Source organism: Balaenoptera ricei, chromosome 1 (assembly GCF_028023285.1).
Source record: "Balaenoptera ricei isolate mBalRic1 chromosome 1, mBalRic1.hap2, whole genome shotgun sequence".
Taxonomy (NCBI): Eukaryota; Metazoa; Chordata; class Mammalia; order Artiodactyla; family Balaenopteridae; genus Balaenoptera; species Balaenoptera ricei.
The window spans coordinates 79,354,444-79,426,532 of record NC_082639.1 but is presented as its reverse complement, the minus strand read 5'-3'; the positions used below and the strand labels follow the sequence as shown (position 1 = coordinate 79,426,532).

The 72,089-nt window shown below is 39.9% G+C and overlaps 1 protein-coding gene across 1 annotated transcript; it reads right to left on the bottom strand.

Moving 5' to 3' along the window:
* Positions 1 to 24,585: 24,585 nt before the first annotated feature.
* LOC132360792 (small ribosomal subunit protein uS10-like) lies at positions 24,586 to 64,340 on the bottom strand. The gene is made up of 2 exons (XM_059915905.1): positions 64,186 to 64,340; positions 24,586 to 24,823 (listed from the first exon to the last, which is right to left on the bottom strand). The coding sequence occupies exons 1-2, from the start codon at positions 64,338 to 64,340 to the stop codon at positions 24,586 to 24,588; spliced, it is 393 nt and encodes a 130-aa protein (XP_059771888.1).
* Between the last annotated feature and the right edge of the window lie 7,749 nt (positions 64,341 to 72,089).

Below are 72,089 nucleotides of genomic sequence, written 5' to 3'. Positions count from 1 at the left end.
TTCCTGGTTGTGTAGGGAGAAGACAGATCACTCCAGCACCATAAATGTGTAGGGGCTAATAAATATTTGTTGAATATATAAATGAATGGATTTTCACAGAGAACACCCTTGTAACTGGGCTGACCATTAGTACATAGGTGTGAGTTTTAGTCTCTAAAAAGTGAATGACTAAGGGTTTATACCAGGATTGTAAACATCCCTCAAAGCAGACTCAGGACATATATTGCAGAGTTACTGAACTCGTGGTACCTGCATGTTTCATAATGAAAATATCTAATGCCTTGTGTGTAAGATTTTTGCCAGCAGGAATCTGAACATCAACAACTCTGAAGGGCTTACTCTACCTTCTCAGCTATGTGCCCAGCCCTGGGGAAAAGGCAGGACAGATAATATTGCTTGTATTTGACAAATGAGAAACTAAACTCAAAGAAGTAAAGGTCATATTGTAGATATGGCAGAGCAAAACCAGCTGTGTTTGTAAGACTCCAAGCTCAGCGTTCTTTCTCCTGTGAGTAATGCCTCAGCCCATAGAGGACTTTTATCAACCCCTGTGCCATGATGCCACAGAACCACAGCCATGCTAATGGTTCAACAACATGAAGAAGAAGAGGCTAAATGTCATCTGTACCCAAAGCCTTTGAAGAGTTGTAAGGGGAAAATACTCTTGTTTCACTGAATACTTCTGTACTCCAAGTGTGTGTGTGAGGGTAGGGTTTCCCACATTAAACAAATCTCCGACACCAGTTGGGTTTCCCACAATTCAATTCGGTTCTGACACTATCTACCTGGAGTTAGGGTCAGATCCCATGGGTTAAGGGCTCAGTCCCACAAGCCCACCCTACTTCAAGTGCCAAACACAAGTCCCAGCTTGTCATTTGTACTTCTGACCAACCAGCTATAAACCAGGGTTTCCAGACCCTCTCCTCAGGCTCAATAATTTGCTAGAATGGCTCACAGGACTCAGGGAAACACTTATGTTACCAGTTTATTATATAATAAAGGATATGACAAAAGATACAGATGAACAGCCAGATGAAGAGAAGCATAGAACAAGGTCCAGAAGAGTCATGAGTGCAGGAGCTTCTGTTCTCATGGAGTTGGGGTGCACCACCCTCCTGGTACGTGAATGTGTTCACCAGTGCAGAAGCTCTCTAAACCCCATAGTTCAGAGATTTTTGTGGAGGCTTCATCCCATAGTCATGATCAATTATTAACTCAATCTCCAGACCCTCTCCCCTTCCCAGAGGATGCGGGGTGGGGCTGAGTTCCAAGCTTCTAATCATGACTTGATCTTTCTGGTGATCAGCCCCCATCCTGAAGCTATCCAAGATTGCACTAAGAGTTGTCTCACTAGAACAAAAGATGCTCCCATCACCCAGGAAATTCCAAGAGATTTAGGAGCTTTGTATCAGGAGCTGGAGTCAAAGACTAAATTTAGAACAAAAGATGCTCTTAGCACCTTTATCGCATAGGAAATCACAAAAGTTTTAGGAGCTCTGACCAGGAACCAGAGACAAAGACCAAAATATGTATTTCTTACTATATCACATTATCACAGGTGTAGTCGCCTGAGGTCAGGTTAAGGGTAGAGCAGTCCTTCCCCAGATGTGACTGAGTTTGTGTTGTACCCACTTATCCCTGGTTTAAGGAGGAGAACATAGGGGAGCCAGATGCACACTCTGTTAGTGACTTTGTGCAGGTCTCTAACTTCCTTCTGGGGCAGCAGGTGCCCATAGTGCAGAGCTGGAGTCTTATGAGGAAGGGTTGATTTCCTCTCCTACTTTACAATAGATACCTCAGTGTTGTAAAGGAAGCCACCACCCTCCTCTATAAGGCCACATGCTTCCAGAGAATTTGGTTCCTACTCTATGTCTATCCCCAGGAGATGAATTATGATTTGTCTCAGCCAGCTTAAATATGGGTGCTACTGGGAGTCAAGTGGGAATATTCTTTGTTGTGTATCCCACACATTAAAGCTGGTTTAGCATCTGTGGACCTCACCTACTAAATGTCAGTAGCCTCTCCAGTCATTATAACCAAAAAAAAAAAAAAAAAAGAAAAAATCACCACACATTTGCTAACATCTTGATTTGGGAAACACTGTGGTTTTGCTCCCCTCACCAATGAGCAGTTTAGCGTAAGTCACGTGATGGAGTTCTAATCAACGAGACTTAAGGGAAGTATTGCTGGTGGACTTCTGGGAAGGGTTTCCCTCTCTGGCTGAAAAAAAAATACAGAAAGAAATAGTCCCTCTTCTTTCACTGGACATCGTCATGGTGGGTGTGATGCCTGAAAGTCCTGCAGCCATCTTGCAGCCATTGAGGAGGTAGTCTCAAGTGTGAAGGGAAATACACTGAAGGTGGCAGAACAAAAAGGTGGAAAGTACGTGGTCCTTGATGATGCCACTGGGCCACTAAAGAACCAACCCTGGAACTTCCCTAGCTTGGAAATTCTGTGAAATAATAAAGGTTCCTTATGGTTTAATACAAATGAGTTGGATTCTTCTCTTACTTTCAGTCAAAGGCCCAGTTAATAGAAGCCCTTGTTTTGGTTGCTGGGATGGGCTGATGCTATGGGAAAGCTCTTTGATACCCTGGGAAAGAGGGGAAGAACAGGGAAAACCCTTCTGGGGAGGAGAGAGGCGAGAGGAGAAAGTGCACGCCAGCACTTTGGTCTAACGTTGATAACGAAAGAGGATCCCATTCACTGTCCCACAGCCTTTCCAGGAGGTCAAAGAAACGAGGACAAAAGAATATGAAGAAGAAGAAAGTGCTGGGGCTTCCCTGGTGGCGCAGTGTTTGGGGGTCCACCTGCCAATGCAGGGGACACGGGTTCGAGCCCTCGTATGGGAAGATCCCACATGCCATGGAGCAACTAAGCCCGTGCACCACAACTACTGAATCTGCACTCTAGAACCCGCGAGCCACAACTACTAAAGCCCACGCGCCTAGAGCCCGTGCTCCGCAGCAAGAGAAGCCACCGCAATGAGAAGCCCGCGCACCGCAATGAAGAGTAGCCCCCGCCCGCCGCAACTAGAGAAGAGCCCTCGCGCAGCAACAAAGACCCAACTTAGCCATAAATAAATTAATTAATTAAAAAAAAAAAAAAAAAAAGGAAGAAAGTGCTGCTGCCCACTGAACTCTTGATAACTTTGATCTCTTCTGGTTATTCCTTCGCTATTTCTTTTGAAATTTTAAGGACTAAATTCCCCGTTTTGAAAACTGATTTTGTTTCTTTTTCTCTTTTGAGCTTCCTTCCAAATAATAAACTTTGGCCAAAAATGAAGCATTTGCTCTTTCCACAGCATCTGCATATTGACCTTGCAGAAAGTAGACGGTGATGAACACTTTCATTTTAATACTTCATCTTATGTATATTTCACAACCCTTTAAGAGATTTAATGACATAGCTAGTTCTTTTTATTTAGACAAACTTAATTCTTAAAAGGATATGAAGTGGCTTGGAACAAATTCAGAGACACTGGAGAGGTGAAAACTATTAACATGGAATAAAGGACACATGTAATAAAGAGAGACAATAACTCAGAAACTCCTTTGCTGGTTGGCTTGCTCATTGCTCTATACTCTGGAGAAATTCTTATGCATGTGTATATTTATGTGTACACATCCACACCCTGGAGAAATCCTTGTGTGTGTGTAACAAAGAACATATTAAAGGATGTTCATAGTACCATTGTTTGAAACAGGAAAAAGTCAGAAATAACCTAAATGTTCCTTATTGAGTAAAGGAATAAATAAAATATGGCATATTCGTATGATGGATTACTTCACAACAATTGAAGGAATGAGCTAAATCTATATGTATCATAATCAGATCTTGAAAAATATGAAATGCAAGAAGAATAACTGTATCTACAGTATACCATTTGTGTAAATGTTTAAATCACACAAAAATATTTTTTACAAATGCACATATTTGTGTGCAAAAGTATGGAAAATGGACTCCAAAATACACAACAAATTCATCTCAGTGATTGGCCATGGGAACACTGAAGGAGAGTGGGATGGGGGTGGTGGGAGTGGGACATTAGCTAAGTGGTAATGTCTTTAAAAATAACTACTGAAAACAAATACAGGAAAATATTAACATATGTTAATTGTGAGAATTGGGACTATAGGTGCTTATGATGTTCTTCTTTGCATGTCTCTGTAGCTTTTAAATTTATTAAAAGAAAAAGCCAAGAAGGGAAACATTTATTAAACTATAAAGGAGTGAGTAGTTGAAAACAAGAAAACCTAGTTCTGAGCATCTTTGCTTCCCAGCAACCAAAGCAATCAGTGAGGGACACGCAATGGGTCACGCAGTTCCCTATGTCTACCACATCACCAGAAGGAGTAAACTTTACCATAGGTCTCAAGTTTGGGTGAATCTTAGTATGAAGGACCTTGAAGGTACATAATGCACAAGGTCTTTGATAGCAATGCCACCCAAAGTACCAAGATGTTTCAGTAGTGCTGTAGGTGTGTTGAATTAGCTCTCCGTAAGTAATCTGGAAAACTGTGAAATTATACAGGCATACCTTGGGGATATTGCAGGTTCGGTTCCAGACCACCGCAATAATGCAAATATCGCAGTAATGTGAGTCATATATAAAAGTTATGTAGTCTATTAAGTGTGCAATAGACTATGTCTAAAAAAAACTGTATATACCTTAATTTAAAAATACTTTATTGCTAAAAAATGCTAACCTCATATGAACCTTCAGCGAGTTATAATCTTTTCACTGGTGGAGGGTTTGAAATATTGCAAGAATTATCAAAACATGACACATAGACACAAAGCAAGCAAACGCAATTGGAAAAATGATGCTGGTAGACTTGCTCAGCACAGGGTTGCCGTAAACCTTCAATTTGTAAAAAACACAATAAAGCCAAGTGCAATAAAACGAGGTATGCCTGTGATTCTGTATAGACAATTCAACGTAAGGTTTTAGTGGGATGTGACACAAATAGGTGCCTTTCTCCTGATCTGGTTTAGCATAAATCTTGGAGAACTGAGAAGAGTAAGCCTAGCATACCCTCGATTGTCAACCACTCTTCTTCACACAGCAGATGACATCACGTACCCGAAGGGTACTCAGTAGTAAGCACAGTTCGCACACCAGAAAGCACATCATAATTCCAGTGAAAATGATGTTCTCTGAAAGTCAATTACACTCACATGTATGGTTATGCAAGTATGAGTACTAATCATTCCCAAGCACCACTAATTTAATTAGTAGTAATAATAATCTTCTTGGGACATTTCTTTTCTTTGAGACAAAATTTTGTTTTGATGCTGTGGTTGAAACTCTTGTCTTAGGCCAAAGTTCTCCATTATCCGTTGTTTTCTCCAAGCTTTAAGGGTTACTTTATGCAGGCAACGAAGGAGCACTAGAAGGGCGGAAGGTTGCTGTCACGGTCCCTTCCTGTCCCTGTGGCCAAGGAGGTAAAAGGTGTCTGAGAGAGACACCACAGCTGCCATGCCCAACTCTGAGGCAGACCTGCTCCTGTGCTCAGGAGGGGGCTTCAAGATCCCGGTACAGGAGAAAGAGCCCCCAGCTAGCCGTGAAGCCAGCTGGTCTCAGCTGCAGCCCTGCCTCTAACTTCTTGGGTGACCTCAGGCCGGTCACCCTAATGGTGGCTCTCCCTGTCCTTCTCTGTAAACTGCAAGGATGGAACCAGACAATGGCTTCTAAGCTTCCTCCCAGCTCTGGGACCCGGGATGCCAGAAAACCCAGTGGCGTTGGCAGGATTGGCTCCGTGATATATGGGGCCCAGTGCAAAACGAAACAGTGGGGCTCCTTGTTCAAAATGTATTAAGAATTTCAAGACAAGAACAACAGAGCATTAAATCAAGGGTGAGACCCTTCTAAACTCAGGGCCCTTTGATTGCAAAGATCACAAGCCCCTAAAACCAGTGCAGGTATCAGCCTCCCATGGTGGAGCTGGTCCGCCTCTCAGGGGAAGTGGGAGGGAACACATGAGGCTAAAGGCAGCCAGAGACATCGCAAAGCGCCAGTAAGAAGGGCCGAGAACGGTGTGCCCCGAGGGAGAGGACAGGGTTGCAGAGGAGCTCAACCCCGGGAGATCATCTCCTCCGCCTCTCCAGCTCTCAGTCGTGGTAGGACTGCCCCAGATTTCAGAGCCTTCGAAGATCTTCACTTTGTTCTGAAACCCAGGCGAAGTCTGGGAGTGTCAGGTTGCCCGGCAGCTTGTGTGCGGAAGCCTAGCAGACACCCCAGTTCAGATGCTCAAGAAGCAGGCAGGTGATGCTCTTCCTTCCTGCTGAAGCCACAGCCACTCGGCGTCAGCATGTCGGCAGAGGGGTCTCGGGCCTTTGATGCGTGAGAACAGACTTCACTGTTGATGGTCGGAAGCATCGCTCTTGGGCCTGATGTCATGCATGGTGTTCAGCCTCACAGTGAATGCTCTTTCTTCTCTGCACATCCCCAGATGTCAGCGGGGATCCTTGACCAGCCCCGCCTCGGTGCTATGGGATGTGGATGGGACCTCCCTTAAGGCCCCCATCTGCCACCCCCAGGAGCTCCCTATCAGAGGGATCAGCTCCGGTAATTGTCTGATCCACGGCAGGATATTGTCAGCAGACTAGTCAGGTCCACGTTCAGTGTTTCCCATAATGAGGTCTTTGGTGTCAGGTGACATTAAAGAAGGAGAGTGGTGAAGAAACACCTCGGGTAAACCACTTTCCGATAGCCCGAGAAGGTGGCTTTCAAATCACTTTCCTTACTGGGCTTGAAGAAATGAGGGTGCTTTGTAGACAGAGCACAGGGCTGAAGGCTGGAGGACCTGAGGTTCAGCCCCCAGTTCCCATTTACACGTTGAATGGCCAAAGATAAGTCATTTGTTCCGCTGGGTTTCAGTGTTCCAACTGAAAAATGGCAATAAAATACCTGCCTCATGGAGACGCTGTGGCCATAAAATGAGGTAACAGATAAAATGCACACTTAAAAATAAAATCACTGTGCAACTACGGGGTATAACCTGGGCTTCTTAAGACCCCAAAAGCTTCATGGATCCAATAAAATAAGTCATGATGATAATAATAATAATCTTTTGAGCTAGCCCGCAGGTAGAAACTGCTGTAATTCCAACCCCCCAAATCCCTTGTGAGGCGCTATGTTTATCTGTACAATCTAGAAAGGGACGCACATGCAAATTAGCAAAGTCACATCAAAATTTGGAGAAGAAAAAAAAAGAAAAGAGGTTTAAGAGATTTACCCCACCAATCTCTTAGTAATTTTCGTGCTCATTATCAGTAAGCTGTGTTTTTCTTATAAAAGAACTACTTGGGCGTGCAGTGACTTGAGATAATTAAGAATGCATTTACATTTTATGGAACCACTAACGCCTTCAGCATTCAAGGACCTTGCATTAGTTACCCATGATACTTTCCCCCAATCAGTGAATATTGAAATATTTAACCTGTGGTCAGGCAATAACCTCTCAAGACACTGGGATTTGATTCAGCAATGTTAAGAAGTAAAAAGGGGATTTGTCAACAAAGAAAAACCATAGCTACTCTCTGAATTCCACTTCCATAAGTGTTTTTCTCCTTTTTTTAACTGCTTGAAGGATCTCATTAAAATTTCCCAGTTAAAACAGAAATTGGAAGGACCACAGAGTAACTTAGGAAAGGATAGCTTTTCCTGGTTTCCGAATGACAACACACACCAAAAAAAGGAATGTCACAAATCATTGGCCCTATGAAAAATGAGGATAAGAAGGTAGAGAGTTTGACCAGCTGTTCTTCTGAAGTCCCTTCCAGCTCTAACATCCATGTAGTGTACAGAGATTAGGATGTGTGATTATCCAGTATCCTAGGCCTTTGAGTCTCCTGGAGCACAAAGATTAAGATTCTCCTTAGTGCCATGAAATTGTGCCTGGACCTCACCTGCAAAGACAAGACTCCTGCCACAGGTAGCTCCTGTGAGCCGAGTTTTCCAATGACAGAGGATAGAATCCCCTTTGCAAATCTAGCCAGCCATCCTGCAAACTGACATAGGACCTGGGGAATGAGATGGACTGAATTGTACGCCTGTGCTACATTGCTACCCTCTTATTTGGGCAAGTGCACATAAATAATTGAGCAAAATAAATTGCAGCCTAAACACAGTCTACACAGCAGCAGGCAGTCAAAACCATCTGGGACTAGATATGTGAAGAAGGGAGTATAAAAACAGAGTATTTAGAAGTCTGATCCATCTGTGGTTCTAATTTTCAAAGTCAGAAGAGATGAGTCCCCTAGGAGACCGGACCCTGCTTAGAAAGACATCTGAACTAGGCAATAAAATAATATGAAAATACCAAAAAATAAAAATAAGGAAGAGAAATAGATATGTAACTTCATCACAGGACTCCTGTGGTATCTCACAACACCATGCTTCATGAACCCCAAAGAAAGCGAAAAATCCAGCTAGTGTTATAAATCCTGGTCAGCTGAATTATTTCACATGTTGCAGCCTGACTTAAGTTATTCATCGCAGAGGCTAGCAGCTCCCTGATGCATCCTTCCATGTCACTGGACAGGGTAAAAATAATAAATTGGCCATTGTGAGACACTCTGAGTTCCTTGGGGTTGAGCAGAGCATATTTTATATTCTTCTCTTGGAACTGCCTCTTGTTGGTAGTAAATGGTTGCCAGCACTGCTGTTTCTCAATAGACAAGTCCTAGAAGTACAGATAATTCAATTTTCATTCACTCTTAGGTCTCCTGCTACCCATGTTCTTCCTTGACACCGACAAGACTGTACCTGTCTTCCCAGCCTGCGGCCTGAAGTAGCACTGGTATGGTTGGCGTCTTGCCAGAAGATACCATGAGCCACTCTGAAAAGCCTCTCACCCGGTGGATTCAGTGAGCAAAAATTGTCCAGTGGTCATTTTAGCTGGTTTTTCCTCCTTAGCTCATTTCTTCCCAAGAACAAAGATACCAAGGTGTTGGCTCAGCAGCAGTTCCTGAAAGATGATAATCAGTTGGGTTCGGTTTAAATTTTTCAGGGTCTCCATGACAGGGGAAAATATCATAACAATGGTAGCATCCACTATTATATTGAAATTAAATTACTACTCTCATTCTGTTAGAGTGGCATGTACAAGTCCTGCACCTCCTTGGAAAACAATATGGCGAGTTATTAAGGACCATTAAAATGTTCATACAGTTTGAACCAATAACCTCACCTATGAAAACTCATTCTAAGGTTATTATTCAACAGTAAAAATAAGTGAGGTATTGTGCATGTTTCTTTCTGTGAAAACAATAACATGGAACTTATTAAACAAATTTTGATACAGATGGTGACATGCAACAATGTATCCCCTACAATGTTAAAAGATAAAAGCTTAGAGAATAGAATATATTCTATGACAGTAACTATGAAAATAAACATTGATCTATGTAGGGACAAAGATTATTAATGTGCAAAAATGGGTCTTCGGGCAATGGGATTATGTGTAATTTTCCTGCACTCAAATTTGTCCTCAATATTGCTTGTACATTTTTAAAAAATCTTAAAGATACTGAGATTGCCTTGATCAGTGTTTGGCCTTGCTCCTAAAACTGGGTCTGGACAACTCAATCTGTTCCAGTTTTTTGGAACAAGATGAGTAAGGAAGTTTACCTTTTCCACTGTTTTTAAATAACCAGGCATAGTGTCTTTAATCTCACAGTTGGCTTCTTTGAACACTTCACCTTCAATCATTTTCATGATCCTCCACATGATTTTAAAAAGCTGAGAGGTACACTTTGGTGTTTCCATAGTCTCTCTCCTCTACTGTCATGGGATTCTTAATTAAATGAGTTTTAAAGAGCCACCCTCCTCCATTTCTAAAGATAGAATGCAGAGACAAGAGCTGGGATTGTGACAAACCGCCAGCCAAGAATTCAGACCACAACACACTACAAACCACTCAAATAAGATGCCCTCCATCAAAGGCCATCATTGGACAATATAAAATGTAAACCACATGCCCCCAAATAGCAAATATTGTGGGTGGCCATGGCACTGGTAGTTGGAAAGATGAATAAATGCAATTAAGAAACCAGGCAAAGAAGTAAACATGCCATGTAGCTTACAAAAGGCCAGCCACGTTGTGTTTATTTTAATATTGTTTAACAGTAACACCTAATAAAGAGAGCATCATGATTGTGTGAACTAAATTTTCAGTCATAATGAATGCTACAAACTTAACCTCCCGAGTTTAAATAGGCTACAACGTCTTGGGAAAAATGCAAGAAAAATTATTTGATAAAGGTGATGGTTTTTCACACCTGAAAATAATGTTTTTCTTCCAGCCTATCTTGATCAACAGTCGGCAGCAACACATTGCAGATATAATCTCAAGACCTTGTGGCATGTACTTGTCACTACATGCATAACTTACTATGGACAGAGGATCACGGAGACTTTGAACATAATTTCCCACACAACAGGAGATTAAATAGACCACACTGGAAGAAGGCAAAAGGAAGCTAGGTCTCTGGAGTGCCAAAAAGTAAACTTCAGCCAGTTCTGGAAGCAGATAAACAGCAGGAAATATACTTTCAGACAGGCTACTTTCTCAATAGCTCCTGCTTTCAAGAATTCTAGGGAAAGGATGAGTTACTGGGCAAGAATGTAATAGGAAAAGGGCCTTCCCTGGAAAGATTTGGAGTGGAAGGAAATCAGCATCTCCTCATTTATGTCTTATTTTCTCCTGTCCCTTTGTGATGCCTCCTTTCTCGGGGTATCCCCTGCCCCAGAATACCTTGCCTATCACCCCATCAGAACCTACTTTTGAGACTGCATTCCTGATACCTGTAGTGAGGTGTTAAGTCAATGCCATACCTTTCAGTGTGTATATAAATATTAAGCTTGTTTTCTACGCTGTGTCTTCCAATGAGGAGCATCAGACATCAGCAAACAAGTAGAGAAGTCACTGAGGTGCAAGAGAACTTTCCCGTATCCCAGAAACCATTCTTCTCAGCGTCCTCCAGCATGACCTTGGAGCTTCTGTGCCTAGTTTCCTTATTTGTAAAAACCAAGCACTCAAACCTATGGACACCAAGGGGGGAAAGCAGCGGGGGGTGGAGGTGGTGGTGTGATGAATTGGGAGATTGGGATTGACATGTATACACTAATATGTATAAAATGGATGATTAATAAGAATCTGCTGTATAAAAAAATAAAATAAAATCCAAAAACAAAAACCAAAAAAAAAAAAAACCACCAAGAACTAATAGTACCTAAGTCACAGGATTATTGTGCAGATTAAATGAGTTCATCCTTGGAAATCTGTAGCGTCATGCCTGATGCCTAGGAAGTGCACAATATGTATTAATATTATTATCATTGTCATCATCTGATATAAAAACTTTCTGAAACAAAGAAGTCACATGAAAATGTCATCAGTCAGAAAATACACATGAATGAAAGCATGTTTGGAGCTGGTTTATGATGCAGGGCAGGATAGTGGTAACAACACAGGTTTCGAAGGTCGGCCACCTGGGCTCAAAACCTTGTGTTGCCACATGGCCACTGTGTGACCCTGGGCCTCAGATTCCTAACCTGAAAAATGGGGAGACAATATCTATTCCACAGAGTTGCTGTGAAGATTAAACCAGCTAAGAAATGTAAAACATTGAACAGTGCCTGACACAAAATGAACGCCCATTAGATGGTAGCAGGAAGAAAGGGTGCTCTTCAACTAAAATTTTATCCCCAGAAATTGTTTTGAGAAGGAATGAGTGTTTGAGAATCTTACTGTTGGAGCTGGGGACTACAAATAACCCCCAAGATGTGAACCAAGATGGAGAAATCAGGTATCAGAGTCAGCGAGTTCTGGACTAGAGAACGTATCACAGATGTGAGGGCCCAACACCCCAGCCCTGAATTGGGCAGAACTGCCCTTTAGTCCTTGCCAAGCGGCACTGCAGGCCACCTATAAATGGGGGAACGAAAAGCCAACAGAGGCTGAGTCTCACCAGCTCAACTAATTCTTCTAAACACCCTCCCACATAAATCTCTCCTTTTCCCGAGGGGAGGATTGAGGGAGTTTGTGGTGAAAGGCTGGAAACTTTCCTTCCTTATTTTTCCCTCCTGTAGAGAGGAATGGAAATGTCATGCCCTCACTGGGAACTTGCAGATTACAGAAATTTCCCCCAACATTTGGCCTTCACTAATATATCTGTTTGTTTTGAATATCCACATGTTCTATATGGAGAAACTAAGTGGGAATATCCTCCAAAGTAATCTGATAGACATAAGTATGAATATTGTTTGCTTTCTTTGTGACACTTTGCCTTCAAGATGACCACCGCCAATTCCTCCCCTCTCTATATGGACATGTCATTCCTCCATCTAGAGCTGAAGTTTGTTCCTCCACCCCACTGATTCTGAACTAGCATGTGACTGCTTTGACTGGTAGGACCGAGCAGAAGTGGTGCTGCTTGGACTCCTAGGCTAGGGTACTAGATACCTTACGACCTCTGTCTGACTCTCTTGGAATGTTCATTCTGGGAGCAGCCAGCTTCCATGTAAGAACCTGACTGCCCTGAAACCCCCATGCTGTGAGGAACCCAAGTTAACCACGTGTAGAGGGAAGCCCAGACAGCCCCCAGCTGTTCCATCCATCCCAAATGACATGTGGGAGGAAAGAATCCATTTTAGATATCAACTCAGTTCTTCAGATGACTCCAACCCCAGCTGCAGTCCTGAGAGAAATTCCAAGTGAAAACCACCTAGCTGAGCCCAATCAACTCACAGAACCATGAGAAATAATAAATAATAAATAATGATTTCAAGTGACTTAGTTTTAGGATGTTAGTTATACAGCAGTTGATAACCAAACACTGCCTTGATCAAATTTTTCACCGAACCTGACTTTTTTTTATTTTGGATCTCACTCAAATGGCACTTGAACAACTGAGACTAATTTTTATTCAGGGAACCTTAACATTAAAAATAGGTAATGCTTGGCATTTGTTTTGATGTTACCTGATCAAAACAGCAAAATTCTCCTATGCATTCTCTACAAAAGATTGGTTTCTAATCCTCAATTAAAATGCTCTAGGAAAACAAATGAAATTGGGCTCCTTCTACAAGCCTAAATGTCATATCTCTAATGCAAATAATAGATTTGATAACAGAGACAATGAATATTTACCATGAAACTAATTTCCTATCATTTGATGCCAATTAAGATTGTAATTGCTTCCTCAGTATCACCAGATCATTCACAGTTTCAGGAAGTAAGAGTATATTTGGTTACATTTATTTAACTTGTGTAAACCCTTGTGATTAGTTATTTCCAGAGGAAAATGGAATTTGAAACAAGAAACACTTCTGATCTAATTTTCTGCAGATGTAGACCTTAAAATCAGATAAATTAGTTAAGCTAGTCATGCAAATGAGTCCATGCTCACAAGCTTGATGTTCAAAGGAACTTAGAAAGACAACCAAAGATATAACCAATTTCTAATTTATTTAGTCCTCCTTGCCTATGAAAATCCCTTTTATAAATATGATGATTTTTTGTGAAATACATTCTTTTAATATATGGCTATGATATGGATTTATATAGAGGAAGACAACCACGTTTTCCAGCTAGAGTTATTTTTCTAAAGGCCAAAGATATTCTGTCTACAAGACTGTGCTTATATTTCTCTGGCCTAGGAAAGCAGGTACCTGGGTCTTGCAATCTTTCAAGTCCTTTGCACTCAGGGTTAGCCTCTTTACTTCTCTGAGCTTCTATTTACTGTCCTGGGGCAAAAAAAGAAAAAAAAAAATAATAGAAGAATAAGAATAAGAAGGATATGTGGGATTTAGGAATTAGGCACATGAACTCATTCATGTAAAAGTGACCAGCTTGAACTCTGACTTTTACAGCAAATGACATATACATAAGAACACAGGAAGAGGAGAACTCTCCAATCCCCAAAAGCCCACGCTGTTGGGTTGAGCACTTTGAACACCACTGGAAGCAGCTTATGTTAACTCCCATGGAGAAAGAGTAAATCGCTGCATTGGTGTAACTTCTACGCAAGAGAATCCGGCCAGGATCAGGTCTCTGTTCAGGGCTGATGTTGATTTCTGTCCCAGGGGACATGTCTGCTGTTTTGAACCATTCTATCCCCAATCCTACCATTCCGGGTCATCTCAACCCACTATCCAACCAAACACGGAGGGCAGAGCACCCCTGTCTTACTTACGGTAGCAGACGAAGTGTCTGGGGCAAGCATACGAGAGCCTCCCCACCGTGGGCCTTATAAAACAGGATGTGTGTACTCTTTTTGCATTCTGTTCTGGGTATGTTGTTGAGCTTTGTGATAAAAGACACTGAGCATTTATGTAGCAACTGACATATGGGGCTTTCATAAGAGCCCATGAATCACTGCTGATGGTCTGAAGCATTGTATTTGGTTGGTGTTCATAGCCCTGAGACATTTAGGACGGTTTTCAGGCCTCTCCCAGGAATTCAGAGCCATGTGAAGGAAAAGGTGACCGAGTCGGGGAGACGGGGAGGGAAGCGTATAGAGCAGGAGGTTTAGACAAGGCTATTAAAGAGGTAGTTGCTGTGTGACTAATCGCAAAGATACCAAAAGACAGGCTTTTATTTGGACATATGTTTGAATGATCACTGTTACCACAAATAGAACCCAACTGTAGACTGAGAGAATTGAATTAGAATTTTAAAAATCAGTGTTCTGAGCAACTCTAAATTCTGCAAATATTGACATGAACACACAAGTTTCTGTAGGAAGCAAACATGACCCAAGCCAGGTAGACGTTATCAATGGTAGAGGCAGCCCAAAGTGATCATACTTTTCTTTGCTTGAAGAATGGAAAATTTGTGATTTTTCACCCAGTAACAAAATCAATAGAACTGTGACTTACATTTCACAATTTAAATGGCTGATTTATACACTTTTGAAAATACAATCATATTTTCTACAGTTTCTTGTTCTGGAAAGTTACAAAGGGACACATCTCAGCCTTTGCTCCATGCTCTGTGAATGTTGTTGTCCTAATGATTTTTCTGCAATTTCTCTAAGGAGCCATCAAGACATGTAGATTTTACCTTATGTTGGCTTTGAGCAAAGAGAATTCAAAAGGCAAAACAAAATATAGAGTAGTCAGAAATTTGAAATCCTATAAAAGCTTGTGGTAGTTAACTTAAATGGAAGCTATTTTGATTGTCACTGAAAATAACAATCGAGTGCTGTGCTGACACGGGTAGTACAATAAGCTCTTGGCAATCATGGATTTAACATTCATGGTTTTGAATGTGCTTAAATGACCCTGAAAGCCCATAACATATAGTAATTTGTAATTTTGCTGAGACATGAATCTGAACTGCCTGAACTGGGAGGCAGGACTGAGTCATTTAACTCCATCCCTTGACTTTATTCTCTACTTGGTTCCTTGTAGAAGTTTTATGGATTTGGGGACTTGCAAAGGTCTCAGGGACTCCTTCACAAAAATTCTCATATCTAACATAATGCTTTAACAGTAGTAAAGGGGTAAAGGGGACAGATACATAGAAACCGTTGAGGTAATATAATTTCAGTATAGAACACTGAAATGTGAAACCTCAACGAATACTTATTTTATCGATTTCTCATGAACTGGAATAATGTATGTTAAGCATCTAATACGTGATGGAGTGTTCTTTATATGTTAATTCCTTTTCTTTGCTTCCTGTTTGTTATTGAAACCTTTATATGGTAGTTTCTACTTACAATGAACTTCCTTTGAATTAGATAAAGGGAGAAAAATACCAGAGGCTACCACTGTTTTGTTTTGTTTTTAATTTTTTTAGGATTTGAACAATGTTTAGTGCAAAGTCTGCCTAAGATAAGGAGTCTCTGTCACAAAGCCTGCCCGCACTTGATTTAGCAGTCTATATTTATGTGTAGCGACAGAGGCATTGTTTATACATTCTCTTAATCTGCAGCCTCATAATGTGACAGGATTAGGAATCTGGGCCCATATGCAGATGTTAGGGTGTGTGGCAAAACTGAGACACTTCAATAAATTTGCTTTTGAAGATTAGGAATGGGGGCTTGATACACCCATTTGGTTTTTCTCGGTGTCTGAACACAGAACCTTAGTAATCCTTCTGATGGAAATCTCATTAATGTGTGTTTCAGATCACATTACATTTATACATATGTCATGTCTGCTTAAAAATCAAATAAGGGTTAATTTTAATTAAGATGGTCTTTTTTAAGTGAGTGAATATTTCAATAAATGATACCGAAGTAACTCTTCTCATAGATTTGGTAGTTCACATATTTTCTAGATATACACACGAAAGATGATCCAAAATACAGCCATCATTGTTCTAAAGCTCAGGAAGCTGAGTGTCATTTGATGTATCCTTGTAACAGATTGTCATAATGAGAGGAACCTAAGATTTTATCTTTGTGTTTGGATACTTTGGGGGTGAAAGACTATTTTTAATAACACCTTCCCCCCACCCAGATTTCTAAAGTACTGCACTCTCCTAGGAGTGACAAACAACAGAAATCAGCCAATTGTTTGGTCATCAAAATCATGAATATGGTAATTCATGCCAACAGGAATACTGAGTTACCTTTCCTTCAAACAAAATAATGAGAAAGCAGTTATATATTTGCATGAAAATAGAAATTTAAGGTGGCATTACAGTTTTTCAATTGCAATCTGCTCTTCCGCCACCCCCCCCCCACCCCCCTTAACAGACTTAGGTTTGCAAACTGCTTCAGCAACCATCAGCCAAGAAATGTACATGTCATCTGCAAATCACAGATCTTGACTCGAGTGACTGCACAAAGAGAAGTGCTGAAGGGTTCATAGTGGCCAGGACAAGACTTAAAAGTGATGCGAAATAGGGAGCAAAGAGGGCTGCAATTGCCTTGGAGCCTAAAATAGACTGAGCTTCAATGCCATAGAAAAAAATCACCAGCTTCTCCATCATTTCTTTAAAGGTCAAAACTTTTGTAGGTGGACTGGGAGAGCAGCAGATTGCAGATGCGTTTAACAGCAGGATATTTTCCGCTGCCATGACCAGTTAAGGAAGATTTTCAAAAACACATCTGCTGGTAAACAGTTTGGCCCTACTCTGGGTCATCCGCCTTCTCTGGTTTCCTTGCTGCATGGATTCTTACCTGGGTAGAATCCCAAACCTCACATCAGTCAAAGTTAGGCTTTCAGTACAGTCCATTACGTTTCTTAGAGAGGTACCTCGGTGGCTTTCAGGGAGGTTTTATGATGTGGGGCTGCCTCCTCCCAAATGCCCGAAGCACACACACGAGGCGTGCAAGCACAGAGCGTGGACTCGTACCACTTACGCTTCAGGCTGCTGGTCAGCAGGCGGGCATCAGTGCCCAGCCTTCACTGCCAACCGCCCAGTGCCAGCCAGCTAAGCTCTATCGCTTCCCCCATGGAGCTCCCCAAAGGACCCTGAAGGGCCAAGTTGTGTGGCTGCTTTTTAGGGAGGTCATCCAATGCTCTACCATGTTATACTCAACTCTTGGCTACTGTAAACAGGTAAGTCATTCAGCAAACCCAACTTAAGCCTGCAGTCAGAGTCAGATTGAACGGTGGGAAACCTTCCATACTGCCCACGTTTGCACACTGGTCTCCAGGGGTGCATAGCAAGAATGATAAAGCCCTAGGAGCTCCTTCAAGAAGCTCTTCCAGATGACATCCATCTCATGGGCTCCTCATGGGGAGTACATCTCTAAGTGGGAATGTGGGAAGATAAGGTCTCAGTATAGCTAAATAACACAGTCTTTCCTCTGGGCCAAAGGCATGTAGAAATCACAAACTTACTCTGTCCCAATTACCTTGGGTTAGAATGAGATCCCAGTGCCAATTAGACTTTACACCTTATCTGACCCTCCTGCCTGCAGCACCTGGTAACACCCCTACCTGCAGATGAGTGTGACCGTGTGTGGGTCCCTAGGAAGAAGGTGTGTGATGGGAGCTTATTGTTCACAATTTTCTCAAAAATATTATCCACAGTGTTCATGTAGCCATGCATTCAGGTTGGGATGGCAAAGTACTTCGTGTCACCTGTCTGGACAGGGGGTTCCCCAAGGATGCCTCAGGGTCTCACACATTCCAAAAAGATGTTATCAGGTTAGAGAGGCTAAATGTCATAAATCCTTTCCCTTGGAAATGGCATAAGATGTTCTCCCTCCAACACTTTCCAATCCCCAGTTTTCCATTTGGCAAGGAAGTAATAGGAATTAACATCAGTCCCTTATATAGTTTCCTTATTTGATCCTTTACCCCAAGCAGAACCGTGGTGACTAAGAAAGGGATACATGTAGTTGTATAACCTTAGGTCAGTTACTTGAGTTCTCTGTGCCTCTGTCCCTCACCTGAAAGGGAGGAATAATAGCATGTCCCCACAGTGCTGTTGTGAGAACTAAATCAGTTAATGTGTGAAAATTGCCAAGAACAGTGCCTGGCACGTAGTAAGTGCCCAGTAGAGAGTTCAATTTAAAAGATTTCTGTTGTTGTTATTTTTTTTTAAATTTATTTATTTATTATTTATTTATTTTTGGCTGTGTTGGGTCTTCATTTCTGTGCGAAGGCTTTCTCTAGTTGTGGCGAGTGGGGGCCACTCTTCATCGCGGTGCGCGGGCCTCTCGCTATCGCGGCCTCTCTTGTTGCGGAGCACAGGCTCCAGACGTGCAGGCTCAGCAGTTGTGGCTCACGGGCCCAGTTGCTCCGCGGCATGTGGGATCTTCCCAGGCCAGGGCTCGAACCCGTGTCCCCTGCATTGGCAGGCTGACTCTCAACCACTGCACCACCAGGGAAGCCCTGTTGTTGCTATTGTTATTATATCTTTGCAATATGCTATCAACCATCTTTCGCTGTCTAATGACGGGGTGGAGGTAAGGGCGGTTAAAGGTAACGGTCTGGGGAGTGGAGGGGGAGAGGGAGGAGGTCTCCAGGTATAGCACTGGTGGCACATCAGCAAAGAATCCTATGGAATTTCATTCATTTGCAAAGAGCAGTATAGCTTCTGCTCTAGCTTTCTGTTTTACCTTTTCAACTCCCATAATCCACTTTCTCTCTTCACATCCATCTAGGTCTTTCACAGGAACAAAATATGATCCTTTCAAGAGTTTTCACACGTCAGTGCAGACATGAGAATGAGTAAGACCAGAGCGCACCAATGCAAGAACTTGTGTGGACCCGGGAACAGAAGGTGGTAATACAGAGCTCAGGGTTCCAGGGTAGAAGCTCACGCCACAATCTGTGATCCTTGTGAATGAGAACACAATGGAGAGGAAGGAACTCATGTGGTTTTCTTAGCCCTCAATCATTAAGGGATCCAAGGAAAAATGCTGTCATCCATCCTGCGAGATACAGAGTGGCTCGCTACTTTGCCAGGCCTGCCTCTGCCTGCTGCTTTAAAAATGCCTGGAGCCCAAATCTGGGTGAAGAGCAAGTGGTAGTTTATGCTAAAACGCTATAGCAATTTGAAAGCAAATGCATACAATACAGAAAACTCAAGCAGCTGGTAGTTGTCATTACATTCATTTCTCAAGGAGGCCTGCCTTCTGGTGACACCAATCAAAGAATTGGGTCATCTCTCAACAGTAATTTTCTTGGAGGCCATGAAATTCTTACATTGATTTCATCCCCCTTTGGCTGAATGTGCACCGAGAACAGTCAAGCTGGTGAGGACTCGGGCAGCCCATGGGGCTGTCATCAACTCCATCTAAAGAGTTTATATCCCTAATGGGATCAGAGGTCTTATCGGCGATTCTTTGTAAGTGCAACAGAGAAACTATCTTTCTCTCACTACTGATTCCACACCTGACAATTCCCCTATTTATCAGTTAACAATTATTGTCTGAAAGCAAGTCAAATTACAATGAGGAATTTATGAAGTTCTTAGCAACTCAGAAGAAGCGTGATGGACTCTAACCATTTCTGTTCGGAAGACTGAAGTGTGAACTGTCCCGACTTCACACACATTAGTGCCACATCATAATGCGAATCAATACGAATCATTAGGACATTGATTCTTGCGTTTCTGTATGCATCCAACAAGTTACAGCTATGTATAGAGGAAAACAAAAAGTGTATGGTTACTGTCAAAGGGGCCATGAATCCTGGCCCCAAACCCCCTCCTCTGTGAATCCTCCCCAACACCCCAGGAAGAGGTGGCTGTGCTCTTCTCACTCTCTTCAAATCTGTGATATGGCTCGGAGTTTATTTGGGGTGTTATCTGTCTGTTTAATTTTCTCTACCACTGACTGAGAGCTCTCTTTGAGGAAAGGAATCACGTCTTACTCAACCTCTATCCTCAGTATCCAGCATGAGTGTGGCGCATGGAAGGGGCTTGAGAATATTGGTCTAATAGATACGTGACTAAATCTTGGTGTGAGTACACAAACATCAGCATTTGGAAGTGATTCCCTGTCATTCTCTAAAGCTCTGGCTAACAAATACTCATTGGACAGCTAAGCAACGCCCTTGGGTCCATGTTGTACCCTGAATTCACGGAATTGTCTCCAAGAAGCTTCAGAATGAAAAATTCTACATTTCCAACTGAACTGTTAGACACTGTAGATGCTGTGACCACCACCCCCATCTCCAGCCATGGAAAGGAAGGAACTATTTTTTTAATTTATTTTATTGAAGTATAGTTGATATATAATGTTGTATTAATTCCTGCAAAGTGATTCAGCTATACATATATATACATTCTTTTTCGTATTCTTTTCCATTATGGTTTATCACAGGATATTGAATATAGTCCCCTGTGCTATATAGTAGGACATTGTTGTTTATCCATCCTTTATATAATAGTTTGCATCTTCTAATGCCAAACTCCCACTCCATCCCTCCCCCACACCCCCTCCCCTTTGGCAACCACAAGTCTGTTCTCTATGTTTGAGTCTGTGTCTGTTTCGTAGATAAGTTCACTTGTGTCATATTATAGATTCCACATATAAGTGATATCATATGGTATTTGTCTTTCTGACTTATTTCACTTAGTATGATAATCTCTAGTTGCACCTATGTTGCTGCAACAGTTACTTGAGTTCTCTGTGCCTCTGTCTCTCACCTGAAAGGGAGGAATAATAACATGTCCCCACAGCGCTGTTGTGAGAATTAAATGAGTTAATTTATGGCAGTAAATAAATGGCAGTATTTCATTCTTTTTAATGGCTGAGTGATATTCCATTGTATCTATGTAGCACAACTTCTTTATCCATTCCTCTGTTGATGGACATTTAGGTTGTTTCCATGTCTTGGCTGTAGTAAATAGTGCTGTTATGAACATAGGGGTGCATATATCTTTTTGAATTACAGTTTTGAAGGAACTGTTTTTAATACTGCTTCGTGAGGGAGTGCTGTCCCTTGTCCTAGACATTGCCACAACCAGGTGGAGCCTGACGGCACCTTGCCTCAGATGCTCGTGTCGCCTCGCTTTGTGTCCTGGACTGCTCTGCCACCAGGGATTGGACATCTGCTGGGCCCGCTCAGCCACATTGGAGAAGACAACCCTCCCCGTGGTGGGTGGGGACCTGTGAATGAATGCGGCTCGCTGACAATTTTAAGGCACACTCACAAGGTTTCCTAGGCTGCCCTTGAGAGGAAGGAGCCTGTTTCCCACAGGGGTAATCAGCTCAATATCATCCCCCTGGACAAGTCTTCCTTCCATGCTTCGCTCTTCTCCATTCCCCACTTTTGTCTCTGGTACTACTTCTCTGAAGAAACCGCCTGTGAGCAAGCTTTTGTCAGAGGGTCTCTCTTTGGGGAAACTCAGGCGAAGTCCAAGCCATGATGTGACTAAACCACCCATAACACCTCTTCAAATGAAAACTTTGACTAGGTTCAGGATGGATCATGATGCCCGAAAAAAAAAAAAGAAAAAAAAAAAAAAGAAATATAATGCTTTAGTCTTCATCCTCATAAAATACAGGGAGTATATAAAGATTCTATACTTAAGTGTATAAAATTAATCATTCCACAAATTTTTAACAGTCCTTTAATAATTCATATTCTTCCTTTGGATTGATATAAAAAATGAGGCCAACGAAATGTTTTCCTAAGTACTTACTTATAAAAGTGAATGAATAGCTATTTTCTAAGAAGCAACTGAACTTAAAATGTTACTTTATCCCATGAGACAGAAACTGACTCATCCAGGCTAGAGTAAAAGCCACATTGACTTTACCTAGGTTTTTCTCCCCACCAAGCTCCCCTTAAATGCTATTCATCACACTTGAAATTATTTGCTTAAGGCCTGTCTGTTCCACTAGACTGAAGCCCCATCATGGTGAGGACTATATCATTTGAAAGCATATCCTTAGCTCTGCATCTGGCACACAGTGGGTCCTCAATGGATGGTTATTGAGTTTAACTGAACAAAATATAAAACACCTGACTAAATCCTTACCACTCACTTGATGACTCAGACACCATCTGTACAGTATCAGTCCCCTGTGTTCATGTTAATTAAGGAATCCTCTTGCTGAATCAGTCCACAAGCCCCTCATACAGTGGAGATGTAGCAAAGGTTCGGGCTGGTCAGGAGAAAACCGAGAACAAAGCAACCTGATTTTCTTTACATCTAAGGGGAACCCTAATATGAACTCTTCTCTAGCTAAGTCACTCAGTTTCTCTTTACCACTAGTAAAGTTGGAATAATATTAAATCTTGAATTTCTGAAGTTGGAGAGCAAATTCAGCCAAGCACTCAATGGACCTAACTGGACATACAACTGAGAATTTGTTACCACTTGAATTTCAAAAACCTTAAGACCAAGATATTTGTCAATAATCATTAACATTGTTTAAAGTATGGCCCATAAGTTCTTTATGTTCAAATAAAATATTTCCTGCTAAACTCTCTGTAGAATAAGTCTGACCTTCACAGAAAAGGGGAGCAAGTAGAACATTCTTATAAAAACTCTTTTCCTCTCTCTTTTCTTCTCCCCACAAAGTAACTCCCTTCATCCTTAAAACTCATATAACACATATCCTACTCAATCGTTTAATCATATTGGACTCCTTCAGCTTTTTCCATGTTTGCTGTCTCTCCATTTCTTTCTTGTGCTGTGAAATCACTTCTAGAACCATCACTTTAATAATGCCACTGATAAGTAAATGACATTATTAGTCTCAGAATCAAACATGGTAGAGGAAGTAACACTTGTCCAAAGACTCTAGTTTTAGTCTTTGCTCTCCCGTTAACTGGCTCCATGGCCTTGGGTAGGTGATACACATTTTCTGAAACTCTCTTTCCTCTATTGTAAAATAGGAGGAAAGAGGATTGATTTCTATTTCACCTCTCAGCTTGAACAGTCTGCGAATATTTTCAAAGATGAGTCTTGGTAGATGTTTTGTTGAGTCAAGTTTTGTTTTGTAAATTATACTGTGTCTGCGAAGTATTAATTAGTGTGCTTAGTCTGTCTTGTGCCACTAATAACTGTCTTCATCATAAATGATCATTATTTTGGAAGTTGGAATACTTCCAGCAAGTTGGTGGCTTTACCACTTCAATTTCAAGGAGCAGGTGTTTTTTTCTGAATTGGTGCTGGTCTGTCCAGGAAGGAAAACTGGATGAAGTTTGAAGCCTAGAAGGGTCTAGAATCTCCTCTTTGCAGAGCTAGAGGTGGCTTGCAGAGGACTCAGTTTGTAGCTTGTACACAATTCCTTCTTAGCCCTTTTCCCTGACTTTTTAACTGCCGAGTTGGGCAAAAAATAGAAGCAACCGGTGCTTTGTGTCCACCTAGAGGAGTGGGGTAGGGAGGGTGGGAGGGAGGGAGACGCAAGAGGGAGGAGATATGGGGATATATGTATATGTATAGCTGATTCACTTTGTTATACAGCAGAAAATAACACACCATTGTAAAGCAATTATACTCCAATAAAGATGTTAAAAAAAAAAAATAGAAGCAACAATTTAGTCTTGGTCTCCATACCAGAACCAGATCATAACCATTTAGTGATAGATTGTAAATGTTACTAAGAAGCTCAAGCTAAGAGGGCAACTGGTGCCGTTGTATGTGGGGTATGGAATATATTTTGAAGTTTCAAAGAGGAGGCAAATGTTAGAATATAGAGGATAAAATATATCCTGTCAATAGTGATGGCATCACTAAATCCCATACACATCTTGGAAATGATCACAACATCAAGGCCTGTGATTTAAGATGAGATTACATGTCAGATCATAAGCCAAGTCACATATTCATCTCACTTTTTCCCCAAAGAGTGACCATGACATAAGAAGGAATTGATATTGTGATTCCCAAGTTGTCCTTAAGATGGAGATACTGAGGCCACAAAATTTCAGTCTCAGAAATTCAGAAAGAAGTTAATTAGATATTTGGGAACACTTCCCCACATGAGAGAATTGTGATTTGCTTTACGTATCCATTTTAAAGAAATTCAAAGCTGTTTATCAGAAACAAGGATTTTTTTAAAAAATTTCATTTAATAGTTGTAAAAGAATAATAATTTGAATAGTCTTTCCTCCTCAGAGACACATACTTGGTCCTTTAGGGTAAGATCCTTTTTCTTTTTTCTTTTTAAACAACTGATTATCAACTTATTAAAAATGTTGATTTAAGCATCTGCGATGGTGACTTCAACCTCGACTCCTGGCTCAATACTGATGGAAGTGCTCTGCTTGACAATCTCAGAGGGACTGTACAGGTCAATGAGTCGCTTGTGGATCCTCATCTGAAAACGATCCCAAGTCTTAGAACCTTCACCGCAAGTTTTCCTTGTAGTTATTCTCAGAGTCTTGGTAGGTATGTGTCCATTTGTTGCCAAATTAAGCTCCAAGACATTACTTCCTGACCTAGGTACCGTTAATAACAGTTCATAATTAATTTATTTTATTGTTAATGAATGTTAATTAATTTTAATTATGTATATTGTTATTAATTACATTATCGTTAATACATTATTGTTAATTAATAATGCACTATCTAATAAGTGAAATAATTCACAAATAACTTAAAAAAACTCAAAAAACAAGGGAGGAGTTTTCTAGAATTGCATCAAATACTATAGAAATGATTGATGATTTTTGTCCAACTGATGGATGATCAGATTGATCCATTTTTACATTACAATTCTAAATCTTCTGAGGTAGAAGCCACTATATCATTAATTAAGTTATTCGGGTATATTTCCCCAAATCTTATCTGTTCTTTTCCAATATAAGTGATACTCCTTAAAAGTTATTTCTGTGGGGCTTCCCTGGTGGCGCAGTGGTTGAGAGCCTGCCTGCTAATGCAGGAGACACGGGTTCGAGCCGTGGTCTGGGAAGATCCCACATGCCGCGGAGTGGCTGGGCCCTTGAGCCACAATTACTGAGCCTGCGCGTCTGGAGCCTGTGCTCCGCAACGAGAGGCCGCGATAGTGAGAGGCCCGCGCACCGCGATGAAGAGTGGCCCCCGCTTGTCACAACTAGAGAAAGCCCTCGCACAGAAACGAAGACCCAACACAGCCATAAATAAATAAATAAATTAAAAAAAAAAAAAAAAAAAAGTTATTTCTGTGAAATATTTTAGACACAAAAGATATAGAAGGAAATGTAACAAATACTTTGTTCCTTGCCTCTAAGCTTAAAAAATAATACATCACAGCTACAATTGAAGAAGCTCTGTGTACTCTTCCTTATGCCATTCCCTTCCTTCTCCTACCATCAAACACCCATCCTGTGCATGTTTTTATACCTTTACTACATGTTAATGTATCCCTAAAATATTTGCCACTGTTTTAAATGTTCTAAAACTTTGTACAAATGGCATCATACTCTATGTGTCACCAACTTATTTTTATTAGTTTAACATTGTGTGTTTGAGATTTATCCATATTGATATATGTCATTTTGTTTATTCATTTAAGCTGCTAGGTAGTATGAATTTACCTTAATTTATTTATTCATTCTCCTCTTTATGGATATTAAAATTTTTTCTATTTTCACTTACAAACAGTGCTACAATGAGTATTCTTATATACGTAACTTGTGCAAGAGTTTCTTTAGGGTATACATCTAGGAGTAGAACTTCAAGAACTCTGAGTTGGTATCTTCAACTTTATTAATATTACCAAATTGCCCTCTCAAGTGTAAATTACCCCCATTTACACTCCCACCAGCCGTGTGTGGTTCCCCCCAACCCCACCTTTTCTCATCGCTTGCGCTGTCCAGCATTTTCATATTTGCCATTTTATAAATGTGAAAAGACATTTGACTGGGTTTTCATTTACATCTCTCTCCAGCTCTTCTCTTTAGGAGAATATAGGCCCAAGCATAAGATATTCTGAAAGTTTTTGTCTTCACCATCCCACTCCCCATCCTTCATTCTGCTGGGAAACTCTGAGAACTTACGTATCAGGGGACACTTCTGATGTTTCCTTCCATGTGGAGGTGTGACAGTTATGACCTCTCCTCCTCAGTGTTAAGTAAGAAACTGTGAAGGGTCTGAGATTTTACCCTACTTGGAAGCTAACAAGTTAGCCTGCCATCGTTTTATATACATAAACTGACAGAAGACACAAGACCCCTGGGTCAGAGAAACAGACCATTTATGACTCACAGCACGACTCCTGTCTGATAGAATTACTCAGTAAGTCATATACACAACGCTGTGCACTAAAGCTGCCCACCATCACCTCTTGTTCCTTCATACCTAGGATAAATTTCAACTTCATGACCAGTATTGTAATCTCTGCTTTCCTAGATAATTAGGAGAAATCCACTATGGTGAAACTTGTTCCTTTTTATCTCTACAAAAGCCATGTATATCAACGGAGAAAAATTTTAGTATAGTATTTTCAGTCCCTTGTTTTTAGTTTGGCCAATTACAAGCTCAGCATCATGGCATAGTGGACGCTGTCCAAACACAGTTTGATCTACTTTTGAACACCGATTCTGCCATTTTATACCTAGATGGCTTTGGGCAAGTTTCCTAATTTCTCTGAGATCCAAAGACCTCATCTGTACAGTAGTCATAAAATGCTTGCATCAAAGAGTTGACAGACTCGGGTGCGCTAGTGCAGGTAAAACACCTGATACATGATAAATACCTCAGTGTTAACAGTGATTATTATTCTAAAAGGCAACATCCTTTGGTGGAAGGTTGTTTATTTCCCTGAATTTAGCAAACACCCCTTGCCCTGATGTTATTCCATAATTATTGCTCCCAGGGATATTTTAGATTTGACAGAAAATAACCACTGCCTTTATTGGGTACCCACAGGCTAGATGTTTTTTTCAAGGTAGAAATTATGTTACACACTTTACAGATGAGGATATAAAGCAAGAGAAGTTAGGAAAATTGCCCACAGTCATAGAGTCAGTAAATGTTAGATCTAGGATTTGAACCCATGTCTGTTTACTTCTTAGCCCTGGGCTCCTGTTTATTTATCAATACAAATTAGGATGTATATATTTTAATAAAGCATCAGGATATTAGAGTATTTGACTCATTTTACTTAGTCATGAATATGAATATGAGTAAATACATTCACAGTTTTGGGATAGAAATGATGCCAAAGTCTCTTGTGATTTTTCTTTACCAGGGAAGTGTAGCTCTACTAAACACACACAAAGTGTCCAAGCTTCCTATGTGAGTTTGGTAGTTAGCAAAGCCTCTTGAGAAAATGAAACAACCAAAAATCAGTAATGTTTTTAAGATATTTCCTTTTTTACCACTTAACTAAAAGTATTTTGAAAATCCAGTCACAATTTTAAGGAAGTTTCTCCAACACAGAGAACAATCCCAGGCCAGACACCCTTGAACTCAGGCACCTTACAACCAACTTCCTTTATGCTTTTCATTTTTTACCATCCTTCTGCTGAGCAGTAAAATGAGTGAGCAATACAGGAATATCAGAATTTTTAGTGTTTTCCTATTCCGTTGGAAGGCTTTATCTGATCTGAGCGATGCTTTAACTATGTTAACACAGAAATACAGCCTCAATGTCGGTGGCTTAAATGTAAAGAACCATGCTTAGGATGGAATGACATGTTTAACTTCTGTCTTTCTCATAATCTAAAGACTTATTTCAAGTTATACAATCAGAAAAATCAGTGTTTAAACTCTAAAGGACTATTAAGTTCAGAAATCTCCCCTCCAAAGTCCTTCATGTTTCACCAGGTCATTATTTTAATATGCAATTAAAGCTCTGTAATGCCACAACTGATGATGGGAGACTTTCTGTGGGATTAGTCAACCCACATTTAGCCTTCCATCCTTTGCTTCCAGATTGAGCAGAATCTTGCAGTTTCACCCCATCTCTGCCTGTCTGTGTATTCCTCCAGTTGATATTTAAAGTTAGTTTCAGAATAAATAATTATAAGCACCTATCTGTGTCATCACTCATACTATACATTTTCTTCTTTCAAAAATTCTTTCTCCTTGATGCTCAGATTGCTTTGCCAGAAAACCTCCAAATAAATGCCTAGAAATAGGAACTCCCTGAGAAAGGGATCTCCACTCTAAACCAAACTGGACTACCTATGAATGCATCAGGAGGCAACCCATTTCCGTAGCTACTTAAGGTATGTATAAAGCCTACAGCAATTATGCACTTTCATTTTAGGCAGCCTCTTAGACTTAACTTTTAATTACTTCCTAGGAATGAGTGCCTCTACCCAATTCACTTAAGCAGATGTAACTACAACGGCCAAAAACACTGTTGACTGGTGTCCTCCAGAGAACTGTTCATTACCTGTCATTAAATGTTTTAAAAGTTTGCATAATTGATCCAGCCAATAAGTCATCATTGATTTATGGGGTTCTGTGCTGAAGAGTTGCTCTTTAAAAATTCATAACACTGGTATGTGTCTTTACAATCCATTAGCTGTTTACGTACCCACAGCCTTAGCATTGATTGACCTTGGACTGAGATTCTCATGGACTTCTTTTTTTTGCAAGTCCTCAGTATAGAAAAGCAATACTTCAGCCTTCTCCCTTGACAGCTATACTTTGATTTTTTTCCCCCTCCATCAAAACAGAAACTTTACTTGAAATGATGAATAAAGCATATTCCATAAACAGCTCTTCACTATTATTTAAGCTTATGGGCTGCGTTGTGTGAATCTCCTTTCCCTGCCATCAGATTCAAGTGTGTAAATGTTCTAAAAGGCTTTGAAAGTTTTATGATGATTTCAGGGGATGGAAGAGTAATAGCTGAAGAGTGAAGCTATTAGTTTTAATATTTATATTGAGTGCTCTGAAACATTAATGTGACAAGATGTAAGATCAGTGCAGTGGGATATATTTACTTCACAACCATTGCCACGTGACCAAAAAAACGCATGTATGTGTATATTTGTGTGTGTGTGTGTCTGTGTGTGCATGTTTATTTGCTAAAACTTTTGAGACCAAGGTTCAAACGTTGTTTGCACGTTATTATTTTTTCTTTTTCATGAGATTTAAAGTTCTGATTGACGAATACGTTAGGTTTTCTTGAACTTGAGCTATTTTTAGGAAGCAGGAATCGGCTGCCAGACAAAGGTTGATACATGGGTTTGTTAATTTGTGTGGGTCTGCATTCGAACAGTACTCTGAGCCCACCATGGTGAATACCATCCACCAGATTGTAACACTTTCTCCTGCCTTCACTTCCAACTGTGTCTTGGGGAATCTAAAGAGTGATGATTACAAATCTGGACTGAGAGGACTTCATAATGAGAGCCACTCCTGGCGATTTCATATGGAAAAGAAATGAGGCAAGGAAGTTTTGAGCTCTGGACTCTGTCAGTTCTGGATTCAGCCTCAGCTCCACCCCAACAGGCTTTGTGACCTTGTGCCTGTCTCTCTACATTTTCAAGTTTGATTATTGATTTTTAAAAGGGGAATAATAATTTACCAATTCACATACTTCTTGCAGTGATTAAAAGAGATAATCCCTGTAAAGACCTGGCACAGTAAATATTCCTGAGTATTATTCCCACAATCAAATGAGCAAATACCTTCAGAGTACCTGTAATGTGCAAGGCACTGAATTTTCACCAATTACTAGATTTTTAAAGTATGATATATGGTTCTCATTTTCAAGATATTAACCATCTATTGGGAAACCAAGAACATTTGCCCAACTTAAATCTCAAAACAAAAGCAGAAGTGTTGTTCTAGAACTAGAGCAGACCTAAAAGGCCCGAGTTTAAGTCTAAGCCCTGCCATTTTCTGCCTGTACAGCACCAGGCTTGTCAGTCTCTCTGAGACTCTATTTGCTCACATGTGAGGTAAGGGTATTGATACTTCACCTCACATAGTGACCATGAAGATTCAAGAACATAACGTTAATAATGTTTGTGGTAAATGGTAAGCTACTAAATATGTGGTATATTCAGACAATTCCAAGTTTGGAGAGTTTAGACAAACCTAAATGACCAGATGACTTCCTAGCTATTTTTGGATGTCCATAGCAATGAAGGCATTCATCATGACATAAATGAGACAGAGAGTAGGTAATGATAAAGATCAGTGAAGGAAGACCTTGCTTTATGCTGGGTGATCATGGCAGAGTGGGACTGGACCGGACATATAAGGTCAATTTCAACATCAATAGGCAAAGAAAAGTAATTAACTGTGAGAGTAGTCAAAATGCGATGAGTAAAAGGAACAAAAAGCAAAGGAAGAAAAGCCAAGGTCCACGGGGAAGGTAGAAGTATGGTGTGGGCATGGGCGCTAAACTGTGGGAGCTAAAGTTACAAAAGTGATCTAGGGAAGATGGCAGCGCCTGGAGCGCCAGGATAGAGTTGTTATTTTGACCCTGTAGCCCAGTGGGGTTTTTTTCTTTCCTATTTTAAAAAAGCAGTATAATATTTTAATAAAAGTTAAATTTTTATTTTTTAATCTAAGTAAAATATATCCATAGTTTAAGGCAGCAGTTTTTAACCTTGGATGTATATCAAAATCACTTGGGGAGCTTTTATAAATTCAATACCCAGGCCTCACCCCAGACTAATTAAATCAGATTCTCTTAGGGTGGGACCGAGACATCAATCAGCATTTTTAAAGCTCCCAGGTGATTCTGGTGCAACCAAGGTTGAGAACCACTGGTTTAAAGTGTTCATTTTGCACTACAACGAAAAAGAGCTATTCCTCTGCTCCATTCCACCCCTCCACTTGACCTCATAGTATAAAACCATAACTTGTCTCTTCTGTTTTCCATATATTAGTCTCTTGTATTTCGAAGGTTTCCCTCAGATCCATAGGAATCCTTGACCCTCTGTTCGTGTTTAAGAATGAGATACTAAAAAAATTATGGAAAATTCCTTTGCGTGGATTTTGAATGGCTTATGGAAGATTCCTTCACAATTGTTGGGCTTTATCATAGGTAAGTGGTGAGCTAGCTTTTTAGTTGAAGGAACTTCATATGTCAACATTCATAAGCCTTTTCTCTGGGATTCTTCATTTTCTTAAGAGAAGACTCCTCCAGACTCCTGCCTGGGCACTTTGTATGACTTGGTTCCTCTATTCTGTGAACGGGGCAGGGGAAGGATGCCAAGGTCCCGCTAGTCAATAGGCCAACTGTCACTTAATGCCCTTATTTTTTGCCTTTGCACCTCATCCTTTGCCCTCTGATGTGGCCATGTTCCCCAAACCAGAGCCTCCTTGGCTCAGCTTTTCTAGAGATTAAATTTCTGTTTTCTGAGGTAAATGTAGGGGAGGTTGGTGAATTGTGGGAGGTGGGGGGAAGGTAGAGGCGAGGAGTAGAATCTGGCTGTTCTGGACTGTGCAGTGGTCCTGGGAGTTCAAAAGTTTCATATCCTAACTCACCTTCCACTAATTCTCCTGATTTCTGCTCTGTCTCCTGATTTCCTCACCCCATTAGGTGGTACCTGATGTCCAATCTTGATTTTTTTCCTGGGGTTTTATTGGCTGAATCTGCTCATTTCTTATTGGTATTTATCCTCTGCAAGCCCTTGTATTTTAACTTCCTCTGCTCTGCTGAATCATTTACCACTCTCCATCTACTTCCGGTCTTCCAAAAATATCTTAGCCTTTCTTGTCTGTTGTCCCCTTTCCTGCTTCTTTGACCCTGTGGGTTTATATAATTTTGGTTTTGTTCTTTGAATATTATTTTAATGGAAATAAAATAAAGAGAAACACATGTGGTCAATCTGCCACGTCTAAACAGAAGTCCCAGAGGAATGGGGGGGAAAAGTTGTGATTGTTTTGATAAATATTGTGCAGAACTATTAAAAAAAAGTTGGAAACGGAGTCTATTCCATGTAAATGAGGGGTAGAGATCCCCTTCCCATCTTCTCCCTTTTCCTTCAAACCCAAACAAATTCTGAGAATACAGATGGAAGAAAGTCCTACTGTAAACAGGGAGTGGTCAGAGGTGAAGACCGTGGTCTCCAAATGCTTCCCTTCTGGGTCTTTTTGCCAAAATATGGAGTGACCAAGGAGCCATGAGGGAGTTGTCTTGTTTCCTGCTATGATTTGCCATGGTCTTTTTGCAGATTGCTGTTACTCAACAAAAATTCCTTAAGTACTTTATTCCTAGGGATGATTAAGATTGCCTGGGGGACACAAAAATCAACAAAATAGCCTCTATGCTCAAGGAACTGATAAGCCAGTGGGGAGGCTGGTGAGAGAGTGGCTGTCACATCACACGCCCTTTCAAAAGCTCTGTCCCATCTCACACATCCTCCAGCGCTGAGAGGGCCTCCTATCAGTCTCCAACTTCACCTCTTCATTATCAAAAAGCACGAATCTCAGGAAGTTTTGCCCAGGGATATTCACAGAGGGCGCAAACTAATGGTGAACAGGTGGGTGCTGCCCCTACAATGCAACCAAGCTCCGATGCCAACTGCCCCCCACAGCTCCCCGGCCTCAGCAGAGACCTTGAAGGATGGATGCTCTAGGCCAATGGCAATTCATATCCTCATATGCAATAAGTATTGCTCAGGTCTCAAATTCAAAGCGGGAAATATGTATCATCAGGTGAAAGTCTTGATGAGCACATTCTCTTTTTTAAGTTCTTTTCTATCCTCTCTGTCTTCCCCTACATGCCTACTCATCCCTTCCTTATTTAAAGGATTCACTTTAAGCGCCATCCCAAATGCTCACATGGAGGCAAATAAATATGCTTTGTTTGTCCCCAGCTATGAGTCCTCTAATGTAAAGGTTACATGGCAAATATTTTCTATCCCAAATGTCAGAACAATCATGGACTTCCCTGAGGGGACTGTTTTTCAAAAACTCTGTGAAATCAGGTTGGCAAGCCAGGAAGGACGGAACGCTGCCACCACACGTATCCCTTGAAAAACCCCAGTAAATGGCATACTCACAGTCTGCACAGTAACACTTGGGAACACTCCAAGCTAGGGCTCCTGGGGGCTCAGGAGGCATCATGGGTGGCAGGTCCAAACACCTACCCCCCCACTCCCAGTCAAGCCTGTGGCCCCTCACACTGTCGGCCCATTTTTTCTGACAAATCTCCAGACGTACACATCTCAGTCACAAGGAATAATTAGGCTTAAAAAACTTTCTGTGGGAAAAACTCCCACACCTTTGTAGGTTTGTCCTGGGGATACCAAGCTCCACTACGCAAATATAATAGTATCAGCAGCTTTCTTGCGTGTGCCCTTCCCTCTGTGGACTTCCAAAGTGCTGTACCCACCATGGGAGAATTCTGGCACAGTAATTCAGGTTGGTGGGCAGACTCTGACAACCTTTTCACAGATCCTGCTTCTCCCTTCTTAGTAAGGGGACAGGAGGAAGACAGAAAGGAGAAGAGAAGATGTGAGAAAGTTATTAACTTGGCCCCAGACTTCCCTTCCCTCTGTCTGACTCAGGTTTTGGGATCTTGTCTGCTTACCTGATCTCCTTTCCTGAGTGTTCTGAAAAAGGAAGTGTAAAAGTCATACTGGAAGATTCTATAGAGAAAATCAATAAGAATAAAAGGAAAACTGCACCCCGCAAGGGGCTGTATGAAATGAAGGAAATGTGGCATACTGGGAAAGATTGTATGAGAGGGATCCTGGAGAAGAGAAGTGATATAAAGATAAACATAGGGACAATCAATATTTTTCAGGACTAAGTGAGTGAGAAATTCCTCCAAGTTCCCTTGAGCCAAACAATGGAAGACAATGGGTGATGTGACCATACTTTGCTTTGGTCTGTGTACTTGAACATCCTTCAATGACTGAGATACACAGAGAAGATCTGAATTTTTATTGGCACTATAATTCTTTAACTATGACACATTGCAGAAGCTTTCTAAGCCTGCCCAGAGAGTAGCTCTGTACAAACTTGACCTATCCACTTGTCTCTTCTGTAACCTCCAGTGATATTTTGTCCTATTCAGCTACTTCCTGTAGCTTAGCCTTCTAGGCTATCTTCCCCTTCTCTTCCTCAGGAAATGCATCCTTGACCTTGAATGGATGCTATCCAGAGTACTCACTGAACCGAACATTAACCAATAAATGGAGAATAATGTTTGAACCAATGAAAAGATAAGGACTCTTTGATTGATATGCTTGATATCTTTTGTCTGCCCTTCCAGATTTACCTTTCTCCACCCTGGTCTAGGCCCCTGGGGGCTGACTTGCATGGCCTGATTAATGAAACACCTTGCTCTGACTTCCAGTTGAGTTTGGCCAACGGGAAGCACCAGAAGGAGACCTAGGGATAGGAGTTGAGGCTGGTTGTTCATTCCCCAAACTCACTTCCTGCTCTCCAGGAGTGTTCCTCAACCAAAGACGCAGCCTCAGTCTGGAGACCCTCTCCACCAGCTCTCCTTCCTGGGCTATGATAACCATTCCTCCCCTTGGGCATTCAGGCTTGGAGTTCACTAGCTCTGGAGCTCGGTGCTACCCCTTATGGGTTTTCCCGGCTCCTCACCCACATCCTTGTCAATAGTGTCATTATTAGACTCTCTTCAAATTGTCCAATTCGAGCCTGCCATCTGTTTGCTGCTGGGACCCTGACTGACAAACTTGGCAGGATGAAATTTAGCCCACCCAGAGGTGAAAATAAAATAATGTGTATTTATTAAGCAATTATAAGATAAACATAGGCTGAGAAAAAAAATCTCGTTAGACTTAAGATATATAAGAAAACATTAAATTATAACAAATAAATCATATCAATAGTATGGGTTTCCTATACCTAGGAAGCTCATGATTCCAATCACTGTATTACAAGAAAGGCTGTTAAAAATCTTATACAATCATCTTTCTTTTTAAATTTCTAAAAGAAAAAAAAAAAACCCAAAACAATGTTTTCAACAAAAGAGCTGAGAAGGGTATAATTTAAGCCTAATAGACTGAGATGAGAAGGATGTAGCTGGGATAAGTAAAAATTATAAAGAAAATAAAAATGAAATAGAAGAATTAAGATCTGCAGTAGTAGAAGCAGTAAAAAGCAGAATTGTCATTGAATAAAATCAAGTCAGTGGTTGCAAAGAATTCACTTGAAGAGCTTTATCATAACACAGAGGAAATGTATGCAGAGAATCAGCCAAAGATCAGCTGAGATCTAAGTGAAGTTACTAAACAGCTGACATACAAGATAAATATTCAATAAGCAAAGTTTTCTAATATATCAGAATAATTACTTAGAAAATATAATAGGAAAAGATTCCATTCATGTTAAAGATATAAATTAATATTAATATATTTGTTTATATTAATCACAAATTGATGTATGGGGTTGTATGAAGAAAACTACAGAGCTTTATTTAGTTATAACAAACAATAGAATGACGTTATTTTAGTGGATAGGAAAACTCACTATTGTAAAAATATCAATTATTCCCAAATTAATGTGGAAGTTTAAGTGCAATAATAATCAAAAGCCTCATGGGACTTTTGTTTGGTGTGGCATGGAGAAGGGCAAGTACTTGACAAAGGATTCTGTATTTATATAAGAAAATGTGCCAAAAAAAAAAGCAAACACAAAGAAAATTTTGAAAAACAAGCTCAAAGGAAAAAGACTGTTATACTATAAAGTTATAATAATTAAAACATTGTATTACTTTTACAATAATGTAAAATAATGGAAAGGGGCAATACATGAAATAGAATGGATATTCCAGACATAACAATCTCTATAATATATAATGAGATGGTACCATAAATCAATGGACAGAAGAAAGATTATTCAATAATTGGTACTGAAACAAGTGGATACATTTTGGAAAAAATATGTTCAATTTTACCTCACCTACCTACACCAAAACCAATTCTAAATGGATTAAAGAACTACACTTTAAAAATTATACCATTAAAAGCTAGAAAAAAGTATAAGGTCCTGGATTGAGAAAGAATTTTCTATGTAAATACAATGGAATATTACTCAGCCATAAAAAGGAACGAAATTGGGTCATTTGTAGAGATGTGGATGGAACTGGAGTCTGTCATACAGAGTGAAGTAAGTCAGAAAGAGAAAAACAAATATCATATATTAACGCATATATGTGGAATCTAGAAAAATGGTACAGATGAACCTATTTTCAGGACAGGAATAGAGACGCAGACATAGGGAATGGACACGTGGACACGTCAGGGGGTGGGATGAATTGGCAGATTGGGACTGACGTATGTGCGCTGCCATGTGTAAAACAGATAGCTAGTGGGAACCTGCTGTATGCCACAGGGAGCTCAGCTCGGTGCTCTGTGATGACCTAGATGGGTGGGATGGGGGGGGGGAGGGAGATCCAAGAGGGAGGGGATATATGTATACATATAGTTGATTCACTTTGTTATACAGCAGAAACTAACACAACATTGTAAAGCAATTATACTGCAATAAAAAAAAGTTATGAAAGAAGTCATAAAGAAATACTTCATTAGTTTTAAAATCAACTTCTATATAACATAAGGTATTAGAGTTCAGGTAAGATATTAGAGTAACTGCTGTAAGAAAAGTCAACAATATAATTGCTTAAAGGACAAAGCGTTTTATGTGCTCTCACATAAGTGTCCAAGATGTGTCACTCAGGTTCATCCAGTTTATCTCAAATTCCTTGCTCTGCCATCTTCTAAGGCATTGTTGCCTGTGGTTAAAGCTGAGCTTGTGCCACATCTGGATCTCCATCTGGAGAAACAGGGGAAAGAGCAGGAAGGAAGTATTTCCACCATCTTAAAGACCTGGCCAGACAATGGCAACCATCACTTCGGCTCACATTCCATTCTGGCTCCATTTAACTTTAAGAGGGGTAGAATATATAGTCCCTAGCTAGGTAGCCACATATCCAGCTATACTGAACTATGAAAAAGGGGAGAACAAATTTAGGTGGAAAATAGCAGTATCCACCACACCATCATAAAGACAACTGAAAGGCAGAGAGAAAACTAAGAAAAAATCGTGCGCAAATATGGAAAAGCTTGTCATCATTATGACATAAAGAAGTCCATAGAGGAAATTCAAAAAGAACTAATGTACCCATAAAAAATGGACAAAAGACCTAAACAAACAATATAAATATCCCATAAACATGAAAATTAGCATTGGTTGTAACAAAGGAATTTCAATGGAAATGATTAAATGCCATTGTTTATCAATCCATTTGTCAAGATCTTTCTTAATGATCATTCTCAGTGCTGGCAGTGTGGTGAGACCACTTTGTTGGAGTATAAATATCAGAGCATTCAGCATTTGTAAAATATAATATATACCAAGAGTTCAACCATGCTCTTCTCCTGGAACCCTGAATCCATGTTAAGAATCTACCCTAAGGAAATAACCCAAGAAATGGTCAAAGAGGTGTGTACAAATATGTTCACTCTAGCACAAACAGTTGTAAATAACCTAAATGTCTGACAATAAGAATGGTTAAGTAAAGTACGTGTAGGGAGAGCACTGCTGCTGTCTTCATGTCCGCATCTCACCTATAGACAACTTCTTTCCACATCCCCATTTAGGAAGTGCTGGCAAGGAGAATATATTAAATTTCTTCAATCCTTATTTGTTTCTTTCCCAGAGAAAAATAGCTTATTTGCTTTCAGAGAGCGTCATATCAATGGGCCATATGCCACACAGATACAGTTGGCAGGAAACATCCTCTACCCTCTCACACTCAGGATTCTTAGGAAAGTCCAGGCGTCCATCTCCGCTTCCTCATAAGTGGTGTGATCTGTCTCAGAATCAAGACCCTCAGTCTCCCAGATTCTCCCAGATTCCATGGAAGTGACTAGTTAAGTGTCTCAGAATTCACTTTATAAACTCAATTATTCAGACAGAAGCATCCAATGTTAGGAGACGGGGTGGAGCAAGGGGGCAGTTCTCAGACCCTACTCTCTTTCTCCAAGCTAACTTCTCTGGGAAGTTCCAAATTCTGGGAATTACTAGGCCTTCATTGATAAGGGTATTTTGTTCCCTACATGGCTCCCTATCCCCATTTTCTACTGGTTAAAACATGGGAGGAGTAGCAGCCTAAACCTCCAATGCTAGGGGATATCTATAAGTGAAATAATATCCATTTTGTTTGAGAATTATGTTTATTTTTACAGGAAAATGCTATATGATATCAAATGGAAAGGCAAGTAACTCAGACCTCATTTCAACAATATGGAAAGCCAAAATATAATATCTTTGCAGGAAAAGGCATATAAAAATGCCAGATAATTCTTTTTTTAATCTTTTCAAGCTTAGCTGAACTGGAATGAGAATTAGTGAAGTCCTCAGGTCATAATGGACAGAAAAAGGGAAGTACCCGATGAAGCTGGTCGCTTCGGCTTTAATAGGCTATCGGTGGATTAAAGGACAAAAAGCTTAGACCACATACAAGGTAGGAGTTGTATCAGAGACCCTACCGCATAAAGCTGGGACCACAAAAGGCAACTCTTTGGATGGGTAAACATGGAAAATTTCTGCTGCCACCCATAAGGAGGTAATTAAGAAAAATTTCCAATCTCGGCCTTGGCTTGTAGGGAGCAGACAAAGCAGCACTTTGTAACTGCAAGCCAGTCTTCACATGGGTTTGGGGCTGGAATTCGTATGATGGCCCCAAATACCTAAGTCATGAATTTGGGTTAAAGTGTTCCCAAGCATCTGGCGGAATCACATACTAATCCTCTCTGGAGAATCATACCACAGAAAAAAGTTCCAGGATCACGGATCATGAGCTCTCTCTCTCTCTGTCTTTCTCTCTCTCTCTCTGTCTTTCTCTCTCTCTCATACACACACACACACACACACACACACAGGTGCACACGTGCACGCACAGACATGCACATATTTGAGGTATCGAGCCACCGTGAAAAATTGCTCATAGAAACAGAAATCAGGCAATTAGATTTGCAAAGATGGTGGATATTCAGATAACCAGATGCAGAATATAAGTTTAACATTTTTAAATAAATAAAAGGAATGAATTAAAGCAAGACTAAGGAATAAGAGACTATGAAAAATGAACAGGCAGGCAGATAAGACAAAAGAGAAACAAAATTTCTAGAAATTAAAAAACACAGTGAATACAGTTAGAAATTTAATGAATGGATTAAAAAGCAGATTAGACACACAGTAATTCCAATCTCAGGAATTTATCATAAAGAAACAAATTAACAGAAGTTAAAAAAATCTATCATAGATATGCTCACTGTGGCAATGTCTACAAAGAAAAGCATGGGAATAATCTTTATGGTTAAAGATCTTACATGGTTAAAGATAGCAAATCTTTAAAAATGCTTTCATTAACTAAACATTTGTTAAGCTTTTAAAAAAAGCGAATTAGACATATCTGAATTACTGAATTAATCAGAGACAACTTGTGTTAATATCTTCTAGTAATATCTACAAGTATGTTTTTATATTATGATTTAGTATTATGTTTTATATTATGATATAATATGTTTTATATTATGCTTTAGTAGAGACATGAATGTCTATATAATTAGCCTTTGATTTCAATTTGCAAAGCACTTTTACTTATAAAATGACATTACCCTGACAATAATCCCATGGAATTTTTAGACTAGACATTAATTCCCCAAATAGATTGTAAATTCATTGAAAGCAGGGGCTGAAATGTATTTTTGGCCTTCCACAAATAATTACATGCAATCGACAGATATTGTATCTGTTGAATAAATATAGTTAAATCCATTCAGTGCTTCTCTAATCTGTAATGCATTTGAACAAAATATCCACTCTTTCTTTAAAAATCTTTCTCCAGCTTGAAAGTATTTCTTTTTCACAAGTGATTTTGAAATCCCAAAATTGAAGTTTCTAGAAAGGAAACAACACGTGTAAAGACCATTTAATTGGGTACCTAGAGACCCAGATCTGCCCTGATGTAGTTATTTGAACTTGGGCAAAGGAAGAAGTATAGTTGAATTAGGTAAATATTGATGGAGTGTCTGCCAAGTGCCAGACATTGTTTGGTAACTTACATATGTTATGATCTCAGCAGTCTTTTGAGAAAATGTCCCAAAGTGATCTTTTCTTGTGTAACACAATGTGTAAAAGAATCATCACTTACTAGGTGCTGTATTTTGTGTCAGGCACTGTGCCAGTTCCTTGACATACATTTTTATCCTCAGTAGTTAACCAATTGCTGCAGCATTTACATGACATTTTCTCATAGAAATCTCTCCTGCAAGCAGTAGTGTGCCAATGGAATAACCCCTCAAGTCTGCTGTGCCTCAAATGCTTCTTCAAGATCCATGGTAGGAAGAGGGACCATAATGAAGAGAAAGTCCAACCAGCCTTCCCCCACAGCTTGCATTAGAGGGGAATAGGGGGCTGATACGTCTACTCCCCAAAATACCAGTGGGGAGTAGCAGCTCAGTGGAGACAGCAGGAATTACAGACCAAAGTCCACTATTGTAAGAACCTGTAAGGGATCTGCAACCTTTTGCTCACCTTTTGTTTTAACTTCATTTGTGGAAATCATCTCATACAATTAGGCTCTACCAGAGCTTGCTGGAAAAACCCAAATAAGTCACTCAAGAAAATAAAATCTAACATAGATTGAGGTGATCAAGAACAATTTGAAACCCAAGCCAGGATCATAGCAGGAGTCCAGCTGGCCTAGGATATGGAAGGAACAGAACAACGAAGTCCAAGTGGACACAACCCTCCCATCCCCAGAAATATAGATGACAGCTTTAAAAAGAGTAATAACAATAGCAAACGTCTATATGGTGCTTACTTTATGCCAGGCACTGTATATATATATATATATATATATCCATATATCTTCTCTATTTAATCCTTTTTGGTGAGGGTCATTGTTAGTCCCAATTTTTAGATGAGGGCACGTCTACTAATATCACAGGTACCCCATGGCAAAGCCAGAGTTCAAGTGCAGGCGATCTGGCTTCAGAGTCCAAGCTCTTCCTCGCTAGCTCCATCACCTTTCGCATACTAATCAGACACTCTTATTCCAGGGGTGTACAGAGGTCTTTGGTGACTAAGAAATACATACGTGACACATGTATTCCACGTTAGTTGCACAGTGCTCATAGACTGAGAATTCCCAGGAGACTTCAGTCTGCAGAACTTTTTCACCTCACTTGCACGGTAGACCTGGGCGAGTGTGACTCCCAGTAAAGAGCTCAGCTTCTGTGTATGCCGGATCAGCCCTGCACTCATTCATTCAGATACTGTCACAAACCAGGCAGAGCTCCGGTGCCAGCCTCTCCCATGCTCACACTGTGATCTGTACCTGAGGTTGCCTTCCCCTGAACCAAGCATCGGAAGCTGTGTGTCTGGCTTTTCTTTGACCCGTGGCTCCATGATAAGGAACCCTTTCCGGTGCAGCAGGAGTGGCAGAAGATCATTTCCTTTGTTTGCCTAGAGGTTTACCTCTCTTCTAGAAAATCCTCTTCCTCTATTCCCTTTGCCCCTTGGTCCTTTAAATCCCTCTAGGGCACACACCTCTGTTATGATCATGTGAGGTGAGGTCCATGGTTTCCAGCAAGAAGCAGCAGGAGAGCCCTTAAAATGTAGGGAATCTGTGAGCTTGTCTCAGATGATATGAAAAGAATGAGTAGCTGGGGAGGATTGGCTAATAGGTATTTGGAGGTGAGTGTGAAAATAATCAACCAGAGGTATGATTTGGGGAGGAAAGTGTACGATATACACATGGTAGGTGATAGAAGTAACTGAAGGAGAATAAAGCAGGGAGTTCCCAGACACTACTGGAAAATGGTTTGGGCTTGGGAAGGGGCCTGGAGGCCGAGGAGCCCAACAATCTCTTTACCCTCCACCCTCTCCTTTCTCTTCTGTCCCATCCACCTCTAAACCTCTTCTATTTTGGTGATCAGAGTATGGATTTAGGGCCAGATACTCAATACCAAGAAGCAGATTGACTCCTTCCCTCATGTTCTTTCAGCACTCAGAACCCATCTTACCATGAAGTTTGAGTGTTAAAATATAGTCACTTCTTAGGAGAAATCTATCTGGAAACAGAAATATAGTTGTCCACTAAGTGGAAATTGGACATCAAGCTGTTCCCTAATTCGAACCTGCTCATTTAAATTACGACGCACTACATTTCCAAGACACTTCTCAGTCTGCTCAGTCTGCAGTCAATGAGAACTACGTCTTACCATGCAAACTCCTCTGACGGTGGAGTTGAAGACGCTGAGTGTCAGAGACATTAAGTTTCGTCCCCACACTGCCTAGCTGCCTTCCGATGGAGAATGATGCTGTGAATCCCAAATAATGTCTGAAATGTTTACCCTCTTCTTCCATTCGTGGTCATGATTGATTTCAAACTAAGTGCTGGTGTCTGTCTCATTACATTGTCCTCTGAGTACTGTCAAGTTTGTTTTCAGAAGAAACTTTTCAATGTAATAGGCCTCAATAACAAAAAAAGAATGTCGATAGCCAGAAAGAGAAGCAAGGTGCATTACTATTGCATTGGCATCCTTCTTTAGAGATCAGGGAAAATATGACAAGCCGGACTCCTATTATTGTTACAGCATATTGCATTCAGCTAGGATGGAGCAGAGCTGTGAAAGTGTATCCTGAGGTATTTTCACTTCATGCATTTGGCATTGTTATTAGTTATTACATTTAAGATACATGGTCTGTTTACGCCTCATGTTTCCTCACAGAGAAAATGTTAACTGTGGAAAAAGAACATTTGATGTTACAAATTATCTAGTTTGCTAGTCTCATCTCCCTTTTAGTATGCAATTATTTGTTTAGCTTCCCTTAGCAAATGAAATTTCAAGGGCATTTCAAGGAATATAAATAATATAAAAAGGAAGTAGAGCCCCAAAGAATTTTTTTTTCCTCTTCTTCCTTTTTTTTTTTTTTTTTGTATTCAGGAACGGTCTTGAATCATGCATATGTATGAATCAACAAAATCAGGTTAGCTAAGAAATTGAAAATTGCACTCCACTAGAACATTTGTCTTGCTCTAGAGATCTTTGTTATGGATTTGAAGGACTAATAAAAAATCACCAGCATGACCAGAACAGATGTTTTTTATGGACTTGAGTTGTTAATAGTCTTTTTAGCTTCTCCTAAAGACTTCAGCAGTTTCCTCACTTGTCCTCAACACCTGAAACTCTGTTTACATTGTCCAAAATGGACACTAACAAGGTATATTTAAAATGTCATAAATTGAAATGGGGCTACTGGAGATTTTGACAAAGCAGAATAAAATTTAAAAGCAGCAAAGAGAGATAGATGCTAAATAGATAAATAGATCAGTGAATAAATATAAGATATAGGTATATAAGTAAAGATAGATTTTAGATAGATCAATACTTGAATGAAATGGACAGAACAAAAAATAATTAGCTCATCATCATTTTCTTCTTAAAGCAAGAGGTAACTCCTTTCTCCAGCAGAAATTACTAGGATCACAGGAAGCACAGAATAGAAAACTCAAAATGCTGCTCCTATGTTTACCTTGATGGTGTACCTGGAAGTGCTTTCACTGAGAATTAATATGCAATGTTTTTTCTTTCTAAGCCCTTACAAGCCACTCCCAGTGGAGGCCAAAATTGATCAATTTTGCAGAGACCAAAATAGGTAATAAACAGCAGCTAATAAGCTTCCTGGTGTCACTGGGACAACTGTTTGTTGCCATCTTCTTAAGCTGCATGAGTAGGTGCAAATGGGGCACCTGCCCCCAGCCTTGCCCTCTCCCTGCCCATCTCAGTTGGAGCACACCCCTGCTGGGCATGCCCAGTCCCATTCAGCTTAAGGCCATCTTGCCATCTGCTTCCTCAGTTTCTGGTGTTACCCACAATTTATTTTCCTCTCATTAATGAGTGATGATACAGGATAAGAGGCAGAATCAAGCCTACCAGTTTAGGACAATGTTGTGCACTTTCTTCTTCCCCCATTAATCACAAAGAGATATGCTGGTTTCAAAGCCAGCTCCCCGATTGTGAATTATGTAAACTTGAAAAAGCTTGTTGAGCTCTGAGCCTCAGTTTACTCCTCTGTAAGATCAAGGTGTATATTATCTCTCTCTCCAGATTGTTGTGAAGTAGAAATGCATAAGTCACATGAAAATACCTAAAATAGTATGTGGCACATAGTACACAGTCAATAAATGGTTATTACTACCATTCATTTATTCATTAATTCCACAAACATATTTTTGAGCTTTCCCCATGTATATGTTATTGATATGTGAAGTTATGAGGATATAGAAAAATAAGACAAGATGCTGACCTTTCAAAAAGCTCCTATTCTAGCAAAAGAAACAGACACGTAGTTAAATACCTACTGTCCATAGTACATAATCAAAATTTGTCCAAAAAGGCATATGTGTAATTAGAGTTTGAAAATAAGAAGAGAGAAAAAGAAGGTAGAAAAACTACTTCAAAAAATGATGAATGCATCTTTTTAAGTTTGATGAAAATCATCAACCCACAGATGCAAGAAAAACCTCAACCAAGCCCACGCAGGAAAATACAAAGAAAATTTTGCCAAGACATATATAGTTAAATTGCAGGAAAAACAAAGATAAAAAGAAAATCCTATAAGCATTCAGAGAAAAAAAGACACATTACAGGGGAACAACATTAAGACTGATTTCTGACTTCTGATTAGAAATAATCCAAGCCAGGAGACAGTGACTTACATCATTAAATTGCTGAGAGAACATAAAAACTTTTCAACTTAGAATTCTATATCCAGTGAAAATATGTTTCAAAACTGAAGATGAAATAAAGATATGTTCAGATAAACAAAAGTGGAGAGAAGTCACAGCCAGCAAATCCACACTGCAAGAGATGTTAAAGTTCTTCAGGCTAAAGGAAATAATACCAGAAGGAGAGACATATCTACAGGAGGAAATGAAGAACATAAGAAATGGTAAATTTGTGGGGAAATATGATAGACTATTGTTTTTCTTTAATTTCTTTAAAAGAGATAAATAATGAAGTACTGTGAGGTTAGTAACATATTAATAATACATGTCATATATTTAACAATAGTTGTGCAAAAGAAAGGGAGGGAGATAAATGGACGTATACTGTTATTAGTCTCTTACATTAAACATGACGTAATATAATATCAATTTAAGATAGACTATGAGAGGTTAAGGACACATATGTAATGCCTACAGCAACTACTAAAAAATAAATAAAGTAGGATAGCTAAAAGTTAATAGAGGAGACAAAAATGGAGACATAAAAATATTCACTAATTCAAAAGAAGCTAAAAACACAGGAACAAAGAATAGAAGAAACAGATAGAAAATAAATAGCAAAATGGCAGATTGAAACTCATCAATATGAATAATTGCATTAAATGTAAATGGATACACACAATTGAAAATCAGAGATTATCACACTGGATAAAAGGGGGAAAAGATACAACTACAAGAAACAGTTGAAATGGAAAGATATGGAGGGTTAAAGGTAAAAGGATAGAAGAAGATATCCCATGCAAATGTAAACATCAAAAGTTCGTGTGGCTACATTACTATCAGACAAAATGGAGTTTAAAGCAAGAGATATTACTGGAAATAAAGGAAAATATTTGATAGTGATAAATGGGTCAATTCATTAAAAGACATAACAATATTCAATGAGTGTGTATCTAGCAACAGAGCTTCAAAAGACATGGAACAAAACCTGGCTGAACTAAAAGGGGAAATAGATAAATACATGCTTATATTTGGAGATTTCAGCACTCTTCTCTCAGTAATTGATAAAACAAGTAGACAGAAAAGCAGTACGGATATGGAAAAGTCAAATAACACTATCAGTCAACTTGGCCTATGTGACATTAATATTTCATCTACCCAGAGCAGAATACACATTCTTTTAAGTACACATGGAACATTCACCAAAATGAACCATATAAACCAAATCGTCTCTCTACTTTTGTTTCAAACAAATAAAATTACACAGTGTGCTTTCTGATCATAGTGAAATATAAAGCAGAGAAACAGCACCAAAATTTTTTGTTTGAAAAGATTAAGAAAATCGATCAGCCCCTAGGAAGACAATTTTAAAAAGAAAAAGGAAAGAAAAGAGCTATCAGGATGCAGAAGGCATAGAGGAAGCATAAATGCATATTACTAAGTGAAAGAAACCAATCTGAAAAGGCTACATACTATATGATTCCAACTATATGACATTCTGGAAAAGGCAAAACTATAGAGACAATAGAAAGGTCAGTGGTTGCCAGGGGTTTAGAGAGAGGTGGGGAGGGAGGGAGGAATAGGTGGTGCACAGCGGAATTTTAGGGCAGTGAAACTACTTTGCATGATACTGTGAGGGTGGATACATATCATTATACATTTCTCAAAACCCATTATACAAATGTCCAATACAGACAGTGAACCCTAATCTAAACTATGGACTTTAGTCAACGATAATGTATCCAAATTGGCTCATCATTGTAACAAATGAATGATACTAATGCAAAATGTTAATAATAGGGGGAAACTGGGGAGAGGGGTCTATGGGAACTCTGTATTTACCACTTAATTTTTTAGTAAACCTAAAATTGCTCAAAAAAATAAACGCTATTTTTCTTTAAAAAAGGAAAGATAAAACACAAACAACATCATGAATAAAGGAGACAAGTTTTACACATATTTAGAAGATGATAAGGGAATATTATGAAAACTTTATGCCACTAAATTTGACAGCACATATAAAGTGGACAAATTCCTTGAAAGATATAACTTACTGAAGCTGAAACAAGAAGAAATGGAAAATATAAATAGCCCTATATCTGTTTAAAAACTAGGATCCATAATTTAAAACAGTCCCAGATGGCTTTACTTGTGTATTCTATCAAAAAATTTAAAAATAAACATTATCAGTCTTACAGAAAATCTTTAAGAAAGTAGGGAATGAAAGAATACTTCTCACTTTTATAGGGTCAGCATAACTCTGATCTTATTAGCTGACAAAGACATTACAAGAAAGAGGAATTACAGGCCAATAATTCTAAAAAAAATTTGTAAATTAAATCCAGTAATATTTGAAAACAGTAATACTACATAATCAAGTGGAGTTTGTCCCAGGAATTTAAAGTTGGTTTAGCACTCAAAACTAAGCAGATTTATCACATTAAGAGAATAAAGGAGAAAAAACAAATTTTCATCTCAATAGATACAAAAAAAAATTCACTTCATGTAATTCAACATCAGCCAGCATAATTCAACTCAGCAATGTAGTATTAGAAAGGTGATTCCTCAATCTGATGGAAGGCATCTATGAAAAACATATAGCTATTTAATGGTGAAAAACTGAATACCTTCCCCTTAAGATCATCAACAAGACAAGAATGTCTGTTCTCACTACAACTATTCCACATTGTATAGTAAGTCCTAGCAAGTGCAGCAAGGCAAGAAAGAGAAATAAAAGCATACAGATTATACAAAGACGTAAGACAGTATTTATTCACAAACAATATGATTATATATGTAGAAAATCCTAAGGACTACCCATACCAAAAATAGCTACAAGAATCAGTGAATTTAGCAAGTATCAGCTTACAAGGCCAGCATGGAAATTTTAATTTAAAATTTATTGAATTTTAATATACTAGTAATTAAGAATGGAATTTGAAAAAAATGCTATTAATAGTAGCACCCAAAATATTAAATACAAATATTTACCTATAAATTACCAAATTATGTACAAGACCTATATATTGGAAATTACAAAACATCAAGAGAAATTAAAGATAACCTAAATTAATGGAAAGATATATCATGGTCAAGAATCAAAAGTTTTATTTAATATTTTTAAGATGTTGTTATGGGTTGAATTGTGTCTCTCCAAAATTCATAAATTAAAATACCTGTCTACAAAAAGATTTGTAGAATAATGTTCATAACATCTTTATTCATAATAGTCCTAAACTGGAAACAGCCCAATTGTCTATCATGAGATGAATAGGTAATCACATTGTGGCATGTTTATATAATTGATACTACTCTGCACTAAAAACAAACTCCTAATGCACTTAAAATTTGTGCACTTAACTGTATGCAAATTGTGTCTTAATAAAACTAAAATTTATATTCCATCAGAAGTTGAGAATTATTAGGAAGAAAAGTAAAGCAGGGAGAGGAAATGGGGAATGCAGGGGACAGTGGGTTTCTATTTTACGTAGGATGATCCAGGAAGTCCTCTTCTGGGTGGCATTTGAGAAAGACACTTGAAGGAAGTGATTAACTGAGGAGAGGGTGTTCCAGGCAGAGGGATCAGAAAGTTCAAATGCCTTGAAGCAAGAGCATGCTTATCTTTCTTAAGGAGCAGCAAGGAGGTCAATGTGGCTTGAGTGACATGTTCCAGGGGGAGTGTTGGGAGATGAGGTCCAAGAGGACAGGGTTTCAGATCTTGTAAGTCATTGTAAAGACCCGAGGTTTAGCTCCGGGGCAAGATGAAAAACCATAGGAAGGCTTTGAGCAGATGAATGGCAATATCCTTTAAAATGTTTGTGTGATGAGAATAAACTCAGTGGTGGAGCATGGAGGGTGAAACAAGCAAGGACAAATGCAGAGAGGTGAGTTAGCAGACTATTTCAGTGTCTTGGACAAGAGTACTGGCAATGATGAAAAGTGGTCATGGTCTGGATATATTTTGAAAGTAGAGCCAACAGGATTTGCTGGCAGATTAGATGTGGGATATGAGAGAAAGAAAGAAGTCAAGAATGATTTTGAGGTTTTTAGCCTGAGCTGTGTTAGGATTTGAACCCAGGCAGTGTCGCTTAGAGCTGGCAAGTACTTATAGCTGCCTTCCTCTCTCAGAGCTCTGTTGATAGTCATTGCTGATGCCTGTCCAATCCAGCACAGCATGCGGACGGGCCCTGCCCCTTCAGGAATCATCCAGGCTCACCTGCCACCTTCCCTCCAAAACCTGCCTTTCCCACCTTGTTACTTCTGGTCAAATCCAGTTTCTGCCTTTAAGCCCAGTTCCTTTGGACTCGGCATTAATTTAGACCCTCTGGTCCTCAGCTCCACCCTTGTCCATATCCTCCACAACCCCTGCCCAACTCCATGCCCTGAAGTCTTAGGTTAGTGGTAATTCACACTTTTGCAACAGATTCCAGGTCTGGCAAGAGGTATGGCAGCTTATACTGCCAGGAGAGAAGTTCAGAAAATCATAAAGTTTCAAGGCAGGACCTCTGGGTAAAACCATGCTCTGCACAAGGTACCCAGCCAAAGGGTCAGTTGGGGTCTGAAATCCAGCGCATGCTTTGGCCTCTAAGCCCTGAGCCCAGTTGCTAGGCTGCAGCCTAGAGGAAGCAGTACCTTTTCCTCATTTGTCCACTCAAAGGAGATGCCTTTTGTATAAGGCACTTTTTCCTAATTTGTCCAAAGGCAACGTATGTACAAAAGAAGTCCCTGTTTCATGGCCAGACAAGCATGATTCTGATTCACAAAGGTTAGACTTTTTTCTCTAGAAACAACAATGAGAACCTTAATAGAGCACCTTAAACTGCTGTCTCCCTTGCTTAAAATTTTTGAAAAATTTAAGTTGAAAGAGGACACCAAGCTTCATCAATATCAACATATCAGAAGGCAGTTTTCCTAGGCAGCATCCCTTGCCGTGTCCCACCCCGGCACGTTGTTGCTTCCCCTCCACTCCAGAAATGCTAACAGCTTTTGCTTCTTTCTACTGAACATTGTTGCTCTTTCTCTGATGTTGTCTCAATTGAACCTGAGAAGCTGGCATAATTGCGTGACTCATATCTAGTGAAAGTTGAACTTTGAACAGTAACTGGAGATCTGAGCAGATAAAGGCATCTGACAAGAGCCTGTACTTGACAACACCAGCATCCCTTCTCTTTTGGATAATAACATAAGTGAGTCAACGCCCTCTATTTTCCTGCCAGTGCAATGCTGAATTCAAGTGTCTGTATGACCTGTTTATCGAGTAAGAACTCAATTAATTTGGGTCCAGACTCATTAATTGTTCTTAATTCACATTTGACCATTGTATTTGGTCCCTGAACTCTGGCCCCACTTTTGCACTGAAATCTCTCTCTCAGTAGAAACACACCACACTCTGCCATACAGCCACTCACTGCTGATTCTGGCTGGGACTCTTTCCCATCACTGCAGCTGCTGAATTTCCTTGGACATGTCTCAGTGATAGGTTCAGAGAGTCTTCTTTAAAGATAGAGTTTAAAAAATTATAAATCCTGATAAGCTCTTTCCATGTTATTATAATTCATGAAGGAAGGCTTGTGCTAGTGTAAAGAGCACTAAACTAAATGCAACACACACACCATGTACTTAGTGAACATGTGTTAAAGGAGGGATAGTGCTAGACCTCCCCATAACTAGCTTGTGATCCGTGTCAGATCACGTCATCTGGTAGGGCCTTGGTCTCCTAGCTTAATGTCAAGAGGCTCTAAAAGAGCAGTTCTAAGATCCAGAATGGGGGCTTGTGAAATTCCCATCTCTCCTATCATGGTTTTCCAAAGTGTTCCTCAGGCAAATTAAAGACAAAGGCTGAAGGACAAGCTCCTGGAACTCAAATGGCCTTCGGAAGTTCCTTTTAGGTCAGTCCTTATGTGGACAACTTTGGAGACCAGCCATGTGGTCCTAGGAGATTTTCTCAAATAGCTCGAGCAATCTGGGATTCAATAAATCCAGCCATTATTTTGCAACATATCCCACCCCTATTTTATTATTTACATTTTTTCTCTCAACTTCATACAATTTTTAAAAGAAAATGCACCTTTAGGGTCTCGTTTATTTTGCAGGAACTCAGTTACTTTATCTCCTAGTGACTCATCGGGGTATAGTAAAAACACTGCTTGGGAAAAATCTTTAGTCCAATTAGTCTTTTTCTACCCTTTGAGTAAAATCACTGATTTTATCATGACTAGGATATTTATACATTCAAAGACAAAAAAAAAATGTCCAAGTAGATGCACTTAGAACAAAATCTTTGTAAGCTTTACACTTAACAAATATTCTCTCACTCAATCTTTTAGGTTTCAATCTCTTCCATAGCCATTTTTATGGATAGTTTAGTTAAAACTGAAGAGGCAATTCTAGAGATTTGTCATAGACACATCACTAACATGGGATTCACAAGAATCGATCTCTACTTCACCTCTAACTAGCACTGTTCAGCTATGAGAAATTACTCAAAAGTATCATGGAATTTGAAATTTGGGAGGAAATACAAAGGCTAACCCTGCAATGAGGAATTACTTAGAAGAGAGCCTCTCCTCTATAGCCTATGTAATTACTTCCTGTGATTAAAAACAAACAAGACGTTGCTATTTCCTGCCTCTTTCCATTGCTGGAAAGGTGTGGTAAAAAGATTTCTCTAATGACCACTTCTCTCCTTTGGTACTAGATTTGCTTATTTTAAGTATTAACTGTATGTAAGATGATTTCATTTAAACCTCACAATAGGCATTCGTTTGGACCAAAATGGAGTACTAGAGACTTCTGCATCAAACACCTAGAAAAACGAACAAAATATATGAAACAAAGTTTTTTGACATTGGAAAACAGGCATCATAGGACTATGATCTTCAAGAAAAGGGAAATAAACAAAGTAAGCCCTACAATTCTGCAGCTTACTACCTGAGGCAGTTTCTAAGCTGCAGGACAGGGAAAGGTACCTAAACAGAGCCCAGAGGTCTCACTTAGGTGAAGAGACAGATATGGAAGTTCCAGAAGATAAAACAGCTATAACCTGTGGGATAGAATGTCAGAGAAGGATAAGCTGTGCAGACAGAGAGAAAGAGAAAGAGAGCACACTCTGTAGCTCTGCAGAGTGATCTCCCTAAGTCTTTGGCTGAGGCTTAATCTGCACAGGCATGACAGTAAATTCCCCAAAACCCAGGGAAAATTTCTGGAAAGTGAAAGATCAAACAATTCCTAAAGCTCGTTTTATGTTCCCGCCAAACACAGTGGACAAACCTCATATTACGCAGGGCATCAGGCAGAATCATCAGAAGGACATGACTTTAGAAGCCATATTAAATTACCTATAAAATAAAGGCTGCTCTAGACTTGCCCTAACAAGCTTAAAGCAAGCCCCAAAAGCATCCAACTGATTCCAAGTAACTTAATCATGTACCAGAACACGTCCAACACTATTTAAAAAATAAAACCAAAGTCAACACCCAACAACATAAACTTCACAATTCCTGGCATCTAACCAAAATTCACCAGACATGCAAATAAGCAGGAAAATATTACATCCAATCAGAAGGAAAAAAATCATTTCCTAGATTTAGACACAGCAATGATAGATGATAAATTTAGCAGATAGGAACACTGACACACATATTATAAATATGCTCCATTGGTTCAAGAATATAGAGGGAAACATGGGTAGGGTGAAGACACATATAGAAGATATTTTTTTTTAAAGACCATATTGGAACTTTTAGCAATAAAAACTAAAATGTCTCAAATGAAAATACACTGGGTGAGATTAATAGCAGACAGATTAGACTCTGTGAAAGAAAAAAAAAAATCAGTGAACGTGAAGACATTGCAATAGAAACAGTCCAAATGAAGCACAGACAGAAAAAAAGACTTTAAAAATGAACAGAGCACCAGTGACTTGTGGAACAATACCAGGGGTCTAACAGACCTGTCGTTGGACTCTCAGAGAGTATGGGTGGACAAAAAAATATTTGAAGCTATAAGTGCCAAAATTTTTCCAAATTAACTATAAACACACAAATCCAAGAAGTTCAATCACCTCAAAATGAATAACCACAAGGAAGAACATACTAACATACAACATAATCATATTACCTAAAACCAGTGATAAAGAAAAAAATCCTACAAATATTCAGATGAAAAATATTGGTATATCACAAGCATAGGAAGAAAGATAAGAACATATTAGAGTTTTTGTCTACAACTGTTCAAGGCAGAAGACAATGGATTGATGTCTTTAAAATACTGAATGAAAAAAAAAACTGTCAACATGGAATTCTATGCCCAGTGGAAATTACTTTTAAAAAGAAAGGCAAAATAAAAATTTTTTTAGACAAACAAAATCTGGGAAAATTCATTGCCAGCAGGACAGCACTGTAAGAAACATTAAAGTAAATTCTTCAGGCAGAAGATAAATGATACTTAATGGGAATTTGGACATATGCAAAGGAAAGAAAAGAACTAGAAAGGGTAAATATATAGGTCTCTTAGTCTGTTTGGGCTGTTGTAACAAAATATCATAAACTGGGTGGTTTATAAGCAACAAACATTTATTTCTCACAGTTCTGGAGTCTGAGAAGTTCAAGAACAAGGCACCAGCAGATTTGGTATCTGGCAAGAACCTACTTCCTGGTTCATAGATGGTGTTTTTCACTGTGTCTTCACATGGCAGAATGAGCAAGGGAGCTCTCTGAAGTCTCTTTTATAAGGGCATTAATCCTATCATAAGGGCCCAGTCCACATGACTTAATCATATCCTAAAGGCCCTGCCTCCTAATACCATCACCTTCAGGGTTAAGAAATGAATTTTGGAGGGACATAAACATTCACATCATAGCAGTAGGTAAATATAAAAGACATTTTTCTCACATTTACAGCCTTAAAAGAAAAATAGCTGTTTAAAGCAAGAATAATAGTCATATATTTTGGGATTTATAACATTTGAAAATTTAAGATGTTTAACCATTGCACAAAGGATGAGGAAATAGAAATAGAACTACACTGTCATAAGTTTCTTACTATATAAGTGAAATGTCATGATACTGTTTAAAGCACATTATAAGTTAAAAATGTATGTTGTAAATCCAAGAACAATCATTAAAAATAAATAAATAAATAAATAAATAAATAAATAAATAAATAGTTACTAAGCCAATAATGGAAATAAAATGGAATTTTGAAGAAACACATAATCCCAAAAAAAGGCAGGAAAATAGGAAAAAGGGAACAAAGAAAAGATAAGTAATTTAAAAAACAAATAGCAAGTTGCTAAGCTTAAATCTGGCAATATCAATAATTAAATGGAAATGGTCTAATACTCCAATTAAAGGCAGAGACTATCAGATGGGTTAAAAAGTAAGACCCAAATATATGCTGTCAATAAGAAAACTTCTTTCAGAACAAAGCTGGAGGCATCACACTCCCTGATTTGAAACTATACTACAAACCTGTGATAATCAAAACAGTATGGTATCAGCACAAAAACAGACACATAGATCAATGGAACAGAACTGAGAGTCCCCAAGTAAACCCACACATATATAGACAATTAATTTATGACAAAAGAGCCAAGAACATACAATAGGGAAAGGACAGTCTCTTCAAGAAATGGTGTACAACCACACGCAAAAGAATGAACTAGACCACTATCTTACACCATGCACAAAAATTAACTCCAAATAGACTGAAGACTTGAATATAAGACCTGAAGCCACAAAACTAGAAGGAAACATAGGTAGTATGCTCTTTGACATGAGTTTTAGCAATATCTTTCTAGATATGTTTCCTAAGGCAAGGGAAACAACAGCAAAACTAAACAAATGGGACTACATCAAACTAAAAAGCTTCTGCACAGTGAAGGACACCATAATCAAAATGAAAAAACAACCTACTGAATGGGAGAAGATATTTGCAAGTCATATATATATATATATATATATATATATATATATATATATATATATGATGAGTTAATATCCAAAAATATATAAAGAACTCATACAACTCAACAACAAGATAAACCAAACAAACTAATAAAAATTGGGCAGAGGATCTGAATAGCCATTTCTCCAAAGAATATGTACAGATGGCCAACAGGCACATGAAAAGATTTTTGACATCACTGATTATCAGGGAAATGCAAATCAAAACCACAATGAGATGTCACCTCACAACTGTTAGAATCACTTTTACCAAAAAGACAAGGAATAACAAATGTTGGAGAAGATGTGAAGAAAAGGGAACTCTCCCACACTTTAAGTGGAAATGTAAATTGGTGCAGCCACTATGGAAAACAGTATGGAGATTCCTCAAAAATTAAGAATAGAACTACCATATGACCCAGTTATTCCACTTCTGGGTATTTATCTGAAGAACATGAAAACATTAATTCAAAAAGATACATGCACCCTTATATTCATTGCAACCTTATTTACAATAGCCAAGATATGGAAACAATCTAAGTGTTCATTAACAGATGAAGGAATAAAGAAGATGTCATCAAGAAGACAAAGCAATCCAAAAGTGTAGGCACTTAATAACAGAGCTTCAAAATACATGAAGCAAAAGTGAGAGAACTGAGAGGAGAAATAGACAAATCCATAATTACAGTTGGAGAATTTGACACTCCTTTGTCAGCAATTGACAGAAGTAAACAGAAAATCATTAAGGATATGGAAAATTTTTCATCACTAAACAAGAGGCAGTCTTTACTTTCCTTGACTGTACTTAGACTGATACCTCCCCTTCTCACTACATATGACATCATGTCGACTTCTTTCCCAACCAATCATGATTCAGCACACAGTAAATTGTAGCAAAAGACTGTAGCCCAACTAATACCATGATACATTAAGAAGCTTCCAAACATGTCGGTGTAGAAGCACAAAGATAGCAAGGTATTTGAGGAGAAGCGGCTATTTTTCTGCTCACTAGATCAGAGACTCAGAAAAACAAAAAGCCTCAACATGGTTGTCTCCATTCTTCCTTATTTCTAGTGTTTCACAGACTCTTTCCTCGACCTTCACAATATATATGTCCAAATGTCCACTGACTGAGCCAGCCACCCCTAAGCAAACGTTTATCTCCACACACATATGTATGCATATTGGCTGATAGTGTCAGACATTCTAAGAAGCATCCTTTACTGCCTGAGAAGCTTTGGTTGACAGAGAGCCACATTCCATTATGTACGCTTTCCTTTTTCTTCCTACAACAGTCCGGATTCTTTTCACACATTATGATGAATACACCAACAGTAAGTAGTAGCTTCTCTTCCATAGCAAGATAATTAACACCATTCTTGATGTAAATTAGTAAACTGACCAACTGGTTCTCCAGAGAAAAGAATGGCACTCTCTCTCTTGTTCTCTCTCTCACTCTAATTCTACCTATACTGTCAAATAAAATCCTAATTTTACCTAAGTGATTATCTTGCAGCTTTGAATTGCTTTGCATGACATGTATCTATTCATTAATCATTCAATCATGGAACCATGAAGGCAAGATTGTCAGCAAATCTCCTGCCAGAGGGACTGGCTTTGATGGGTCATAGCTCAGGTGCTTTCCTGCAGCTGACAGGCAAATCTCTAAAACTATCTCAGGACAGCTATCACAGGGATTGTTTATCCTCCAGTGCCTCCATTCCCCTCCTAGGCTACCCAGAACAATCTCACACAGGCAGAAATTAAAGAAAGAGAAGGGAAGTGGGGGTAGATAGTAGAAAATGTAAAGTTTTTGTATTTTTTAAAGTCTCTGGTATTATGTAAGATTCTGTGTATATAGCACAACTGAGCATCAAAAGAAAGTTTCTGGAGAAAAAAAGTACTTGTTTCCAAAGAAACTTATTCTCATACTCCCTTTACCTTCCATATCTATAAATGAAATATTCTCTTCTTATTCCTCAGTCTCTAAATATTATTTTGTATTTCCTCATCCAAAATACATCCTCCTAGTAAAGTAAGATACAAACAAATGTGCTTTGCTAACTACCAGGAAATCTCTCACTTATCATGGATAGTTCTACTAGCTTAACAGTTCTTCATTATCACTAGGTTTTGTGTATTTTTACATAACTAGTTTATAAATTAGTTATCAAATTTACCCAAGGCCATGAATTTCTGAAATTAAATCATTTTTAAATCATAATTTTAGAGACTCAAGATTGGGCTCAAAAAGCCACAAAAAATGTTAAAGAAAAAGCTATAATCCTCACAACAATGAACACATATAAAACCAAAACACTGGACTTGAACTTGACAAGGTATTTGGAATCACATAGCTTTGGATCCGATAACAACTATGAAACCCAGTATGCCCTGAAAAAAATCAGAGGCAATTCGTACTAAAATAAAAAGCAGTAAGTTCCACCTTTCCTTTCTGATGTGTTCTAATTATTTCATGATGACAGATTATCCCTATCCTTTGAATATTTCATAATTTATCAAGTGTTTTCAAGTACCTCATCTGAGTTCTGGCTAAAGGTTTGAGCTTCTGCACTATGTAGAACAGAATCCATTAGCAGAGTAGGAAAAGCTTGGGGGATTTGAACTCCTGGAAACACAACCACTGTGAATTATCATACAGTGGCAGGGCTTCTTCGATGGACCATTAGTGTTATAATTCTGTGCCACATGTGCAGAGAGTACCAAGTGTAGTGGGTTGTAATTTGTCAATGAGGACACAACAAACGTTCATATCTATTAATTATACTAATTATTAATAATTTATTATAGAATTGTATTTCAATTAATATATTCAAGAATTTTAGCATGTGAACTATGAAAATGGCAAACTATTAGGCAAAGTTTATGCCCAGTTACTCAAATTGCCTCAAAAAGCCCTTTGCTCTTGAAATCGTAAGGTAAACACCAATTTTGGCCAAGCAAAAAATTAAGGTGACAATTATGCCACAGAAGAATTTGATATACCCATGTCTGTGGAATTAAAAGGTCATTCAGTGAATGGAGGGAAGTATACTTTTAGTGTGCCAATGATAGCTGTAACTTATGTCCAAGAACAAGAAACCGTGGCTCTTAAATCATTTTTTTCGTTTTTTTTTTACTCTATTCACAATGACTTTTTCTTGTTCTTCCAACAGAATTCACATTTGTTATGTAGTTTAGAAAACTAAGGAATGAGTTGGGGGGCATCCAGGCCTGTGGGATTTGATGCCACCGAGGCTCTGTGTGACCTGTTCTGTACCTTTTTGTAAGCTGGTACTACCCCCTTGCTGGAATATGTTTTCCTATTAAAATAAGATGTGACAAAGAGTGGGGTATCTTTACCTGATCATAAATGTAGGTTCTTATACTTAGATCAGCATAGGTGTGGGTATAAATGAGTGGGTGTGGGTAGGATTACTAACTGTTTTAGGGGGAGGGAAAGTATGTCAAAAAAGAGGGGATGGGTTCATGTAACAGAGAAGTGGGCAGCTGTTGTTAGAAAGAACATGAACTTTGTAGTCGAAAGACCCAAGTTCAAGCTCTAGTTCTAAATCTCACTGACCGTGAAACTTCAGACAAGTAATTTATGCTCTCCAAACTTTAGTTCCCTCATCTCTAAATTGAAATAATAAGGTTGTTAGAGGATTCACTGTAACACTGCAGTAAGGTTCCTGACATCTAGGAAACATGTTCCCTAGTAGTAGCTAATGGCCTCCAACCGCACAATAGAGAATGCCAGAAACAAAACCCACAGAATCATCAAACCTATTAACAAACGACCTATTTTGTTCATTCATTTAAAATAAAACAAAACAAACAAACAAAAAAACACGCACCTTCTCTGAGCCAGGCACCCTACAGAACTATGCAGTCCCTGACTTTCACCGGTTTAGTCTTGTAGGGCAGAGAGTTATCTTAACAAACTGAAGCCATGAAATGTATTATAGGTGTTTTAAAATAAGCAAACCTCTTCTATACACATCCTTTGTATCCTTCTTTTTTGAACACAGACCCCCAAAGTGTGAGAACTTGAAATCCAGCCTCTGAATCCAGTTTCCTCAGCCCCAGTTTAGGCTCCCTGTCATTGTGTGTGTAAGTAATTGCATGTGGCTTAGTTAGGTGCCCTGGATTCTGGAAGTTTCGGAAATTATGCATAGATCTGCCATTAACACTAATGGGGGGTTACATGCACAAATCCTCCACACACCGAGAAGAGAATAGACTCTTCTCATTCATACATAATAGATCTGTAGAAAAATTAGCATGTACGCTTTTAGGAGCTGAACTCTGAAGATGCACCTTTTATGGGAAATATGTAAATAAGGGAGAGGATACACTGAAGGACAAGTGCTGTAATGTGCTCCTTTTCTGATGCCTGAGCACCTTGTCAATTTGGCTGCTGCATAAAGTAGGACCAGGCTTGACTCTGTGGAAATTCCCCAGCACATTCATCTCCCTGGGGTGTCACCAAATTTCACTTACTTTGCCAAATTTCCCAGGTCTGCTAGGAAAAGGGAAGCATAACTGATCAGTCAGTAGGCACGTACATGTGAACATTTTCCATGGACGTGTTTCTTTGTTTTCTTAGAAGCTATTATTAAATAGCCTTATAATTTAAGCTGTCTTTGAAATAGGGAAATATGGTCTTCACTGTGCTCACCTTTCCGATCAGCTGGAGTCAGCTCTGAAGACCACAGAAATCGGTCATTCTGGCTTTTATCTATGAAAGGGGGGGAACGTCTTCTCTGCGTCTTCCACTTTCCTGCCTCAGTCTATAAAGGAAGGAAGTTATCTTCCTCCAGCTTTTCTATCAACCTCTTCTTAGCTCCTCCCTCCCAGCATAGTTGCGATCTGACATTCAATGGGGCACATTTCACTAGTGGGCAAGGTCATGACAGAGTAATGGGATTCACATGCGTAGGGCTGAGGCACTCCCTCCTACGCTGGCACACTTCCCAGGCCAGGCCAAGGAAGTGTGCTCTTTCCTCCACAGCAGGGCCAGCGTCCTCCCTGTGCTCCCACCCCGGTGGCCTAACCCCTGCTTTCCTTCCCCATGGATATGGTACCCAAGGCAAGGCTGCTCTGAGGCCCACCCTTCCTCCCAGCTACCTGCTCCAGATCCCTGGTTGGCTATTCGGACCTAGAGTCTGCTCTGTATGATTTATGGGTGAGTAGGAGGGTATAATAGCAACTTTTATTGGGGAGTTCAATCCCACTTACCATGGAAGCCCCTCGTGTGGAGGGTGATTTTGAGAGTTGTATCAGAGGCTTTTCTTGATTCCAATAAAAGCCACTAAACCGCCATACTTTATATATATAACTTCTTGAGTGTGCCCCAGAAAAAAGCATATCGACATCCCAAATGCCTAAGAGTTAAAACTTCTAGCAATTATTACAGTGCCTCATTTCTTCAATCATTCATTCATTCATCGTGTTGGCACACTTCTTATTCCAGGCATGGCTTAAGGCCGGAAATACTCCAAGGAGAATGAGCGACACCTTCACTGTGAAGAGCATACAGTCCACCAGAGAAGAGTAAGAAGCAAAAGGAAATTTTCAGATGGTGCTAAAAATATGATCTTAGAGGTAAGCATAGGTGATATGAGGGTAGAAAACTAGAGGCGTTAACCCAGGCTTTGAGGCTGTGTGTACTATCTTTCACTGAGCAAATCTCTTGAGATATGTTGAACAAGAAACAACAAAAGCTAGAGTCAGCCATAAAGAAATAACTGTAGGTGTATAACATTCAAAATGTGCCTAAATCAGGGAGGTTAACTCCTGACGTCTGCTCTAGAAAAACTCTTTTGGGGAAGAGATATTTTTACTGTAACATGTTACACCATACTGAGGACATACATTAATTGCAGGTTTACTTCCTTCTTTTGTAAATGGCCTTAAGACTTTGACTACTAATATGGTGGTCCTTCAGGATGTCCTATCAATGGAGAGAATGAATTGAACCAATTGTATCTGACCCAAGATTTCATGGACTTTGTGTCCAAAGGGTGGATCATTCATTTTAACTCCAGGAGAATGCCTCCATCAAGCAGGGAATGACCAGAAGATTCCCAGCCAGGGGCCAGGCAGCCACCTGAAACTCAGGTCTTGCAAAGAATATGGTAGAATACATGTTTGAATGTAGTGCTTTATCTGACCCAGGACCACTGTGACCTGCAACAATACCCTATCCTACAGACCCCCCAAAAGCTTGCTTCATAGCAAGGGTAGATTAAGAAGCACACAGGCAGACACAGGGGCCGCTCTTCCCCTTTGAAATGTAGGACTTATCACCACCAAGACATTACCAGCATTCCCAGTCTCAACTCAGACCTGCAGCCCCTGCCATGCCACCCCATGCTCTAAAAAATGGGCAACAACCCCCAAATTCCACTGAAATGCCCATGATCTGGAAAGTAAAGCAGCACATGCAGACACATAGAGCTCACCCCACTCGTGGAGTCCAGGGACACCTAGTCTTAGCCTTAGTACCGCCCTGTGAAATCACAGCCATGGGGCAGTTTGGGCCACCAGCTTTTGGTTCATTGTCCTTTTAAAAATTTAGTGGTTCAAACCTTTTTCAGAATCATTATTTGCATTTTCCTGAAAATGGATGTGCAATCAGATGGATAGGAGAAAAAGAGACAAGTGGCAAACCTCAAAGCAGCTATTGCAATTAGGATGAAATTGGAGATCTGATAACATGGAAAAAACCCATCCTTTCATTAGTCAAAGGAAAAGGATTTAAGTGTCACTATAATAAGTTTGCTCCTATCAGGTATATAGCATGGAAATTGACATTTTTGTAAGGAAATCAAATCAGAGCCTAAAATTATATCTTTTATGTAGCTTAAAATCTCAATTAGAATGTTTTTGCTGCTATCAATTTTTATCCTGAATGACAGCATTTGGAAGGACAGAGTTAAAGAAGGAAAAAAAAAGAACCGAGAAAGATTGAACTGGCATTGCACATGCAAATGAATGCACTATGGTAGCTGGGGTTTTTTTTCCACTGAATAAATTTACATTTACATCAGTTAGATCTGATATAATTCTGCAACCAATGAAACTTAAATATATACATATTTTGTCATGAAAGCCCTCATAGCCATACTTTTGATTAAGATCTATTGTAAAACTAAGAATAAATTTCAGTCAACTAACTTTAGATTTGACAACTTTATTACTCATTTTAACCAGAAGTACACTTTAACTGGTATTTTACCAGTACTCAGTAGAAATCTCCTTTGGTTTTTCTGTTAATTCTCTAGATTTTATAACAATTCCCATAAACTCATGAAATTTTATAAACTCCCACCATAAAGAATGAATAATATAAGCTGCCTGCTCTTAGCCAAGGACACGCTTATATGTCCGTGATACACGGCTACTATTTACATTTTCCCACTGGACTGAAAATCAATCACAAAATTAAAGGAGTGGGGAAAATTGGAGGAGAAATAACTTCCTTTAGGTTAAACAGTCACCTACTCCCCTGTTTCCTGCTTATGTTAGCCACTGCAAAACTAGTAAATGTAGTCCTAAGCATTTGACTTGGTCACCTAAAGAGGTGTCAGAGATTAGCACGCAAGTAAGACATCACAGGAATAAGCAACAGCAGCGGTGCTAATGTTCTAAGTGACCTTCCAGTGTAATTACAATTTGTTTCATCACAGTTATTACACATGGCAAATTAGTGAAGCTTAGATTAGGGGGCTTTGCATGGCGGGACTGGGACGAGATTATAAAAGAGTAAACTGCCACTATGTTATCAAATTTAGGGAAAAGATATAATTCAAAAGACTAGTAATAATAACTATTTCTTGAGGTCTATGTGCCAGACTTCATCTGCTGAACTCTTAATTCACCCAACGGTCTTATAAAATAGGTATTTCAGTTCCCATTTTACAGATGAGAAAACTAAGGGACAGAGAGGAAAATTCCATGTCGAATTCCCATAGTTGGTAATTTGCAGAGGCAGGACAAACCCAGATTGGTCTTTCTCCAAAGTCTGAGCTCTTCCCACAACGCAGTCCCACCCACAGGAAATTAGAAAACAAATGGATATTATCAGCAAACATCACAGGATTACCTTTTACGAGCTATACAGGGCAGAAAGAACAAAGATTGTTATGGAAAGAATTTCCAGCAAGTCCACTGAAATCATCTATAAAGATACTCAAATTACAACAGTTATATTAGTATAGACCTCATGATGTTTTGGTATGCATAAGGATCTTTTACCTTGGCTGGCTAACATCTCATGATTCAATTACAAACTTCTATAAAATAGCTAATGGTAGTTATACCTAATATTTGTATTGCACTTTACCATCTAAAAAATGCTTCCTTACACATTGTCTCATCTGACTCACAGAGCAGGGTGAGACCCAAATCATGGCATGGAACCACACAGGATATCCCAGAAGGAGAACTTGCATCTCTAGTTCTTAAATCTTAATATGTGTAAGAATCACCTTGCATTCATTAAAATACAGATTCCAAGGTCCCTGGACCCAAAACTCTTAACCTGTGGTTTTGCAGCTGGTGGGCCTATGAATCTGTATTTGTATCAGGCATCTGGTGATTCCGTTACTTGGGGGTGGGGAGGGGATCCTAGTATCATACTTGAAAAACACTGGTGTTTATCAGAAGAGTAATGACATAACGTGACCTGGTATCCTGTACCATGTGTGGGAGGTGAGGGAGAATGGGGGGGTGGGTAGCGTCTTTTCCTACCACCCTAAGGAGAGGACCACTTTCCATAACGTGGAGCTATTTTCACAATGGTTGACCTCAAGCAGTAAATGATGGTCATGGTTGCCTGAGTCCCCAAATTCCATACCCCATCTTTGACTCTTCAGGCATTTTATTTGCAATACCCACTCAATCCCTTTCCCTTCTTATTTTCCCAACCTTCTTTTCCACTCTCCAGGCTTTCTAAACCCTCAGTGGGACCCCACACTTAAAATAGGCCTTGCCAACAATAAATATATTTTAAATACCCAGCACCATGTTGGTGTCCCTCCCCAGTGCTCAGAGCATGTGTCCAGCGATTCTGCCAGTTACTTAAAAGCCACAGAGCATGAAGTTAGGAAATTTTTCATCTCTGACTGCCAGGGTCATATTAGGAATTTATCACAGGTCCAGCATACATAAAATCTATTTTGTGATTCAGGATCCAGGCAGGAAAACTTTAACCTCAGAATCTACATACTCAGCCCCAAGCTCCCCAGCCAGCACGGAGGTTGCCCACAGCAGCCGCTCTTGGGAGTAGCTTTCAGCATACTGGTTCCTATTTTCTCTTTCTTCACGTCTGTCTTCCCCATTTAACCTTGAGTACTTCAAGAGCAGGGACTGTGCTGTATTCATCGTTGAATTCCCAGGGCCTAGCCCAGGGCTAGGCACATAATAGATGCTCAATAAATGTTTTTAAGTGAAAGTTATATCAAGGAAGTTAACCAAACAGCAAACTGGAGGGAAGGGGTGGGGTGGCAGCCCGTCACTGTCCCCAGTCTTGGAGTTTCTGCACTTGTCTCCCCACTCTGTTTTTTTACACAACAGGAACCAGATGGACATTTTCTCTTAGACACACTTATTGTAATGAAATCTATAGACTGGACAAGAAGCATCCTTAAACTTTAATTGGGTTCTTTATACATTAAATAGAAATTATTCTTCTGTGTGTTGTTTTTTCAGAAGGAAACACTATCCTTCCCTATCTGTGGAAACCCTTCACCCAGACACACTAGAAAAAAGAAGGGCTGGAGGAGCATGAACGCCTTACTGTGTGTGCCATGGGCGTGATTTATTGCACCTCCTTTTAACTCACAGAGGCCACTGCAGGGGGCAGCCGTGGTGGCGTGATGTAGGGTCATTGTCTCACTCTTGGGCAGCACTTGGTGTTTTCCAGGTGTTCTGCAATCACTTTTTTACCATCCCTACAGCACCTCCAGGGAGGGAGGTCAGCATTACCATCCCAGCCTAGCAGGAGAGGGATTGCAAACTCAGAAGTGCTAAGAGGCAGGCTACGCTGAGTCAGTGCCGAATCATCTCCTGCAGCCAAGACGGCAGAATCCATTCCTTTGGGAAAGGCAGAGTTTTCCAAAGCCTCTGCAGACCTCTGGGTAAGGAAAGACCAGATGACAAATTTCAAGATGTCAACTCAGTCTGGTTATTTCAGGAGAAAAAGTGAATGGAAACCCAACCTTAACATGTACACTCAAGGGACCCACCCACTCTCAAAGGATGAGGAACTGAAAGTGGTGCTTAAGTTACACACAGGAGTTGTTCACGAAGTATTAAGGTTAATTTCCAACGTCCATACTGCTTGTTAGTAGTTTAGCAACCCCTATTCAGTGGACAGGCGGGAGAGCAGGGCCACAGTTCCCACAGGAGCCCTGGCTGCTCTCAGCTGCTCGGCTCTGCGTTTTGTGAAGTAATGGGCAGGTATGAAGTATGTTTACTTGCAGCAGTAACTTGGAGCACAAAGCAATGAATACGACGTCACCCCTGCCTCCCTCTCTCTCACAAACACAAAGACAAAGGGAGGTGAAATCTTAACCTGCTGGATTCACTACGGAACCAGCCAGAATGAGACTTGCATTTGGAAACTCAAAGAGTTAGGCAGGGTTGTCTCCTTCTCTGCTGGAGGAGAGATCAGATCAAGGGGAGGTGAAGACAGGAGGTGAGAGAAAGCCTCACAGCTATTGGTTAAGAGCGTGGGCCTGGTGATAGCCACAGGCCTGGTCCAAGGACCAGCAGCAGCATCACTAGGGAGCTTATTAGAAATGCTGAGTATTGGCTCCCCGCACCGTGTACTGATGGTCAGCATCTCTGAGGATGTAGTGTGGGAAACTGTGTTTAGTAAGTACTCCAGGTGATTCTTATATGTGCTGAAGACTGAGAAACTCTGGGTTTCAGACAGCCTGGGCTTGTATCCTGCTCCATCACTCTTTGACCTTACACGAGCCATGTTGCCTCTCGAGTCTCCATTTCTTCCTTTGTAAACTAGGTATAATGGCAGTGCCTACTTCATAGGATTATTGACTGGTGAGGATTACATGTGATCATGCATGTAAAGCAGTTCAATCAGGATCTGACACATAACAAACCCTCCATAAAGGAACAGAAAAAGATACACTGTCCCTTCTTAAACTCTTTAACCCACTTCTACCCAAAGCTTGTGCTCCCCAAACCTTCCAAAGTTAACTCTTGGCCGACTGTCAACTGTAACTCATGAGAAACTCTTGGATCCTGCCGAAGCCATTCATGGCCCATTCATTCATGGATCACAGGCAGCCCACAGGCATTATTCTTTAGTCCCCCAATAAAGCTCCTGACCCCTTCATCAGCTCTGGAATCAGCTGTGGATTCTGCCAGTGCTAGCTTGAGATGAGAGGGGGGCACTTGCTGTGTCTTCCCAAGAAGACAGAGACCTCCAGAAAATCACCCATAAAGTTTAAAAGTGCTTTTGGAAATAGTGGGCTTGAACTCACTCCTCATCTTAGATTTGCTGCTTAATAAGTGTTTGTTAGTAAGTGAATGTTGTTCAACTTGGAAAATACAGTTGCAGGTTATGGTGGCTGGCAGGAGACTGGGCTGGGCTTTTTCTCTCAGTTTATTGCAGAAATTTATTTATGGTTCATTGATCCATTTAGAAGTACCAGGGCAGCTTGGTTTATTGTAGCATCCTGCCACTTTCACATGCATGCCAAACAAGCTCCTTCCCAGATAAAAACTATCACAATTTGTAACACACTTTTTTTTTTATTGAAGTATAATTGCTTTACAATGGTGTGTTAGCTTCTGCTTTATAACAAAGTGAATCAGTTATACATATACTGATTCATATACATATACTGAGATATTCCCATATCTCTTCCCTCTTGCATCTCCCTCCCTCCCACACCCCCTATCCCACCCCTCTAGGTGGTCACAAAGCACCGAGCTGATCTCCCTGTGTTATGCAGCTGCTTCCCACTAGCTATCTATTTTACAATTGGTAGTGTATATAGGTCCATGCCACTCTCTCACCCTGTCACATCTCACCTCTCCCCCTCCCCATATCCTCAAGTCCATTCTCTAGTAGGTCTGTGTCTTTATTCCCGTCTTGCCACTAGGTTCTTCATGACCTTTTTTTTTTTTCCCTTAGATTCCATATATATGTGTTAGCATACTGTATTTGTTTTTCTCTTTCTGACATACTTCACTCTGTATGACAGACTCTAACTCCATCCACCTCATTACAAATACCTCCATTTCATTTCTTTTTATGGCTGAGTAATATTCCATTGTATATATGTGCCACATCTTCTTTATCCATTCATCCAATGATGGACATTTAGGTTGCTTCCATGTCCTGGCTATTGTAAATAGAGCTGCAATGAACATTTTGGTACATGACTGTTTTTGAATTATGGTTTTCTCAGGGTATATGCCCAGTAGTGGGATTGCTGAGTCGTATGGTAACACACTTTTTAAAAAATACTTTGATTCATTCCTAAGAAATGCATTACAGAAAAACAAAGGAAGGTTAATATAGCCGTAGATTCATTTGGTGTATTGTTAGAGAAAGTAAAAGTCAAATCTTAAGACTAATAAGCCTGGTAATCATGAGTGTTGATTGTGTGTGTGTGTGTGCGCATGCACATGTGTGTGCGTGCGTGTGTGTGTGTGTGTGCATGTGTGTAAACAAAGGAAAGCAGCCAGGAGGGCGAAAAAACAGATTCCAATTGTACAGGGGAAAAAAATACGTATATATGTAGTCCTACGCAAGGAAAGATTTGAGAACTTTTTCTTTTCTCCAATCCTGCCAAGACTCGTGCTTCTCAAACCACATTTATGTGGTAAAGGATAAATTTTTGTTCTTTGGTTTTTGCTTTTTCATTTCCTATCTGTCATGGACCAATACTATAAATGCTATAAAATGAATTATTTTGACAATTAAATTTGAGAAAAAGCACGCAAAATACCTGACACTGCCCTTGCAGAGAAATCTCGCAAGCTTGCCCTTGCATCAAGGGAAGGAACTAGACACCGTCTGAGAACCTACTTCTGAAATTCTAAGACTATCATGTGAGCTAAGGCTATGACATGGTTGCTCAGTGCCGTAGGTGACAGTGGTAGCAGAAGTAGAACGGCTCCTCCACCCCTCAGCCCCCCCCAGGCTGTTCCGGGCATAGCCTGCTGTTTGCACTAACGAAGGTGCATCTAGGAGCCAGCAGAAGCTCAGCAGAGAAGCCTACCCATGAAGGAGCTACAAGCAAACCTCCTACTTCCTCGCATTTTCCCTTTTTTCTGCTTGAATGTACCATAAAGAGTCATATATGCCAGGTGGAGATGCAGATTTGGCAAGGTTTAGTATGCCTACTCGTTATTTATCTTCTCATTCCATTGACTAAGTTCTTTCATCTTGTGCAAACTGAACTTGCTGTAAAACGTGGATTCCTAAGTGCGGCAAGGGCACGGCTCTCAGAGGTGAAGAGAATAGACCTGGGCCCTTCTTGGTGGCAATATTAACAGAAGAGGAACTTTGAAACCGTTTTGACTCCACAATTATTAACATTGTTTAATCACTGATTTGGAGAGGCCTGGGGGACACACTAACCTAATTCTCTAGCTCCCGTCATTACCAGAGGAATATTGTTTCCCCTCAGTGCCCCGACATTTCTTCCTCCTGCCATTTGCAGTACTGCTCATTTACTTCCACCTCTGCTCCTACCCTTTCAATGGTATCATTTTATTCCTCAGACGGACACTGTCTACTGCTTCTGTCCATCACACTGCATTTCTGCCCATCCTTTTGGAGCTTACTGTCTCTGTTTATGACTTGAGGATTTTTGTCTGCTGGTTTTTCTTATCCCAATTATGTCCACTAAGTATAACCTATGCGTAGAAGTAAATAAATATGGTAGTAGTGATAATAATGTGATATCTTTGAGATCTCTCTTGATTCAATGAGATACCTCAGACTCCACGGAAAAGTGATGTCCTGCTCAGAGCCCACAGATATGAATATATCTCACAAAACTGTCCTCACTTGCTTTCAACCATGAGCTTCATTCACTGACTTGGCCCCTGTTGACTATAACAGTCTTGGTGAATCCCTTTGCCTTGCACACGATTCATTCTCTCCGAGCTTTGATCTTAACCTGCTTCCCAGTTGGGTTGTCATGACTGCCGCTTGGCTCTCAGCGCACACAGGGCCCCGAGGCAGCATTCTCTCTTGTTGGGAGCACAGGCTTCCAAGTCAGGCAGAGCTAGGTTCAAGTCTTGGGTCCACCACACAGCAGCTGCATGACATTAAGCGGGGTAGTCAGAGTTATGGAGACCCAGTTTACTCATCATGGAAATAATGATAGCACCAATCCAAGAGGGCAGTTGTGAGGATTAAATTAGATGGTATATGTAAAGCAGTGCCTGGGATGTAGCAGACACTGAATAAAAGTTAGCATTATTGTAATCTCAACTTGTGGACAGGATCCCGACCACGTCCTTTAATGGGTGACGAGCAATATTTGAAGAAATTGAGCTTAAGCATAAAGTATAAGTGAATATTGCAGTTGGCTCCTCTAAGCCTGCCCATTCACTCAGCGCGTGTTTATTCAGGGCCTACAGAGTGCTGGTTGCTGTGGTAGGTTAATGAGAAGAATCTTCTAATAAAGATCTGACAACATGTTGGAAGAAAGAGACCCATACAAACAAAATAACAATCCGTACGACAATTCTTTTTTGCTAGCTAAACACAGATCTGAGGGGATGTACCGATGTTATAAAGTGTCCTTGGGAAACCTTTGCTTGGAAAAACCTACCTGAGGTAACGGCCCCCTGAGCACTGGTGGCTTTGGAGGCAGCTTTGAAGACAAGCTCAGGAAGGCTAAGGAAGGGGGCATGGCTTCTCTGGGGCCTGGCCTCAAAAGGCACCCCCAAACCCCAAAAATCCAGGGCCGGGGAATGCCTGTCAACATAGTTGCTGTGACAGAGTTACCCATACACCTCAGACAGGCAACCACCAAGGTGTAAGCCAAATATCCCCTTTGAATTAACTTCTCATCGCATCTTTCCACAGGGCATGGGTAGCAATGGCAGGGGTCTGGGACGCTGCTTTCCTTTCCACTGTTGTTTATAAAATCAAACAGAGAAGAAGCATCACTGGTCTCACACTAGTCTCCTCCTCCTCCGTCCAAAGGATTCGAGCATCGGGTCCATCATATCCGAGCAAATCGCTCTGCATATTCTCTTGAACAAAGAGCATCTGTGATCGGCGACATACGTGTTTTGGGTACAGGGTAAAGGAGACTGTGTCACAGCCATAGTGGGAGCTGTTTTCTTCCTTTTTTTTTTTTTTTTTCTTTTCTTTGTTTTGTTTTGGGGTTTTTTTAAACACCTTTTTAAAAAACATCTTTATTGGAGTATAATTGCTTTACAATGGTGTGTTAGTTTCTGCTTTATAACAAAGTGAGTCAGCTATACATATACATATATCCCCGTATCTCCTCCCTCTTGCGTCTCCCTCCCACCCTCCCTATCCCACCCCTCTAGATGGACACAGAGCACCGAGCTGATGTCCCTGTGCTATGTGGCTGCTTCCCACTAGCTATCTATTTTACATTTGGTAGTGTATATATGTCCATGCCACTCTCTCACTTCGTCCCAGCTTCCCCTTCCCCCTCCCCTGTCCTCAAGTCCATTCTCTACGTCTGTGTCTTTATTCCTGTCCTGCCCCTAGATTCTTCAGAACCTTTTTTTTTTTTTTTTTTTATTCCACATATATGTGTTAGCATACGGTATTTGTTTTTCTCTTTCTGACTTACTTCACTCTGTATGACAGACTCTAGGTCCATCCACCTTAAACGCCTTCTTAAAAAGCAGCAGAAAAGGCTCTCCTTTAGAGCACATTTCCTGGTTCGAGGGAGGGTTGAATAAGCAAATGACAACACCACCAATCAGCCCTTTGCTTACAGCCTGTGGAGTCAATCTGCCCCCTGGCTGTGGAGCTACCAACCAGCAAAGGCAAACTAATTAGACACAGACAAGCACTTAGGCAATCACACCTTGCGAATGTAAGCGTCTTCCTGTCATTTGGCAAGTCTCTCAGCTGCCTCTGAGCGGGAGACAACAAATCCCCTGCAAACAAGTTCCTCGCTCTCCCGTTAGTGAGACCTAACGGATCACAATGGCTGGAGGTGAAAGGTGGCAGTCTCGTCAGGTAATGACATCTCTCCAACAGCCCATATTAAAACAGCCGCACTTGTTTAGACTAGCCTATTTGCACCTACCTACAGAGGGCCTTTTTAATGTAATTATTAGCCTCTGCCGCCCTGCTTAGGATTTGAAAATATCGTTCATTTTCATCTCGCTTCAGCTACCGCCGCTATCTCCTAGTCCGTCTCAGGCACCTCATCTTCCCACAACTAAGTGCAGAAACAGGCAGGAGCCAGAAGAGCTGAATTAACAAGAACAAGTTGGCAGGTGAGCTACGTGACAAAAAGAAAAAAACAACAACAACAACAAAGAGATTTGACAATATATTCTAATCACTACCTGTGGTTGGAAATCTTGAAAAAATTTAAATGGCTTTTCTCAGAGACACCAAAAAACTATCGCAATAACTGACCAAACCCAGGGATGAAAAAGCAAAGAGGTTGGAAAAACAATAGCATGCAGCCAGTAAACAACTGTATGTGCTTTAAAAAACAGAAGGAGGCTAGAATCTATTGACAGACTGGCTCAGGAGTTCTGATAACTGTTCATCACAGTGCAGAAGGTGGCCTTTGACATTTTAAGTAGCTGGAAGGGATGGTCCCACGTGACCTCACTCTGTGTTATACAAACACATGCATCACCATGTAAAAGTTTGGCTGATACATTATAGACCCGTAGGTCAAAGACCAGAATTTATAAGTCCCCCGGATGGTTTCCATCTCCACTTCTAAGTATCCAGGTCACATTCGGGCAGAGTGGGAGGCAGTTCATCAACCCACTATTAATTGTCAAATATCTGCCTTTGCTTGGAGCTATGCTCACTTAAAAATGAGGCAGTTGACTTTCTGTCCAGATGGTTTTTAGTCTTGCCCCTCGCACCTTATTGGGGCTCCAGTTACACTCTAGATTACGGCG

What these genes read in the sequence shown, in the direction of transcription:
- LOC132360792 (XM_059915905.1), bottom strand. Translation starts at nt 64,340, where the DNA reads ATGAATACAGCACAGTCCCTGCTCTTGAAGTACTCAAGGTTAAATGGG. An exon ending in GCTGGGGAGCTTGGGGCTGA is followed by an intron (nt 24,824 to 64,185) that starts GTATGTAGATTC and finishes AACGGTACCTAG; the next exon opens with GTCAGGAAGTAATGTCTTGG.